This window comes from Eublepharis macularius, chromosome 6, assembly GCF_028583425.1.
Source record: "Eublepharis macularius isolate TG4126 chromosome 6, MPM_Emac_v1.0, whole genome shotgun sequence".
Lineage (NCBI taxonomy): Eukaryota > Metazoa > Chordata > Lepidosauria > Squamata > Eublepharidae > Eublepharis > Eublepharis macularius.
In genome coordinates this window covers 59,655-131,531 of record NC_072795.1, presented here as the reverse complement: position 1 = coordinate 131,531, position 71,877 = coordinate 59,655, and the positions used below count along the sequence as shown (strand labels likewise).

At 45.7% G+C, this 71,877-nt stretch overlaps 5 pseudogenes; all 5 read right to left on the bottom strand.

Moving 5' to 3' along the window:
• Positions 1 to 38,078: 38,078 nt before the first annotated feature.
• On the bottom strand, positions 38,079 to 40,334 carry LOC129331939 (protein phosphatase Slingshot homolog 2-like; annotated as a pseudogene).
• Positions 40,335 to 41,187: 853 nt separating this feature from the next.
• Positions 41,188 to 44,412, bottom strand: LOC129331938 (S-adenosylmethionine sensor upstream of mTORC1-like; annotated as a pseudogene).
• Positions 44,413 to 46,214: 1,802 nt separating this feature from the next.
• LOC129331937 (inhibitor of nuclear factor kappa-B kinase subunit alpha-like) lies at positions 46,215 to 51,191 on the bottom strand (annotated as a pseudogene).
• A 7-nt stretch (positions 51,192 to 51,198) lies between these two features.
• On the bottom strand, positions 51,199 to 53,590 carry LOC129332468 (ETS domain-containing transcription factor ERF-like; annotated as a pseudogene).
• A 5,136-nt stretch (positions 53,591 to 58,726) lies between these two features.
• Positions 58,727 to 63,360, bottom strand: LOC129331936 (F-box only protein 34-like; annotated as a pseudogene).
• Between the last annotated feature and the right edge of the window lie 8,517 nt (positions 63,361 to 71,877).

Here is a 71,877-nt window from a genome sequence, read left to right as displayed (position 1 = left end):
CGACCACAATTCAGTGTTTGCACAAAATGAAGCACTGACGTCTGGACTAAATGAAGCTCCTCCCTCTAAATCAAGCCTTCCAAGCCACTTTTTTATCAATAGAAAATTGTCTCAAAATAGCCTCTTCATTCTTGAGAAAGAAATCCTGATTTAGCATGATGCTCTGAACAATTATACTGCATTGAAATTGGATGGTCTAGCTGTTTTGCTGCCACAAACTAACAAGGCAAACTCCTTTGAAGCCTCACACAAGCCAACTGATCCCAACACCAAAAGGAGATGTTTACCAGTGCAATCCTACACAGAGTTACACCGGTCTAAGCCCATTGAAGTCAATGGCCTTAGACTGGAGTAACTCTCCATAGGATTGCACTGTACATTTACTAGCAAAGGAATGTTTTGGTTGCACCCTCCCTCTCTCCCCCCCCCCCAATTGCATCTTCTCTCTCCTCCCCTCCTCTTCTATATTTGACCAGTTTCTGTACCATGCATCTGACGAAAAGAACTTGATTCTCGAAAGCTTATGCTACAATAAACTTGGTTACTCTTAAAGGTGCTACTGGACTCTTTTTGATTTTCCTTTAAATCAAGCCTTCCAAGCCACTTTTCACTCTTCATTCTTGAGAAAGAAATCCTGATTTAGCATGATGCTCTGAACAATTATTTTTTTTCCTTTTTTTCCTTTTACAATGAGATGCCCAAGCCTTGAGAAAACTTTGAAGCAAATATTCTTTAAGAAAAGCTGGAAGTGATTTGCTTAAGGCCACTTAGTCTTTAATATCCAATTTTCTGCCAATATTGGCTCCCAAAGCTATCTACAATAATTAAAATCCACCACAAAGATAAAATGTATTAGTAAATCGACACCTGTTTGGGGCATGTTCTGAATGCCCTCCTCCTTGAGGCTTGTCTGGCACCTGCTTCACTTTCTTTTAGGCGTCAGGCTAAAACACACAAGTTTGTCCATGCTTTTTAAGGGGTGGGTAGGTGGGTGGGTTTGCCAGATTTTTAATGGTCTGATTCTGCTTTATGGATAGGTCTTATGCTGCTTATGTCCAGTGGCTGGCTTTTAATGGCTTGTTGGAATATTAGGGTGATTTTACTGGTGAGCTGCCTCGAGCAGGACTCTGAAGAGGCGGCACAGAAACCTTGTAAATAAATGAAATTCTGCATACATTTAAAATACTACATTGACAGTAGCACTACATGCTATTGCAACATTTATGCCATTTAGGAGGATGGGAATGTCACAAATCCCAAAGAGCCAACAACACCCAACGAGTTGGGAATCTCTAGTCTGACCAAACAACTCTCCACCCATCACTTCCAAAGAGATGCAAGCAAAAACTCATCATTTTTCAACTGTGGAGTTAACCCCAAGAGGTTTCTAGCACACAAGAGGCATGCATGGCTCTGACAGAACCCCAAGCAAGGGAGATGCTTCAGGATGTGAAATTGAAAGAGTGAGTTACATACCGAGGTTGTACCAGACGCTCATCTCACCGGTGAGGGTTCTTGCTGTAATAATGGTTTGCCTCTCCTGCAAAGTCATCCAATTCCATTTTGCAATGCAGCTTCATGTGGAATTTTAGATCATGATCTTCATCCCAGGCTCTTACTTTGATTCTGTCAATGGAGATATGGCACTCATTGAAAACGACACACAAGGAAAAAGACTGTGGTTCCAAGACACTGCAGCCACAAGGGCAAGAGCACAACACCCCCTCAGACCCTCAGTGTCAGAGTACCCCAAACGTGGGCTGAACTGTTCGGCCTGGATGTCAAAGGCCGTCTAGAAGAAAAAACCTCTCACATTTTAAACTCTGTCCTTCCTGCCAGGGGCCCAGGGCAGCACACACAATTTGCTAAACCAGATTTGGTATGGGCAACGTCTTCTTTGCCTTATAGGCAGGTTAAGCAGACAACAAAGAACTAGCCAGTGAGCCCCTGGGCCCATGGTGTATCTCACAGAGCTGTTGTGCAGAAGAAACAGAGGAGAACAACGTATGCTGCTTTGGGCCTCCAATGGGGAGAATGGTGAGATATAAATGAAACAAACAAACTCATGGAGCAGGGTAGCAGGGAGAATAAAATGTTTAGGCAAATGCCTTGGGCCCTGACCAGGATGGCCTAGGCTAGCCTAGTCCCAGAAGCTGAGCAACACTGCCCTGGTCTATTACATGGCTGGGAGACCACCGAGGAAGTCTTAGGTCGCTACACAGAGACAGGCAATGGCAAACCACCACTGTCCACCTCTTGACTTGAGAACTCTATGAGGGTTTGCTGTCTGTCAGCTCTGCACTTCCCACTCAGTGACTTGGAGACAGAACCGAAAGCTCATGAAGTGATCCTGTGCACCTCTGCAAAGAGAAAGTGAAAGGCTTCTTGGGGAGGACGTGGGATAGCCAGGGGCTTTCAAGTACCTGTTCAAAAGCAACTGCCATAAAGCCACAGCTACGCTATTCTATGACATTGCTTTGTTTTCTTACAGGAACTCAGCAGGTGGCCTGGAGTCAGCTGCTCCACTGGGGCCCACCTCCCCAGCTGTATTGTGGGGACAATAATATACCGACTTTGTTCACTGCTCTCTAAGCAGGCACCAATCTGTCCAGAAGGACACTACATGAGCACACTGCTGTTGTTGCTGTAGTTACCTCTACTTCGTGCATAATTTTTAAAACCTCCATCATGTCCCCCTTGACTTCTCTCTTTTAAAAAATCATTCCTTATCATGGGAAATAGTTGTCTGTGCTGCTTGTAGATGAACTGAAGTTCATCTGGGTGGGCCAGTAAACATCTGAGTAAAAATGTCACATTCCCTCATTAGAACACTGAAAAAGGCAGAAAAACCCTGAAAGCCAACGAGAGGACACAATTTTGCCCACAAGCAAGGGGTGCTGAGCAGTAACCAGCATTGACCGGATGGCCCTTTAGGAATTTGGAAGGGAACTTGATACAAGTGAAAGCTTGAGCAGCAATCCTTGGTGCCCAGCAGCTTGTTAGGGTCAGGTTTAATAATCATGAAAAAGGCTCATAAACAGACAGCAGTTTCAGCAGTAAAAACTGGTGTGACCTTGTGGTTAAGGGGACCTGGAAGTAGCAAGCTAGAGAAAGCATGAAAGAGCAAATGGAGCAGTGCAAAGACTAATCGCCTCCATTCATTCCCAGGAGCCTCAAGAGAATCTGCTCTCATCTCTTTAAAACATCTCCACTGATCCTTGTCACTGACTCAGTCCCTTGCCTTTCTCCCCCATCCTCCCCCCCCCCTTTGCAGACTTACAGTGAAATCTTAAACAGAGTGAATCCAGTCTAAGCCCACTGAAATCAGAGGGCTGAGACTGGACTAACTCTGCTTAGGATTTCACAGTTAGAATATTGGGGATAACCCGATCTGCATCCTTGACCCAGGAATTCTGAGCAGAAGACACAACAACAAATACCGTCAGTAGAAAAGAACAGAAGAGGCCAGAAACATGAAGCCAGAGCAAGGTTCCCTTCTTAAATGTGGGTGTATGGTGCCCTCAAGTCACAGCTCACTCAAGGCGACCCCCGGGGGGGGGCTTTCACGGCAAGAGAGTCACAGAGGTGGTGCGCCACTGCCTGCCAATGCAGCCCTGGGCTTTGCCGGACGTCTCCCATCCAATGACTAACCAAGGCCGACCCTGCTTGGCTTCTGAGACCAGATAAGATCAGGCTCACCTGGGCTAGCCAGGTCAGGGCACAACCCTTAAAAACAGAACTGGAAATGCAAACCTAATCAACAAGGGGCTGCAGAAGGAACCAGATCAACGATGCCAAATGTAGCGCAGATATTGGGAACCATTGCAAGCCCCTGCTCCCTGCAACATGAAGGGAAAAAGTCTAGGCCGTCCCCTCTAGAGGAGCTGCTTTTTCTGGCACTGACCAGCGGGTGGGCGACCAAGGGAAGTAGTCACAACCCGCCCCCCAGGCTAAGGCTGCCCCACGGCGGAGGGCCAGGCGGCTCCTTTGCTCCGAGGCCCGAGCGAGTCTTCCCCCCTTCCCCTCTTGGCCAGTGCTGGCGGCGGGCCTTGCCCCTCGGGACTCCCCTCGTCCCTCGCAGGGCCAGCCAAGGGGGCCGAAGGGGCTTGGGGGCTGCCCGCCCGCCCGCCTTTTCCGCCGCTCTTTCGGCAGCGGCGGCTTCCCCCAACACTCCCAGAAGGCGCCGGCCTGGGCAGGGGGCGCCCCTCGGCTGACGGAGCTCGCTTACCTGAGCTCGCGTGCCGGCTGGACGGGGCGCTCGCCGACGCCGGCGAGCCCGGGGATGTCCTCCGCGGGGGGGCCCGAGCGAGAGAGGCACGCGCTGCGGCCCTCAGGCAAGGCCACGAGACCAAAGCTTCCCGCGCGGCCTTTTCGCAGCCGCCTCGGGCGCCACGTGGCGCGCGGGGCCAAGATTCCTCTGCTGAAGGCGGCGGAGGGCCGGGCCGGGCGGGAAAGCAGCCGCCGCAGCAGGTCCCCCGTCTCCCAGCCCGCGCTGCGCCCTCGGCAAGGCTGCCCCGTAGAGGCCCGTAAACGGGGAAGGGGCGGCAGGGCGCGCGGGCGACAAGCCCTGCCAAGCGCAGGCGTGAAGGCGGCGGCTGGGAACTCCTCCTCCCCCCCTCCCTCCCTCCCTCCCTCCCTCCCTCCCGCGGCGGCTCTCGCGGGAGCCTGGCTGGCTGGTTGCTTGGCTGCGGCCCTCTTTCCTCGTTGCCCAAACCGGGCGCTTCATTCCCAGCCAAAGGCCATCGAAGCGCAAGAAAGAGGGGCGCCCAAAACGCCTGTAAGAAGCGGGCTAGCACTGGAGCATCTCAGAGCACCAGCCCCTCTGGGGCATGGAAGTGCTTCATTTCAAAGATCCGGGCCCATAGCCCACCCGCGGAGGGTTGCCAGCTCCAGGGTGGGAAATTCCTGGAGATTTGGGAGGCGGAGCCTGGAGAGGGAAGGGACCTCAGCAGGATAGAATGCCATAGAGGCCTCCCTCTAAAGCAGCCAGTTTTTCCAGGGGACCTGCACTCTGTCACCTGCAGGCCCGTGGAAATTCCAGGAGATATCCAGCCACCACCTGGAGGCTGGCAACCCTATGCAGCAAATGAAAAAGCGCACAGCAGAATTGGCTGCCGATTTAGAAATAACCTCCTGGCACCTCCTGACCCTCTTTGCTGAGAAGCATAATTCCAGAGGGGCAGCAGTGCCGGCTGTTTTAGCACACCCTTGTAAAATAAAACAGAATTCTTTTTCTTCCAGGCAAGAGAGATGTCAGATTCGACTGCTCCTCTCTCTTCAAGTGCGCATGCTGCAGTGTATACAATGTATTTTGTTTTCTCAGTGCAGAACTGGCACTTCCTGGATACAGAATTTCAAAACTTTTTGAAAATGTGAATGGGCAGTTAGAAGCTGGAGTTGGTTACTTATTCCCAGTTCCTTCTTCGCACTTCCTTATTCCTTATTCGTTATTCTCAAAGCCAAAGAAAAATATTGTGGGAAAACTGAAAAGCTCTACACTCCAAAATGAAGTTTGGAGGGGCACATATTATACACCTTCATATTCACAAGACTCAGCACTCTAAGCGGACCTATACTGGGTCATCCTACAAAACCCAGACCTTGAGTAAACAGCTTCAAAACAGGATGCCCCCAGAACAATTCAATAAGAAGAAACGGGCAGCAGCCGCAGGAGGAAAGAACTTTGGATCACCCCAAATCACACCGGTCTGAAGTCCAGAGCCTGTCCCCCACAAGTTGACATGTGCTGGTGCTGATCCAGTCTCTGGTTCTGGACCCAAGGCCTCGCATGTGGCCTGTCTCCAAGCACCCAGTATTAGACCTTTTTTTTCAATAAGGAAGGGGTGAAAATATAAGCCCCCTGCAACACCAAATAATCTTTGGATCACCCCAAATCACACACCCCTGAACTCCAGAGCCTGTCCCCCACAAGAGGACATGTGCTGGTGCTGATCCAGTCTCTGGTTCTGGACCTAAGGCCTCGCTACTGGCCTTCCTCCCAGCACCCAGTATTACACATGTTTTTAAATAGAGAAGTGGTACAAATATAAGCCCCCTGCAACCCCAATTAATCTTTGGATCACCCCAAATCACACACCCCTGAACTCCAGAGACTGTCCCCCACAACAGGACATGTGCTGGTGCTGATCCAGTCACTGGTTCCGGACCTATAAGCCCCCATTATTACACATGGCTTTGACTATGGAACTGGTGAAAATATAAGCCCCCTGCAACCCCAAATAATCTTTGGATCACCCCAAATCACACAGATCTGAACTCCAGAGCCTGTCCCCCACATGTTGACATGTGCTGGTGCTGATCCAGTCTCTGGTTCTGGACCTAAGGCCTCGCATGTGGCCTGACACCAGACAGCCAGTATTAGAATTTTTTTAATAAGGAAATGGTGAAAATGTAAGCCCCCTGCAACCCCAAATAGTCTTTGGATCACCCCAAATCACACACCCCTGAACTCCAGAGACTGTCCCCCACAAGTTGACATGTGCTGGTGCTGATCCAGTCTCTGGTTCTGGACCTCAGGTCTCGTATGTGGCCTGCTTCCAAGCACCCATTATTACACATGGCTTTGACTATGGAACTGGTGAAATATAAGCCCCTTGTAACCCCAAATAATCTTTGGATCACCCCGAATCACACAGATCTGAACTCCAGAGCCTGTCCCCCACTAGAGGACATGTGCTGGTGCTGATCCAGTCTCTGGTTCTGGACCCAAGGCCTCGCATGTGGCCTGTGTCCAAGCACCCAGTATTAGACCTTTTTTTCAATAAGGAAGGGGTGAAAATATAAGCCCCCTGCAACACCAAATAATCTTTGGATCACCCCAAATCACACACCCCTGAACTCCAGAGCCTGTCTCCCACAACAGGACATGTGCTGGTGCTGATCCAGTCACTGGTTCTGGACCTATAAGCCCCCATTATTACACATGGCTTTGACTATGGAACTGGTGAAAATATAAGCCCCCTGCAACACCAAATAATCTTTGGATCACCCCAAATCACACACCCCTGAACTCCAGAGACTGTCCCCCACAAGAAGACATGTGCTGGTGCTGATCCAGTCTCTGGTTCTGGACCTATAAGCACCCATTATTACACATGGCTTTGACTATGGAACTGGTGAAAATATAAGCCCCCTGCAACACCAAATAATCTTTGGATCACCCCAAATCACACACCCCTGAACTCCAGAGACTGTCCCCCACAAGAAGACATGTGCTGGTGCTGATCCAGTCTCTGGTTCTGGACCTATAAGCACCCATTATTACACATGGCTTTGACTATGGAACTGGTGAAAATATAAGCCCCCTGCAACACCAAATAATCTTTGGATCTCCCCAAATCACACAGATCTGAACTCCAGAGCCTGTCCCCCACATGTTGACATGTGCTGGTGCTGATCCAGTCTCTGGTTCTGGACCTAAGCCCTCGCATGTGGCCTGCCACCAGACAGCCAGTATTAGAATTTTTTTTAATAAGGAAATGGTGAAAATGTAAGCCCCCTGCAACCCCAAATAGTCTTTGGATCACCCCAAATCACACACCCCTAAACTCCAGAGACTGTCCCCCACAAGTTGACATGTGCTGGTGCTGATCCAGTCTCTGGTTCTGGACCTCAGGTCTCATATGTGGCCTGCTTCCAAGCACCCATTATTACACATGACTTTGACTATAGAACTGGTGAAAATATAAGCCCCCTGCAACCCCAAATAATCTTTGGATCACCCCAAATCACACACCCCTGCACTCCAGAGACTGTCCCCACAAGTTGACATGTGCTGGTGCTGATTCAGTCTCTGGTTCTGGACCTCAGGCCTCGCATATGGCCTGCCACCAAGCACCCAGTATTAGACCTTTTTTTGAAGAAGGAAATGGTGAAAATATAAGCCACCTGCAACCCCAAATAATCTTTGGATCACCCGAAATCACACACCCCTGAACTCCAGAGCCTGTCCCCCACAAGAGGACATGTGCTGGTGCTGATCCAGTCTCTGGTTCTGGACCTCAGGTCTCGTATGTGGCCTGCTTCCAAGCACCCATTATTACACATGGCTTTGACTATGGAACTGGTGAAATATAAGCCCCTTGTAAACCCAAATAATCTTTGGATCACCCCGAATCACACAGATCTGAACTCCAGAGCCTGTCCCCCACTAGAGGACATGTGCTGGTGCTGATCCATTCTCTGGTTCTGGACCCAAGGCCTCGCATGTGGCCTGTGTCCAAGCACCCAGTATTAGACCTTTTTTTTCAATAAGGAAGGGGTGAAAATATAAGCCCCCTGCAACACCAAATAATCTTTGGATCACCCCAAATCACACACCCCTGAACTCCAGAGCCTGTCCCCCACAAGAGGACATGTGCTGGTGCTGATCCAGTCTCTGGTTCTGGACCTAAGGCCTCGCTACTGGCCTTCCTCCCAGCACCCAGTATTACACATGTTTTTAAATAGAGAAGTGGTACAAATATAAGCCCCCTGCAACCCCAATTAATCTTTGGATCACCCCAAATCACACAGATATTTTATATTTTAAGATTACAGAGATAAAGTATGTGAAAGGGTAGATAGCTGCATGTCTTCTGTACTCTGAGCATGCTTCTAAAGCCCTGCATATCAGGAATGAATATTGAGCAATTCCTTGCTAAATCCCGTACACATGAAACTGTCTTATATTGAGTCAGATCATTAATCTAGGAACAGGACTGTCTACACCAACTGCAAATGGCTCTCCATGGTCTCTTCACATCATCTACTCCCTGATCTTTTAAACTAGAGATGCCAGAGTCCGAATCTGGGACTTTCCATATGCGAAACAAATGCTCTACCACTGAATTACAGCCCCTCACCAATATTGCACTTAGACCTAAGAAAACTTGGATACAGAGGCCATTTTGGCCATGAACTCAATGGCCATGGGATGATCAGTCTCAGTTTGCTTATCTGTACAATGGGAATAATAATAGCCTACTCCATGTGGCTGTTGTAAGGATGTAACGGGCTAAGGTTTATAAAGGAACTTTGAGACTGGCTAAATGAAAGATGGAACGCTACATAATTGGTTCTTCCCAGCATTCTCTTTGCATTTTATTTTATGTTTTATATTTTCACCAGTTCCATAGTCAAAGCCATGTGTAATAATGGGTGCTTGGTGGTAGGCCACATGCGAGGCCTTAGGTCCAGAACCAGAGACTAGATCAGCACCAGCACATGTCCTCTTGTGGGGGACAGGCTCTGGAGTTCAGGGGTGTGTGATTTGGGGTGATCCAAAGACTATTTGGGGTTGCAGGGGGCTTATATTTTCACCAGTTCCATAGTCAAAGCCATGTGTAATACTGGGTGCTTGGTGGCAGGCCACATGCGAGGCCTTAGGTCCAGAACCAGAGACTGGATCAGCACCAGTACATGTCAACTTGTGGGGACAGTCTCTGGAGTTCAGGGGTGTGTGATTTGGGGTGATCCAAAGATTATTTGGGGTTGCAGGGGGCTTATATTTTCACCAGTTCCATAGTCAAAGCCATGTGTAATAATGGGGGCTTATAGGTCCAGAACCAGTGACTGGATCAGCACCAGCACATGTCCTGTTGTGGGGGGACAGTCTCTGGAGTTCAGGGGTGTGTGATTTGGGGTGATCCAAAGATTAATTGGGGTTGCAGGGGGCTTATATTTGTACCACTTCTCTATTTAAAAACATGTGTAATACTGGGTGCTGGGAGGAAGGCCAGTAGCGAGGCCTTAGGTCCAGAACCAGAGACTGGATCAGCACCAGCACATGTCCTCTTGTGGGGGACAGGCTCTGGAGTTCAGGGGTGTGTGATTTGGGGTGATCCAAAGATTATTTGGTGTTGCAGGGGGCTTATATTTTCACCCCTTCCTTATTGAAAAAAAAGGTCTAATACTGGGTGCTTGGAGACAGGCCACATGCGAGGCCTTGGGTCCAGAACCAGAGACTGGATCAGCACCAGCACATGTCAACTTGTGGGGGACAGGCTCTGGACTTCAGACCGGTGTGATTTGGGGTGATCCAAAGTTCTTTCCTCCTGCGGCTGCTGCCCGTTTCTTCTTATTGAATTGTTCTGGGGGCATCCTGTTTTGAAGCTGTTTACTCAAGGTCTGGGTTTTGTAGGATGACCCAGTATAGGTCCGCTTAGAGTGCTGAGTCTTGTGAATATGAAGGTGTATAATATGTGCCCCTCCAAACTTCATTTTGGAGTGTAGAGCTTTTCAGTTTTCCCACAATATTTTTCTTTGGCTTTGAGAATAACGAATAAGGAATAAGGAAGTGCGAAGAAGGAACTGGGAATAAGTAACCAACTCCAGCTTCTAACTGCCCATTCACATTTTCAAAAAGTTTTGAAATTCTGTATCCAGGAAGTGCCAGTTCTGCACTGAGAAAACAAAATACATTGTAGACACTGCAGCATGCGCACTTGAAGAGAGAGGAGCAGTCGAATCTGACATCTCTCTTGCCTGGAAGAAAAAGAATTCTGTTTTATTTTACAAGGGTGTGCTAAAACAGCCGGCACTGCTGCCCCTCTGGAATTATGCTTCTCAGCAAAGAGGGTCAGGAGGTGCCAGGAGGTTATTTCTAAATCGGCAGCCAATTCTGCTGTGCGCTTTTTCATTTGCTGCATAGGGTTGCCAGCCTCCAGGTGGTGGCTGGATATCTCCTGGAATTTCCACGGGCCTGCAGGTGACAGAGTGCAGGTCCCCTGGAAAAACTGGCTGCTTTAGAGGGAGGCCTCTATGGCATTCTATCCTGCTGAGGTCCCTTCCCTCTCCAGGCTCCGCCTCCCAAATCTCCAGGAATTTCCCACCCTGGAGCTGGCAACCCTCCGCGGGTGGGCTATGGGCCCGGATCTTTGAAATGAAGCACTTCCATGCCCCAGAGGGGCTGGTGCTCTGAGATGCTCCAGTGCTAGCCCGCTTCTTACAGGCGTTTTGGGCGCCCCTCTTTCTTGCGCTTCGATGGCCTTTGGCTGGGAATGAAGCGCCCGGTTTGGGCAACGAGGAAAGAGGGCCGCAGCCAAGCAACCAGCCAGCCAGGCTCCCGCGAGAGCCGCCGCGGGAGGGAGGGAGGGAGGGAGGGAGGGAGGGGGGGAGGAGGAGTTCCCAGCCGCCGCCTTCACGCCTGCGCTTGGCAGGGCTTGTCGCCCGCGCGCCCTGCCGCCCCTTCCCCGTTTACGGGCCTCTACGGGGCAGCCTTGCCGAGGGCGCAGCGCGGGCTGGGAGACGGGGGACCTGCTGCGGCGGCTGCTTTCCCGCCCGGCCCGGCCCTCCGCCGCCTTCAGCAGAGGAATCTTGGCCCCGCGCGCCACGTGGCGCCCGAGGCGGCTGCGAAAAGGCCGCGCGGGAAGCTTTGGTCTCGTGGCCTTGCCTGAGGGCCGCAGCGCGTGCCTCTCTCGCTCGGGCCCCCCGCGGAGGACATCCCCGGGCTCGCCGGCGTCGGCGAGCGCCCCGTCCAGCCGGCACGCGAGCTCAGGTAAGCGAGCTCCGTCAGCCGAGGGGCGCCCCCTGCCCAGGCCGGCGCCTTCTGGGAGTGTTGGGGGAAGCCGCCGCTGCCGAAAGAGCGGCGGAAAAGGCGGGCGGGCGGGCAGCCCCCAAGCCCCTTCGGCCCCCTTGGCTGGCCCTGCGAGGGACGAGGGGAGTCCCGAGGGGCAAGGCCCGCCGCCAGCACTGGCCAAGAGGGGAAGGGGGGAAGACTCGCTCGGGCCTCGGAGCAAAGGAGCCGCCTGGCCCTCCGCCGTGGGGCAGCCTTAGCCTGGGGGGCGGGTTGTGACTACTTCCCTTGGTCGCCCACCCGCTGGTCAGTGCCAGAAAAAGCAGCTCCTCTAGAGGGGACGGCCTAGACTTTTTCCCTTCATGTTGCAGGGAGCAGGGGCTTGCAATGGTTCCCAATATCTGCGCTACATTTGGCATCGTTGATCTGGTTCCTTCTGCAGCCCCTTGTTGATTAGGTTTGCATTTCCAGTTCTGTTTTTAAGGGTTGTGCCCTGACCTGGCTAGCCCAGGTGAGCCTGATCTTATCTGGTCTCAGAAGCCAAGCAGGGTCGGCCTTGGTTAGTCATTGGATGGGAGACGTCCGGCAAAGCCCAGGGCTGCATTGGCAGGCAGTGGCGCACCACCTCTGTGACTCTCTTGCCGTGAAAGCCCCCCCCCGGGGGTCGCCTTGAGTGAGCTGTGACTTGAGGGCACCATACACCCACATTTAAGAAGGGAACCTTGCTCTGGCTTCATGTTTCTGGCCTCTTCTGTTCTTTTCTACTGACGGTATTTGTTGTTGTGTCTTCTGCTCAGAATTCCTGGGTCAAGGATGCAGATCGGGTTATCCCCAATATTCTAACTGTGAAATCCTAAGCAGAGTTAGTCCAGTCTCAGCCCTCTGATTTCAGTGGGCTTAGACTGGATTCACTCTGTTTAAGATTTCACTGTAAGTCTGCAAAGGGGGGGGGGAGGATGGGGGAGAAAGGCAAGGGACTGAGTCAGTGACAAGGATCAGTGGAGATGTTTTAAAGAGATGAGAGCAGATTCTCTTGAGGCTCCTGGGAATGAATGGAGGCGATTAGTCTTTGCACTGCTCCATTTGCTCTTTCATGCTTTCTCTAGCTTGCTACTTCCAGGTCCCCTTAACCACAAGGTCACACCAGTTTTTACTGCTGAAACTGCTGTCTGTTTATGAGCCTTTTTCATGATTATTAAACCTGACCCTAACAAGCTGCTGGGCACCAAGGATTGCTGCTCAAGCTTTCACTTGTATCAAGTTCCCTTCCAAATTCCTAAAGGGCCATCCGGTCAATGCTGGTTACTGCTCAGCACCCCTTGCTTGTGGGCAAAATTGTGTCCTCTCGTTGGCTTTCAGGGTTTTTCTGCCTTTTTCAGTGTTCTAATGAGGGAATGTGACATTTTTACTCAGATGTTTACTGGCCCACCCAGATGAACTTCAGTTCATCTACAAGCAGCACAGACAACTATTTCCCATGATAAGGAATGATTTTTTAAAAGAGAGAAGTCAAGGGGGACATGATGGAGGTTTTAAAAATTATGCACGAAGTAGAGGTAACTACAGCAACAACAGCAGTGTGCTCATGTAGTGTCCTTCTGGACAGATTGGTGCCTGCTTAGAGAGCAGTGAACAAAGTCGGTATATTATTGTCCCCACAATACAGCTGGGGAGGTGGGCCCCAGTGGAGCAGCTGACTCCAGGCCACCTGCTGAGTTCCTGTAAGAAAACAAAGCAATGTCATAGAATAGCGTAGCTGTGGCTTTATGGCAGTTGCTTTTGAACAGGTACTTGAAAGCCCCTGGCTATCCCACGTCCTCCCCAAGAAGCCTTTCACTTTCTCTTTGCAGAGGTGCACAGGATCACTTCATGAGCTTTCGGTTCTGTCTCCAAGTCACTGAGTGGGAAGTGCAGAGCTGACAGACAGCAAACCCTCATAGAGTTCTCAAGTCAAGAGGTGGACAGTGGTGGTTTGCCATTGCCTGTCTCTGTGTAGCGACCTAAGACTTCCTCGGTGGTCTCCCAGCCATGTAATAGACCAGGGCAGTGTTGCTCAGCTTCTGGGACTAGGCTAGCCTAGGCCATCCTGGTCAGGGCCCAAGGCATTTGCCTAAACATTTTATTCTCCCTGCTACCCTGCTCCATGAGTTTGTTTGTTTCATTTATATCTCACCATTCTCCCCATTGGAGGCCCAAAGCAGCATACGTTGTTCTCCTCTGTTTCTTCTGCACAACAGCTCTGTGAGATACACCATGGGCCCAGGGGCTCACTGGCTAGTTCTTTGTTGTCTGCTTAACCTGCCTATAAGGCAAAGAAGACGTTGCCCATACCAAATCTGGTTTAGCAAATTGTGTGTGCTGCCCTGGGCCCCTGGCAGGAAGGACAGAGTTTAAAATGTGAGAGGTTTTTTCTTCTAGACGGCCTTTGACATCCAGGCCGAACAGTTCAGCCCACGTTTGGGGTACTCTGACACTGTTGGTCTGAGGGGGTGTTGTGCTCTTGCCCTTGTGGCTGCAGTGTCTTGGAACCACAGTCTTTTTCCTTGTGTGTCGTTTTCAATGAGTGCCATATCTCCATTGACAGAATCAAAGTAAGAGCCTGGGATGAAGATCATGATCTAAAATTCCACATGAAGCTGCATTGCAAAATGGAATTGGATGACTTTGCAGGAGAGGCAAACCATTATTACAGCAAGAACCCTCACCGGTGAGATGAGCGTCTGGTACAACCTCGGTATGTAACTCACTCTTTCAATTTCACATCCTGAAGCATCTCCCTTGCTTGGGGTTCTGTCAGAGCCATGCATGCCTCTTGTGTGCTAGAAACCTCTTGGGGTTAACTCCACAGTTGAAAAATGATGAGTTTTTGCTTGCATCTCTTTGGAAGTGATGGGTGGAGAGTTGTTTGGTCAGACTAGAGATTCCCAACTCGTTGGGTGTTGTTGGCTCTTTGGGATTTGTGACATTCCCATCCTCCTAAATGGCATAAATGTTGCAATAGCATGTAGTGCTACTGTCAATGTAGTATTTTAAATGTATGCAGAATTTCATTTATTTACAAGGTTTCTGTGCCGCCTCTTCAGAGTCCTGCTCGAGGCAGCTCACCAGTAAAATCACCCTAATATTCCAACAAGCCATTAAAAGCCAGCCACTGGACATAAGCAGCATAAGACCTATCCATAAAGCAGAATCAGACCATTAAAAATCTGGCAAACCCACCCACCTACCCACCCCTTAAAAAGCATGGACAAACTTGTGTGTTTTAGCCTGACGCCTAAAAGAAAGTGAAGCAGGTGCCAGACAAGCCTCAAGGAGGAGGGCATTCAGAACATGCCCCAAACAGGTGTCGATTTACTAATACATTTTATCTTTGTGGTGGATTTTAATTATTGTAGATAGCTTTGGGAGCCAATATTGGCAGAAAATTGGATATTAAAGACTAAGTGGCCTTAAGCAAATCACTTCCAGCTTTTCTTAAAGAATATTTGCTTCAAAGTTTTCTCAAGGCTTGGGCATCTCATTGTAAAAGGAAAAAAAGGAAAAAAAATAATTGTTCAGAGCATCATGCTAAATCAGGATTTCTTTCTCAAGAATGAAGAGTGAAAAGTGGCTTGGAAGGCTTGATTTAAAGGAAAATCAAAAAGAGTCCAGTAGCACCTTTAAGAGTAACCAAGTTTATTGTAGCATAAGCTTTCGAGAATCAAGTTCTTTTCGTCAGATGCATGGTACAGAAACTGGTCAAATATAGAAGAGGAGGGGAGGAGAGAGAAGATGCAATTGGGGGGGGGGAGAGAGGGAGGGTGCAACCAAAACATTCCTTTGCTAGTAAATGTACAGTGCAATCCTATGGAGAGTTACTCCAGTCTAAGGCCATTGACTTCAATGGGCTTAGACCGGTGTAACTCTGTGTAGGATTGCACTGGTAAACATCTCCTTTTGGTGTTGGGATCAGTTGGCTTGTGTGAGGCTTCAAAGGAGTTTGCCTTGTTAGTTTGTGGCAGCAAAACAGCTAGACCATCCAATTTCAATGCAGTATAATTGTTCAGAGCATCATGCTAAATCAGGATTTCTTTCTCAAGAATGAAGAGGCTATTTTGAGACAATTTTCTATTGATAAAAAAGTGGCTTGGAAGGCTTGATTTAGAGGGAGGAGCTTCATTTAGTCCAGACGTCAGTGCTTCATTTTGTGCAAACACTGAATTGTGGTCGAAGGCTTTCACGGCCGGAGAATGATGGTTGTTGTGGATTTTTCGGGCTGTATAGCTGTGGTCTTGGCATTGTAGTTCCTGACGTTTCGCCAGCAGCTGTGGCTGGCATCTTCAGAGTTGTAGCACCCAAAGACAGAGTTGTGGCTGTGAGCCACATGTGAGCATTTTTCCAGGTCATTGAACTGCAAATGCTTTGTCTACTCATGTACACAAGCAAGCTGTGTCTACCTCCTCTTTTTAATTCAAAGCAATACGAGTAATGGAAGAATTTTAGTTTTATATTTCCCTTGCCCTTTTAGGGATAAATCCTTCTAGAGAATTGGTTTTATGCAATATTTAAATGAATTTAACATTCAGGACCTGAGTGTGGTTTGCTCTTGTTGCCTTGTCAGGAATGTGAGAGTGTTCTCCTTTTTGTCTACTATCACCAAGGTGCTGCCACGTGTCTTGCTTAGGCAAGCCTTCTTTTTAGGGCTCCCCGTAGTGTTCAGGTTCATGGGTGTGTGCTGCTTTGAGGGTTCATTTAGAGTAATGGGAGTTAGCTTTGGAGGCAAAAGCTGACCAGGCCACTGCATGTTACTAAATTCTTTTTTGTGAAGCTTGCAAATATCCCTGATTGGTTTAAAGGCCATTATATTCTCTGGTGTTGAGTGGGGGGAGGGGAGAAGTGGAGCAAAGCACATGCGGTATGCTGGAAAGGCAGTGAACTTCAGCCTAAAAAGGCTTCCATGTGAGACTCTTCAGACTTGTCAGAGAAGCTTGACCAAAGGGTGGTTTGGTGTTATGTGTTTTTAATTCTGCCTTGTGTTGTATAAATCCTAGGCTGCTTGTTAATGGGGGCGTTGTGTGTGCCTGTTTGACATCCATTGATTATTTTGGTCTCTGTGTTAGGGCAGTGGTGTTCAGTGTGGGACAGGTTGACACATGTGCCAGGCAGTGACTGTTCGTGGGACTCAGCAGCCCTAACCAAAGCATCTGAATGTGTTCCACGATGGGGAAATCAGGTGGCCAACACTGATCAGCTCGTGGCTGTCTTGATCTGCAGAGAGAGGCCAAGCTAAGGGGGAAGATTGGGTGCTCAGTGACCTTCTGGGGTGTGCCTTCTGAGTTCTTGGCTAAGGTGGACTGGTGTGAAGCTTTGAGCAATTAATTTGTTTTACTTGTTGATGTTTTCTTAAAACTGGACACCATTAAGTAAGACACACAAGGCGCATTTCTCTTTCCTCAAATATCCTCTGTTCTAGTTAATAACCTCACTGTTGGTGGTGCTGGTGAAGAAAGTGCCTCCTAGTTCTTTAATTTCAGAGTCCATATTAGAGCTGCTAAGCATTGGAGGCGGTCAGAAAATAAGACCCTTTGGAGGACGTAGTTTGTAAGTAAATTTTGAAAAGAGCTAATTTCTACTAAAAAATACCAAGCGGTGTCATATATGGCCTTGATTCAGGCTTGCAGATAAAATGTGAGCAAAAGCTCCCATTACAATGTGCTGTAGATCCAGGACATGTATAGATTTGTTCAGCAAACGTGGCTGTTCGGTAAAGACTGTCAACCATGTTTGAAACACTGTCCTGACCCACAATACTACAGAGAGTTACTGTTCCCCCCCCCCAATAAATGTGAGTAATATGTATGGTACCTTGACATGGATAGCGCAGGCAAGCCCCACCTCTTCAGATCTTGGACATTCAGCAGGGTTAGCCTCGGTTACTAATTGGGTGAGAGACTTCCAAAGAAGACCTAAATCACTATGCAGACTCCAGCACCATCAGTCAGCTACGAATTGCTAGCGCTGTCCACCACCACCAGTATGCACACCGTTCCAGGTGTCCCAGCAGCATTCGTTCTCAGACCTGGCAAGGAAGCATTGTAAAGTGTGAAAACATTGTCCTGAGTGAGAGGGGGGAAAAAGATGCGGGATTTCTGAAAATAAAACATTTCCAGAATTTCTCTGCAAAACATTTGGATGCTCTAAACAGAATGTGATCTGTTTTAGCACATTTGTTTTGACTTTCATTTAGTAAACCTTTAAATATACCCCATGTTCATTTTATGCCCCCTAGCAACAAATTCTTGAACTGAAATATTTGATTATGGAAAAAAACAGTGTGTTTTATTTTTTACATTTACATTCAAACTTTATCTGGAAATTATTGTTATTCGAGTAATACTTGTAAAGTTTAAGGCAATATTGCATGCACTTCTGTTACATTGTTTAAATCTTTGAAAAAAATTGATTGATTTGGGGCGTGCTAAAATTGATTAACACTAACTTTAGCACACCACAAAACGAGCATAAAAAGTTTCCTACTCATCTGTTTCAACAGAATGCAACCGTCTTGTAGGGAGGCCTCTGTTGGACTCTCACCCTCCTCAGCATCATTCGCATTGCTTGTTAGTTCCATATCAGGTCGGTGATCGAAGTATCCCATTTGCCATGTGAGATGAGACATAGATAAAAATCTGAATTTCAGTTTTGATTTGACTTGTGCAGCAGCCAGTTTAAAAACTTGATTTTTTAATTTGGATTATTGTATGCGTTTGTGCCACTGCGCCCCATTTTCAAGTCAATAAAACATACCTGTACACACTCATACATTCTTTCTAGGGATAGTCATGTAGAAACATTAATCTCAACTTGGACACTGCCGAACTTGCTTAATACTGTGTTGGCAGTGGCATTCGTTCACTGTTGTTAGTTTGATGAAACAATGAATCTTTAGTCATGGAAAATTTGCTGTAGAAAACTAAATACCACAAAATTTTCTGCCCTACATCTTTTGAAAATACATGCATAAATGGGATCTGGGACTGCAGAATAAAATATCAGTTCTTAATACTAGAATGGTGACTAACAGCCCAGCATTGATGTGCCAACCCAGTGACGTTAAACTTCTTGAGTTGTGAGCACCTCGTACTGTTCAGATGTCATAGACTGAAGTTTTGTGTAACTAAGAGCTTAACTCAAATCCTTTCAGAAGCTCATAGAAGAATTTAAAAATACAGGCATAGAATATTTGACTGTGAAGACCTGAATTCAAATTTATATTAAGGCACTATATTGGGCTCACTATAGACCTTGGGGAGAATCACTCCTTGTCTTTATTACCTCACAGCGTTGTTGTGAAGGTAAAGCAAGATAACCTCATGAGTTAGGGGAATATACAACACAACAATCAAAGAAGAGTGGCGGAGACTTAAAAATTGTGCCTTAAAAAGTGTAATTTTTGCAAGTTCTGTAATCTTTGTAAGCCTGTATAACAACAACAACAATAACAATAACATAGGATTTATATACCACCCCTCAGGACAACTTTACACCACTCAGAGCGGTGTACAAAGTATGTTGCTATTGTCCCCACAACAATCGCCCTGTGAGGTAGGTGGTGCTGAGAGAGCTCTGAAAGAGCTGTGACTGACCCAAGGTCACCCAGCTGGCTTCAAGTGGAACCAAATCCACACGCTTAACCAATACCACAAACTGGTTGTGCCTGGTTGGCATGATCAAATGTGTTGTTTTACCTGCTCTGTTTTCTTCTCAATATGGCACACAGCCTGCTTTCTCTTTAGAACCACAAAAGATCCCCCCGGCAGCTAACAGAAATAGAAGTGCAACATTAAAAATCTTTTGTAAAATGTACTGTTCTGTACTTGGCTTGGCATAGTTTTTATCCTTCTGCTGTCGAGATCAGCTTGTATGCATTGCAGCACGTGAGTTCAATTTCATATTTTATCAATGCTCTTGACTCTGTTGTACTGGCATATATGACGTGGTTGGAATTAGGCAAATACACAGACATTGCCATGCAGTGGTTTCCACCCATAGTTACAAGAAAACTAGTTATTTTTCAAACCCGAGAGAATTCTTCCTTGGCTAAATGGCATAGCTGGTTTGGGGAAGGATATGTTCATTGTCTCTCTGAAAGCATCAAACCTCTTTATTGTTTAAATGTCTAGCTGTACAAAGTACTTTACAATTCTTGCTCTACAGCATTGATGGTGGTTTCACTATCAAGATGCACAATTGAAGCTAATTTCTCAGAGCTTTGTAGCTTAGTGAGCATGTGAATGCTTGCCTCTGAAGATTTAGACTCTCACTTGTATTGTTTTTGTTAAATTTAATGGCCCATGCTTTCCTTGGAGGATTACATAGGGGTCAGATGTGGTCTCCCTTCCAAGGGTTCTTGCCAAACTAAACCTTCAGACCATTCTGTAGCCATAATTATTGCATTGCTCAAATGTAATTTTTCCTGCATTCTTTCTCTAGTAAAGATTGTACATGTAGCTTTCAAATGCACAAATCTTTTCCTTTTATAAGTTAGTGTTGGCTTTTTAAACTTAACATCTGGCTTCTCTGCTTCTTCTAGAACAGTAAAAGCAGACAGCAGATACTCTTTTTGGTAGTGGTTAGGTTTTTTAAAAATCTATAAGGGTAATATTTTAAAAGGAGGGGGTATTTTATTTCTCCTCTTACTGTTTGTAGTGAATGGCTAGTATGGGATAGTTGTAAAGTAGGTACAATTAAGAAGAAAGACTCACTGGAAAATGCAGTAATGCTAGGGAATGTGCAAGACAGTGGGAGAAGAGGAAGAACTAAAAGGAAATGGCTTGGCTCAATAAAGGAAGCCTCTTCCACTAGTTTGCAAGATCTGACCAACTCAATTAACAATAGTACGTTTTGGAGGTCCTTCCTTCATAGGGTTGCCATCGGTCGGAAGTGACTTGATGGCACATAACGCACATTTGTAAGCACCAACTTGGGTTGATAGCATCGGTTACTGCTTGTGTTTTTAAACTTGGACAGTAAATAAATTCAAAGTTTATTTGCAGTGGTAATTTTTTTTCTTTGTAGGAGAAATTGTATCCCTTTCTCTTGATTCTTGTGAGCATTGTGTCCAATTTTCTGGTCTTGTAAAACTTATTGCAGCCTACTGTGTTATTGCAATCAGCATCATTGCAAGGGTTTGTGCAAATTAAATGGCAATGTTTTTTGTTTTTAAATGCTCTCTGCCCCAAACAAGGAAGGCAAATGTCTTCATTTTAGCCTGGGTTTTTGACAGGATTTTGTCAACTATTATTTGCACTCTTCTCTGTTTTTGAATCTGAACCCTTTTCTGAGAAGAAATTGCATCTTGGAGGTAGGAGCACAACCGTGACAGTGAGATTGCGGTCATTTGTGAAGGGACCTGTGGTCAGGCCTCGAGCCAGGAAACCCTTTTCTATCACTAATATATATTTATGACACTTTAATTACACTCCCTCTTGGCAGTGTTTTTCTACCCGTCCTAATAATGGGCTGTCGAAATAGCAAAGCACCGCAAGAATAGAATTCAGAAGAGATTTTTATGGATTTATCAGGCAGAGTAATTTTAACATGCTCCCCCCCCCCGCCCCCGAGGGTCGGCCTACAAGTCTTAATATTTATACCAGCTAACTTTTGCCTTTCAGGATACAGAACTTGGTTGGAGGAGGGGACGTCCTTTTGGATTTTATCCACGGCCTGCTAACTGCTACTTTCAGCCATGGAGTCGGTAAATACTTTGCTGTCTTTTTACTTAAGCACTTTCTCCTTGATCAGTGTAATAATTTATATAAAAGTGTATATGAAATGAAGATACAGATATGATAGTGATGCGCTCTCCATTCTTCAATACAAATATTTGAATAGAACTTGAGAGAATGGCTGAGTTGGAATTGAGAAAAAAGTACAATATTTGGGTATTGTTTTGAAAATATGAATTGTATGTTGTATCAAAATAATTATATTAAGAACTGGAATGAAATTATAAGCGATCTAGTGAGATGGGAGAAAATCAACTTGTCAATTTTGGGGAAAAAGGAGCCATGATTAAATTGAAAGTTTTAACCAGAATGTTATTTTTATTCTAGACAATTCTGGTTTTGACAATGAAAGCACCCTACCACATACGAATACAAATATTTCTTGCTGCTTGGAGGAAGTTGGAAGGGATCTCCAGGGTCATCTAGTCCAACCCCTTGCGTAATGCAGGAAGTTCACAACTAACCCTCCTACACCCCGAGTGAACCCTGCTCCATGCCCAGAAGATGGCAAAAAACATCCTGGATTCCTGGCCAAACTGGCTTGGAGAAAATTGCTTCTTGACTCCCAAATGGTGATTGACATCTCCCTGGGCATGTAAGAAAGGGCCACGAGAACTATGCACTGATGCAACCCTTCCTGCCCTCCCCCTCATGCTCTGCTTTGGTTCATAGAATCAGCATTGCTGTCAGAGGGCCATTTAGCCTCTGCTTAGATGATTTGAACCTGATTTCATGTAGCTATTGTGGAGGAAGGCATGTTTTGCTAATTTGCATTTTAATGGATTTTGTAGTCTGCTTTAAGAGTTATATGAAAACGCTATAAAAATCTTCCCAGTAACGATTTTGATCAAGAAGCTCAAGCATTGATTCCACTTCAGTAAGGGCCACTTTTCAGAGCACCCTGTTTCACTTCTATTCTTTGAAATAAGGTTCAAAGCAAGGTGTGCTGAGCGAGGTGTGTCTGCTGCTCAGACTGTCCAAAAGACCCTCTGCTTGGACAACAGTCTTAAGCAGAGACATTGTGATTTCATCTGATGGTTGTGAGGCTGTCCAAAGAAAAAATAGAGGGGGAAGATGGTCCAAACAACATTCCCAGTGGCATTAGGCCGTGTTCTGTATAGTGATTTTTTTGAGTCTCCAGCTTTTGGGATATTTTGATTGATTGCCTGCAGCTGTTTATTTTTAATGAGATTATTGCTATGTTTCAGTTTGGATTTTATCTAAGCTTTAGAGTTTGCTTCTTTTTCATGCTGAATGCGAGTAGAGCAGTGAGAGACAGTTTTAGTATGCAGGAACACACTGAAACTTATCTCACTGCTGCTATAGCAGTCTGCAAGAGAAGCAGCATTAATAAATGCTGCCTCCACTCAGGGCTCCATGAAGAGGCAGTGTGGTATAGTGGTTAGTGTCCAAGGAGACACTGAACATTTTCTCACTGCTCTATTAGCATTCTGCGTGATAAAGCGCATTGCAAAAAGGCTTCTCCCACTCATGGCATAACAGAGAGGCAGTGTAGTACAGTGGTTAGTGCCCTTCCCTCGGTTCTGCCAAGGTGCAGTTCCCTCCCCCCCCAATAGGGTTTTTGGAGATACTCACTGCAGCTCTAGCATTCTGCAAGCGAAGTAGTATTAATAACCGCTCACTCTACTGATGGCTTGGTGAAGAGGCAGGGTGGTATAATGGTTAGTGTCCAAGAACAGAGTGAAAATTTTCTCACTCCTCTACTAGCATTCTGCATGAAAAAGAACCTTGCAAAAAGGTTTCTCCTGCTCATAGTATAACAGGGGTGGTGTGGTTCATTGGTTAGTGTCCTTCCCTCAGTTCTGCAAGGGTGTGAATCTCCTCCCGCCCACACAGGGGCTTTGGACATACTGAAAACTTACTGCAGGCAGGCTTGTAGGAGGGACAGTGAGGGAAGGACACTAACCACTGTACCACACTGCCTCTGTCTTATGCCATGAGTGGGAGAAGCCTTTTTGCAATGTACTTTTTCAAGCAGAATGCTGATAGAACACTTCAGTAAGTGCCACTTTTCAGAGCACCCTGTATCACTTCTATTCTAAGCAATGTGTGCTGAGGGGTTTTGTCTGTTGCTGAGAGTGTCCAAAAGACCCTCTGCTTGGACAACAGTCTTAAGCAGAGACATTGTGATTTCATCTGCTGATGTGAGTCTGTCAAAAGAAAAAATAGAGGTGGAAGTTGGTCCAAACAACATTCCCAGTGGTATTAGGCCGTGTCCTGTATAGTGATGGATAGCCTGTAGGATTTTTTTTGTGTCTCCAGCTTTTGGGGTGTTTTGATTGATTACCTGCAGCTGTTTCTTTTTAATGAGATTGTTGCTGTGTTTCAGTTTGGATTTTATCTAAGCTTTAGTGGCAGCTGTGTAGCTCCTGTTGTGCCATGTTAGTTCCTGAACTGCGTGCAAGCATCTCTGTAGCACTCTGCTAAAACTAGGATCTTGCCTAATGTAATGCAAAATGCATTAAAAATACAACATGACCGAACTGTTGAATGGCATTGGGCACTTATTGTCACTAAGGCACATGCTTTAGGTTGATATTGTTTCTGGTTGATCTTGGTCTCACCAAAGCAGCACACTCTTGTTTTTCTGCTCTTTCTCACCATCACTCAGAGCTGACATTTTATGGACTCGTGGCTGGAATCTTTCTGTAACGTTAAACCTGAGTGTAATTCTCATTTCATACACTTTTCATTAGAGAAGCTTGAAGGGTCATTGCTCCTCTGTGCAGGAGTGAGGCTGAAGTGGCTTTTGATAGTGGTTTTTTCAGCTGTATTTCACAGAGCTGATAACGAACATGTAGGTGTAAGATCCTAGTGCTGCTAAGCAGAATTGTTTTTCCAAGTTTGAGTCTGTCTTCCTTCTGACCTCCCAGAAAGAATGCAAATGTAAATCTGAGGCCTGAAGAGGCAATTTCCATTCCTGCTTCCAGCATCAATTTGTGTTCTGAAAACAGACCTATTCCAGTGCAGAAAAGACTGTTTTGACCAAATGGGGCCAGATCTTGATGTTTGGGTAACACAAGCCTTTCCCAACAGCAAGAAGCACTTTGACTTGGGTACCCTGGCATTTTAATAGTAACTGATTCTTGAACGAATAGGGAGTTGCAAGTGTTAATTCAGAAGGCAAAGAATTTATAGAATCACAATTCCGTTGCAACTTTGAATTTCTTTATTTCATCTAACTTTCCAGTTTACAGTTTCAGACGTAGCACGATGTACCAAAGTTAATTCCGGTTGTTAATGTTAAATTTGCAATCAGATTAAGAGTGTGTTTTACTAATATCTTCCAAAGCCATAAAAACAATAATTAAAAAAACCTTGGATGATGCATTCAGCATACCAAACACAAAGAAAAAAAACCTCTTACCCTTTGTGTAAAGTATTAAGTATTTCCCTTTGACAATGCTGGCACAGCACAGTAGCAAAGAGATCAGGGACTAAGGTTATATAAATAAATGGAGAAAATATGGTGTACCGTCAGATTCACCTTGTATACTCCTTTAAGTTTCTCAGCGCAATAGGGATAAAATGTCCCAAATACCCCCAGGCTACAGTCAGTGATTTACAATAAATTACTTGGAGGGGGGGCAGTTTGAAACCCCACAGAGCATTTGATCACATTAAGCTCCAGTGGTGCCTGGTGTATGGTTTCCAAAAGACTAAAACCCAAGTTCCTACAGTCTGGGCCAGTGAATATCTGCAGCCAAAGTGGTTTTGCTTATACAGCCAACCTGCTGCAATCCCAGCTTGCCATACGTTCACATGTGTTTTTTTTACCCCATGAATAAGGGTTTTTTCCCTTCGAGAAGAAACATCTAACTGCATTATCAGTATCAGCTGAGAAAGCATAGGATATAGGTGAGGCTTCCTTGTATTCAGCTTCTCTAGTGGCAGGCTGTATCACTCCTAGTGCTGGCTTTCTGCTCTGTGTGAGAAATTGGAAGACATAGGGAGGAAAGGTTTGCGTTGGGACTGGAGGTATGTTGCTTAGAAGAAAAAAGCCACCGTGAAATGTCCCTTGAATGCCTCTCGTGGATCCTGAGAACTGGGTAACTGAATAACAACAACAATTGATTTACATACCGCCCTTCAGGATCAATTATCACCCACTCAGAGCGGTTTGCAAAGTATGTTGTTATCCCCACAATTTCCTATGAGGTGGGTGGGCCTGAGAGAGCTCCTAGAAGCTGTGACCGACCCAAGGTCATCCAGCTGGCTTCAAGCGGGGGAGTGAAGAATCAAACCCAGTTCTCCAGATTAGAGTCCCGTGCTCTTAACCACCACACCAAACTGGGCCCCTGCTCATCCCACTGTTTTTTGGAAGCTGGTCAGCAACATGGAGCCCTCTTGCTTTAATTCCTCAGAGTCTAGGCCTGCTTCCCACTGGAGAATGGAACTTAGAAAGAGGAGTCTTCTAACATTTGACATGGATATGAAGAAAATGTTTTCTCTCTGTCTAACATACACCTAACCATGCACCTGATGAAGTTGGTTCTGCTCCCCAAAAGCTTGTGCAAAAATAAATCTGTCAGTTTTGAAAGTGTCACGGGACTATACTTAATAAATTTCACTCCTTTTAATTTAGCTTCCACACAGGTAGGAGTCTGGAAAGTGGAATTTGCTTACCCCAAACCAAAAGTATCTTTGAAACTTTCTGACAGTTATTTTTAATGACTCTGCACCTTCCAGGGGGTATATATGAATAGCTTGCCCAGTGGTGCCAATGCAGTCTTTTGGGCTTTGTGCTAAAGATTGCTGCTAGAATTTTCTGAAACCCTTTTACATTCTCCAGTAGTCTGTCTGTGGATCTGGGAGCCATGGGGGGAAATATTTGCATTCAGCAATGAACAGTAAAGAGGTGACATTGAACAGTCTCTTTACGTCCTTCTCAGAAGATTTCTTGCTTCAAATAGAGTGTATTGGCTAATTTGCACGAGTAAACGTTGGTAGCTGTTGTTATGAAACCCTTTCCCTGGGTGGAGTCTCCTCCACCCAGGTAAAAGGGATTGTTTAAAAAAAGAGAAGGGTCCACACTTGGTCTAGTCACTTCAAAAATGAACAGTACTTGTGTTTAGTGACAGAGGGGTGCGTATGTAGAACTACATAGTCCCATTGCACTTCATGTGAGGACAGCACGCTTGTCTGTGGCAAGGAATCAAATTAGTCAGAGGCTGCCTTGGGGCTCTTTAGCTTGGAGAAACAAAGACTGAGGGGTGACATGATAGAGGTTTACAAGATTATGCATGGGATACAGAAGGTAGAGAAACAAGTATTTTTCTCCCTTACTCACAATACAAGAACTCGAGGGCACTCAATGAAATTGCTGAGCAGTCAGGTTAGAATGGATAAAAGGAAGTACTTCTTTATCCAAAGGGTGATTAACACGTGGAATTCACTGCCTCAGGAGGTGGTGGCAGCTTCAAGCACAGACAGCTTCAGGAGGGGATTGGATAAACATAGGGAGCAGAGGTCCATCAGAGGCTATTAGCCCCAAGGTATAGATAGAACTCTCTGTCTAGGGCAGTGATGCTCTGTATGTTTGGTGTTTGGGGGGGGGCAATCAGTGGGAGGGCTTCTAGTGTCCCTTCCCCACTGCCAGACCTCCTGATGACACCTGGTTTTTGGCCACTGTGTGATACAGAGTGTTGGACTGGACGGGCCATTGGCCTGATCCAACACGACTTCTCTTATGTTCTTAGTATTGCTCTTCTGTTTCCACAGCAATTCTTTTTCTCCCTGTCTCCTTTAATTGGCAAAATGGATGGGGTTGCCCTCTTTTTCCTAAGCTTAGTCTGGAGGAGGAATCCTGGTGAGTTGAAGATGCTTCTTGGCTGCCACAGTACAAGTAAGCAGAGTTGCCAGTCTTTGGGGAAGGTTTCAACGGGGGAAAAAGCGAGCCCAGTCATGCTCCGGTTAAGAATATTTTGAGACCTAAATTGTTTTGAATGATGACTGGGTGGCTTACAGGGTGAATAAAAGTGGGTGATTTAAAAAAAATACTTCAGGTTCTCTTTCAAAGTAGCCTGTTTATAACAGAATCATGGTTTTGTATCAATCAAAGAGTGCTCTTCTTAATAAGCTAACAAACATGAGTAAACAACCTTGTTCAAACATCATGATGAGCAGAGTGTCCTGCATTATGGGTGACAAAGTAGAAATCCGTGAGGGATTGCAGGAGTGGGGACCCCCCCCCCCTTCCCACTTCTGGGATTCTGCAGACTCGTGGCTTTATTCATGATGCCTTATTTTTTTTCTTTGAGCAAACTCAGTCCTCCTTAGACCTTTTTTTGGTTTTTTATAGTTAACTTTACAGTCCTGTTTTTCTGCATGCCTGAGCCTTCCCCCAGTTATCTGGAAGCCCTTTCCTGTGAGTGGATTCGGTTTGCTCCTTTCCTGATTGGCATATGAGCCACACTGGTTACTCTTAGGAATGGTGATTGGCTTGAGAGCCAGTTTGGTGTAGTGGTTAAGAGCATGGGACTGTAATCTGGAGAGCCGGGTTTGATTCCCCACTCCTCCATGAAACCAGCTGGGTGACCTTGGGCGAGTCACAGTTCTCTGGAGCTCTCTCGGCCCCACCTACCTCACAGGGTGATTGTTGTGGGGTAATAATAACACTTTGTAAACCACTCTGAGTGGGCATTAAGTTGTCCTGAAGGGCGGTATATAAATCGAATGTCATTATTATTATTGTTGATAGTGGGAGCCAGGGTCTGGCTGGTCTAGCCCTGACTCCTGGAGATGTCATCTTCTGTAACATTTAGAGGATTGTGCACTGGGCCCACCTTGTGAACTTGTGTAATTTCCTGCTCTTAAATATCTGAGCCCTTTGGTTTGCTTGCCTCTCGTATTATGAATTGTAGTAACGACACGAGACAAGATCTGGATGCAAAGTCTGTCCCTCCAACATGGAGGCGACTGTTTTATTGAGAAAGCTTTCAGGAACCCGGATAAGAGCAATGCCCATATATGTCTATAGCAACAGCTACACATTCTAAACCAGTCATGGCTAGCTAAGCAGATATGCTGTGATCAGGCTTCTGTCTTATCTATCAGGCATAGCGAAAGGAACACAGTGGACCTTAAGACATGTAAGAGTATTACTTGGAGTGTATGGGAGTATTGTGCTCTGAGAAGGATGAGTGACTTTTATTACACTCAGATGAAACATATTGACGCTACTTTCCCGGTTCCTGGGTGGTGTGCCGATCGACCAGGAATCAGGAATGCAGGAAGTCGTCATGTAGACTGCGTGGCGTGCCAACTCCAGGCCTACAATGAATATAGATTCAGACATTTTAAGGACAGCTTAGGGGATGCGGAATGGTTGTCTATGTGAACATTTTGTGGGAAAATTAAGCTTCTGTTTTTAGATCTATCAAAGTATGCCATCCTGGAAAATTTAGATACTCTGTTTAGTTGTAATATAAACATGCTTTGGCAATTGATTGACTAGTTAACATGCACCATTCTTTCAGAAATACTTGGGCTGGAGCACCCAGAGAAAATTATTTTTAACCTGCTGGTTTAAGCCACAGTAACAAGCTGTCAGTTTTTTAAAAGGCCCGGAAAAAGAAGGTGAAGACACCGAGGAAGAGGTGGTGCCATCAGCCACTGATGTTGCAAATCTCAAAGAAGACCTTCTCAGGATACATTATGAAAAAGCACTCGTACTGACAGAAAGCAGGCCAATCCAATATGCCCTTCCTCAGAATGACAAAAGCTTTTTCTGGAAGAGAGCATGTTTGTGCAAGATTCTGCTGTTGGAGAGGAGTTCTTCTCAGAAGTGTTCAGCGCCAGCCAAGCGGATATTGCACAGAGCCAAAGAAAAGGAAGAAAGGCTTTTGAGGCACAAAGAATCACTGGGAAATTATGAAAAGGAAGCTGAGGAGAGGAGGAGTGAAATAAAGGCATTCAGCGAGCAGGTCCATGTCATAAAATCCAGGCTAGATGAAATTCAGAGAAGGGTAAAGGACAAAATACAGAATCAACAGCAAGCTGTCAAGCGTGTGTGCCAATGTGTAAGTTATCTTTACGCTCTTATTAAATATTGTTTTACTACATTAAGGCTATCCATGTTGGGTATTGTTAAGCACATTCTCTCTGTAATCTGTAATTAACCAGCTACAATCTGTTGTAATTCAATGCACTATGTATTGCTTCATTGTCATTTGTAATTATCATTTTACGACTTCTAATGTTTTTTGCATTTTTGTATTTTATGCAGTTTCAATAAAAACTGAAAAAAGGAGGCTAACGAAACAATTGAGCTCCCGCAAAAAACAATCGAGGAGGCAAAAGGATCCACAGAATTTTGGAAAAGGAAATGTTCTGAACAGCGAACATTTGTCAGTTCAGAAAAAGGCCACCCACACAAAGGTGAAAAAGGTGAGGGAGAGGCAATACCATCAGCAACGGAGGCTGCAGATGGCAAAGAAGACCTCCTCCAGAGGCCAAGCCTGGTATGCCCTCCCTCAGAAACAGCTTCACCTGGAGCTCCACCAGTCGAAAAGCCTTTTCTGGAAGAGAGTGTGTTTGTGCCGGATTCTGCCACTGAAGAGGGGCCCTTCTCAGAAGCCTTCAGGACAAAGTTGAGATCCACCCCCCTCATGACAATGGAAGAGCCCAGTTCCCAGTCTGAGCCCAGCACCAGCAGGGAAGGCACTGAACCATCTCCCAGCATACTCTCCGAGCGGAAGAGGAGGGTGAGGCAAGAGTATAAAATAAAGGTCCCCAATCTTTGAGAATCATCTCAGGAGTCAAATACTATGAAAAAAATTATAAGCTATCTGAGCCAAAGGAACATCCCATAAAACACCTCACTGTCAAACAAGCTGCGTTTTCAAGGTTTTGGGTGTCAAGGGTGTTGAAGGGAAGATATCCCTCTGTGAAGTATGTCCTTGATCTTCTAGAAGATGGGTATAACCTGTGTATCTTTGACACAAAAACATTTCTCCCACTGGAGGTAACGGATGGAAACAAATTTTGTAGGATTATAAGTTTGTTCATGCTTGAGGGGAACTTTCCTGCCAGCAGTCGAGAGAGACTTCAAGACTTGAAATCTAGCAGACTTGCTCCCTGGCATCCCGTTTTTCTTCATGAAGGTAATTGTAGTTCTGTCCCCATAATGTTTATTTCCCAAGGTGAACCCCTTTGCATTGCCAAGAGGCCTGTTCACACTGACTCCTAGCTGTTGGTGACACAAAAGGAGGCGCAGAGCTGGTCCTCGCCATGGTTGGTATCGAGACTGCTGGGAATGTGTATCTGTTCCTCTACAGTCGTTGTAGCTGCTGCCAGTTTGTATCATTAACAAGTAGGATAATTTCTTCATGCTTCTGTTCAGCCTTTAATAGAACCTGTGCGTAAAGCACCAGGGGGTCTTGCGCTATTCAAAAGGCAAGCAACAGTTGTGTGTTTGGTGCTTCTGCCCCTTGCCCTTTGACTGAAGTACGGATCTTCCTGGAGAGTACCCCACTTGGCCCCCCCAGAACTAATGGTCACTCTCTAGTCGTTTTCCTTCCAGATTGATAAGGTGAAATGTGCACGCTGCACACTTCCCCTTACAACTTTGCAATCAAGAGCGTTAGAGACTTAAAAAATGGTAGCTTGAAATTAACACTTTGTTGCTGTAACAATATTGTGCTGCAGCAAAACGTTAATTGATTTTTAAAAGCTTGAAAAAGCAGTATGTATGTACGTACGTATGTTTGAAATGCCAGCCCTACGGGTATACTCTTATCTGCTCAGACATGGTTTATAGAAATGAGCGATTGATACCTAGTGGGTTTGGTCATCCCTGAGATTGCTGTGGGGCCCTGTTAATCTGTGGCAGAGGGATATGTTTTTATTGCAAGACTGGTAGTGGGTGGATTTCAGTGATGTTTCAGGATAGCCTGTCAAGCAGGTGAGGTGAAGGTAACAGTGTCCTCTTGTCAGCAGGAAGGTTGGTGGCTTTCCTACAGCAAAGTACGGTTTTGTCCAAAAAGAAGGGGTAGGGCTAGAATTGCATGGCAGTGACTTCATCCACAAGTGACTTGTGCCTTGCTTTCTCCTCCCAGCCGTGGGGATTTCCAGCCCGTGAATCCCTTCGGAAAGGAAAGGAGGCTTGCTTCAGAGTGGAGCACAAGACTCGCCAAGGCCAGAAAGGAGTATGGAATGGTGTATCTGGGGAAAGGTGAGACTGGCCGAATAGGAGGCCAAGCAAAGCTCTGCTGGGCTGACCATGGTCTGCCCAGCCTCATGCTCCCTCTTGCACTTGAGGGCTGGCTGAGGGGTTGGGACAGACGCCTGTCTGCTCTTCTGGGAGTGCTTTGGTGTGGCTCACGGGCTTGCCTTCTGCAGCAGGCACCGCCAGCATCTCTGGGCCCGGGGGGGTGGGTGGGCAGCTGAGCCTGTTTTGCCTCTGGTGCTGCTCTGAGCCTGGGGTGGGGTGGGGAGACTGTGGGGCTGTGTAGGAGAAATCCTGACCTCCTCCTAAAACTTGCTGATAAAAAAGGGGTTCTCGGGAGCCTTTTGGCCCTGTAGTTGATTTCCTGTAGATGAGAGAACATTCCTGCCCACAGAGCTCAGGATGGCATTGGGATTCCCCATCGATTCCTGTTCCTCTGTCTGCTCAGGTGATGCAGGTGCTGAATGCAGATGCCGTTGTGGTGAAGCTTAACTCTGGTGACTAGAAAACTGTTCACCTCTCCTGCATCCGTCCACCTAGACGAGAAGGCGAAGGCTCTCCGGTGAGGCACCCGCTGCAGTGGGTGGTTTGTGTGGGTGGTGGGAATGGCTGGTTCAAGTGCCTGCGGCCGTGGGCTGGTTCAGAAATGCCCTCTCTTTGCTTTAGAACTGTGCCCTGCGGCAGGTCAGGTGTGAACCATCGAAGCCCTTCTCTGATATCCTTTTCCCCTTCTGTGTGAATACTGCTGGGCGGATGTTTGAGCTAAAGAATCGGAGAGTTTGGTTTTGAAAGAAATGCAGGACCTTATGCCACCTTATTTATTTATAACTCTTTGTCCCTGTGTTTCCGTCAAGGTCTTAGATCAGATGTTTCTGTAATAATCTGCAGAAGCCTTTAGGTCATAGCCTCATTGTTCCAAGGGAGCATGATTTTGTGCTCTGCAGGCACAAACTGGAGTGCTGGCTGCTGGCTCTTCTCTGTCAGCATGCGTGGTGGTGGCTCTTGGGGAGTACAGACCTGCCTTTCCAAAGGAGGAGAAGTAGGGAAATGTCTGCTCTGGTAGAACTCAGAAGGAACTGATACGTGGCTTGTTTGAAGTTCAGAGGGGTGAGATGCAGAGTTTGAAAACTTGTGTGTCCGTGCCTGCAAGATATTGAAGCATTTGATAAGTGCGCCTTTAACACAGTGCCTTAGCAACTGGTGTCGCCTAGTGTGGTCACCCATGGGGGTCCTTTAGATAGTAAGCTGCTATGCTTTATACACATCTGGTGTAACTTGCACTCTCTTCTGCCTGCTTTTGTTTCTGTTCAGAAATGGGCAGAGTTCTGCCGATGTGGCTGCGCCTTAGTGAAGGAGAGCGATTGCTGTTTGCCTTGGTACCAAATTCTGGCTTCTTGTTGCACTCTTTCTGGCACAGATTCCCTGCCTAAGAGACAGTTGTTCATCTTTGGTTTTTGTCCGAAGACAAATAGTTGAGAGAACAGTCAGTTCAGCACCAGGGACAGCATCAAATATATTGAGCGGCTGTGTTGCATATGCGTAATGGTTGCGTGCCTGCACAGACAGAGAATCACACAGAAGGGGAAACAGAAAACAAACTTGCAGGTGCCCCTCTGTTCCTAGTCCTTAGTTTTATAACTTGCTAAAAGGCTCTTCTGCCAGGAAAGTAGCCTGTTCAGCTTCAGTGCAACTGAGATCACACCCAAATCTTGGATAAGGCTAACGATCTTCTAAACCGTCTCAGTCTGGCTTTCTCCAGTTTGCGTAATAGGCAGCCTTAGCTGGGAATGAGACAGGAAAGTGTGGCCCATTTTTCTCGGCTCTCTTTGGCTTTTGAGACTGGAGCCTGCTTGTGCAGTGGGCGCTCTGAACCATGATGGGCTGAGGATCAGCAGCTGAAGCTCAGTCCAGGGAAGAGCTGCTGTGGGCCAGTCATGCAGCCAGCCAGAATGCAGAGCTAGCCTCTTCACGCTCTGCGCATGTCTGGGCTCGATTACTTAATGAAACAAAATAAAGCCGCTGGCCACTTGTTGGGTCCATGTAGGTTCATCTTTGATATTTACCTGTTGAACTTACCTGTTGAATTCTCTTTCAGGAATGCTTTTTCTCATCTCACCTAGTAAAGAAGAGAAAGAACTTCCTACTTTCTGAAGTTAGTGCATTTTCCCAATTTGGCCATTCATCCAATTTTGTAAAAACACACCTATTTCTGTGCCAGAATATTTATTGTGAGATATGGATATTCTCTGAAGTAAATAGTTCATATTTATTGAGAAGAGACTGTCTTTAATGTCTTTATAATGTATTGTAGCACCTAGTCACTTTGGACTTTATAATCTATTTATAAATATTTATTAAGATCTCTTTTTTGTATGTGGTCTTATACAGAGATTTCTCTTGAATTGTGGGTTTCCACTTTTTGCAATAGATCCAGAGGAGTTAGCCATGTTAGTCTGCAGTAGCAAAATAGAAAAGAGTCCAGTAGCACCTTTAATACTAACCAACTTTACTGTAGCATAGGCTCTCGAGAACGACACGAGGCAGGATCTGGATGCAAAGTCTGTCCCTCCAAAGATGGAGGTGAGAGTTTTATTAGCTTGTATTCAGGAAGTCCCGGATGCCCAAATATGGCTATAGCAACAGTTACAAGTTACACATTCCATTCTCAGCCAACTAAGCAAAATATGCTGTGATCAGACTTTTGCCTTATCTAGGAAGCATGACGGAAAGAAAGGTACATCATGAGCTTCTGAGCATAGGAGAATGTTACTTAGAGTGTATGGGAATGTTGTGCTCTGTGAATGATGAGAGAACAAGATGAAACATGTTACAACTACTTCCTGATTCCTGTTGTGTGCCAACTGACCAGGAGATCAGGAATGTAGAAATGTAAAGAGCAGTTAATGGAGGCTGTGTGGCATGCCTACTCCGGCCTACAGAGAACCACAGTCAGATTCATACCCTCCATGCATCTGACGAAGAGAACTGTGGTTCTCGAAAGCCTATGCTACAGTAAAGTTGGTTAGTCTTAAAGGTGCTACTGGACTCTTTTCACTTTTTGCAAAGTATATGTCTTTTAGGGGGGTTCCTTTGTTGTTGCTGGCTGAGCTTTGGCTGGGGGGGCAGAGACTGTGACGACGGGATCAAACACATCCCACCTTTCTGTCTCTGAACGCTGAAGTCTGGTTGACTTCTGCAGTCCCACACCTTTTATCTAGAAAAACTGAGTATGCAGCTGAGTTTGCAGGGCTTTACTTACTGATATATTAATAAAATTAAATATGTAAAATAAAAACAAATTCCATCCACTTCAGTCCTGTAGCGTAGAAAAGAGAATCCAGAAAGAGACAGAGAGAACACTGATCCAAGACAGGCTAGGAAATCTAATCAGAGCAGGTGGTAGCAGGCCAAATGGAACAGCAGTCTGATTCACTGCAACCTGGCAATAATCTAGAACAAACTGCCATCATGAAACCAAGTGAACTCTTGAGCCACTTTATTTGTATATCACAACCCCCACGATTGCGTTTTTCAAAATAGTCAGATCATTAAATGAGCGAAATAGTGGGAGTTGGGATGCTCTTATCAGCAGGTGGTGTGACAGAAAGGCTGACTGTAGGAGCTGGAGAAGGCTAGTTCTCAGCTCAGCCACAAACTCACAAGGGGGCCTGAGATAATCCACCCAATCAATGTCCTCGATCTGTAATGTGGGGCTGATTGTATTGCCCTCCTTACAGGGTTATATGAAAGGGTTTTCCTGTGTACTTTGAGTAGGGGGGCACTATCACAAAGCCAAAGCCTGTCCCCTCAAGCAGCCCCTCTCACTAACCTCCCTTGTTCTTTTCTAGGGCAAGAAAGTGTTTGTATTAAGCTGTGCCTGATCCCACAAACGCTGAGGCTGTCAGAATGACCACTGAATCAGAGACAGCTCAGGTGAGACTCTAGCTTAAAATCTGGGCCTAACACAACTTACTTGTATGCAATCTGGTACCCAAGATTCAGGATGATCTTGACAGGCTGGAAAACTGGGCTAAAACTAAGAAAATACATTTCAACAGAGATACACGTAAACTTCTGTATTGGGTAGGAAAAACCAAAGACATAATTATAGGATGAGGGGGACTTGTCTTGTCAGTAGTGCATATGAAGAGCATCTAGGGGGCTTAATAGATCACACACTGGACATAAGTCAGCAGTGTGATGCAGTAGATAAAAAGGCAAATGCGATTCTAGGCTGTATCCACAGAAATATGGTATCCGGATCTAACAAAGTGATGGTATCGCTTTGCTCTGGTTAGACCTCACTCTGAGTACTGTGCTCAGTTTTTGGCATGACAGTTTAAGAAGGATGTTGACAAGCTGTAACATGCTCAAAGGAGCAATTCAAAGATGGAGAGTGTCTAGAGGGTTGGACCAGAAACACTGGGACAAAATTAAAGCAAAAGATTTTTTGGCCAAACACTAGGAAGGACTCCCTGACAGAGTGGTTTCTTGGGGGAACAGGCTTCCTCAGAAGGTGCCGAGCTCTCCTTCCTTGGAAGCATTTAAGAAGAGGCTAGATAGTCACCTGCCACCAATGTGAATATATGCAGATTGGCAGAGGGAGGGCATGAAGGGATGAGCCTGTGCTGGGCTCTCTCACAGCACTCAGTACTGCAGTTCACTCCACCCTCTGTGGTGCAGCTACTGTCCAATCTGATTATACTCCACTCATCCATCCTGCCCCCTCCTTCTGTCCTCAGAGGCCTCCATTTAAACTAACATTAATAAATTAACCCACATTAGCAAGCAGAAAAGAAGCCTAAAGTATTTAAATACAAAACATTACAGATCCCCCACTTTTTCGTAGCAGAACACTGTCTCTCCCAGAAGGGCAGCATGTAGCATCCCTTTCGCAATGCAGTACCCCTTGGGAGTCTCTGCCATTGCCTCTGCTAAAGTCGGATCCTCTTCTTCCCTTTTGTCAGGCACACAATTGTTCTCCGGTCTGATGTCAACTCTCACGGACTTGGTCTTGACTTCCTGGTCTCTGATCACCCCTACTCAGTCTTGGCTGGACATCCACCTCAGATCACTCTCCATCACTGGCTGATCTCGTCTTGGTACTTGTTTCTGGGTGCCGGTCATCTGTTTTCTCGGGTCTGTGTACTTGAATCGGTTCACTTTTATCACCTGTTACTCTAGTCCGGTTATTTGTCACTGGCCATTAGTCAGCATGGGTTGCTCTGGTCTGGGAACTTTCCTCTGGTCACTGACCTACACCTCACACTGAGAAATCTGCAACAGTGTTCTCTTTGTTTTTTATGAGTGGCTACTAAAATTGCATTCATGGATACACCAGGACATTCTCTGTAATAATGCGTTGTTTTTTCTAATTGTTTGCAGCCATTTCAAAGAATGGTGGTCTCCTAATAATGTGTGTTTAGTGCCAAATATAATGCTTGGAGGGAGCCCATATGATGGCTAGGCACATTTTCTGAACAGGTGAATAGTTTTGCAATCTGTCATTTAGCTTACGGCTCAGATAAGACACATGATGTCTTAGACAATGTTGGTTTTGCTTCAGAACTGCTCCCTGACTGGCATCAGTTGCTATGATGAATTGCATAAAATACTCTGGGGCTCACAGCACAGGCTTCGATATGAAGGCTTCTTTTAAAGACTGAAAAGCCTCTTGACACTTCTCTGCCTACTTTACTGTGGGGTGGGTTGCCCTTCCTCATGAGGTTATGTAGGGGAACTGCAATCTCCCCAAAATTTGGGATGAATCATCTATAGATACCTTCCGTTCTGTGGAGTACACTCACTTGTTTTTTGGTCTGTGATATGGCTAGTTTCTTAATTGCTTCCTCTGTGTCCTATAACAGTGGTATGTTCCCACTTCCTATTCTGTGTCTCAGATATATGATTTCTGGTAACCCCAAGTGGCATTTGTTAGCATTTACTGTCAAGACTGCCTTTTTCAAAACAGAGATGTTTTTCTAAGTGTATGAGGTGCCCTGGGAAGTTTTTGGTGAATGTGGGTATATCATCAATGAAAGTCAGTGCAAAATTGTATAAACGCGAGTAGATCTTTGTTGCAACTGGCTGGCTGTGCCTTCTCCCTGTGAATGCACTGTTCTGATGCAGTGTTCTGGAATTCTACCCCAAGGTCCTAAATGTACGTTCCCATCGAAGTGTACATTCTGCTCAAGGCCAGCATGCCCACCCAGACTCACAATGACTGAAAATCCTGCCTAGGGCCCCCGCCCCTTACAGTTTGAGCTTCTGCCACTGACAACATTTTCTGTTCTTGTGGTTAAAATGTATTTCTTGTACTGGCCTGTGGTCCCTTGGAAGGGAAAGGCAGGAAGTAGAATATGAAAATAATAAAACTGCAACTTTGCAGTCACTCATGTGGGGGAGAACCAAGGAACCAGCCACCTTGAAACCTACATGCAACAGGAACAGTAAAAATGACAAACGTATATAAAATTAACCAATAATGTGCATGTTTCAATATATATCACATCTGCCCCATCTGAAGAACACAATAATGGTTTTGCAAAAAATGTCAAGGATTTCTTTTTTTTTTTTTAATGGAGGGGGCAAGGGGGGTGACCAAAGATCACGTGGTATTATACAGGGGATTGGTTGCACGTTTCCTATCATTTGCTTTTTTCAGTCTCCTTGGCAGTCGAGTTCTACCGTGTTGATACCTGGGCACCACAGCCAGCCTTAGGGGCATCGGCAAACCCGGCAACCCAGCCGTTTGGGGGTTAGTCAATTTCACTTCTGAGAGCGGTGGAGTCAGACTGAACTCTTTGGCATACTGTGCTGGCGGCCTCTCCAATGGTTTGCTGAGGGCGATGCATTCTGTCATCTCGAGCAGCTCCACAAAATGCACTGTTAGCTGGTGTGCCTGGAGGACAGGGGGCAAAAGTGTCACATCCAGGCCTTGTGCACTGTGCTCCAAAGCATTTGCATGCTCTCTCTGGCCACAGATGGCAGGAAGCGGGTCAACGGAGGCTGGGCTGGCGCAGGAAGAGAGAGTGTCCTTTAACATATCCAGGCAACCGAGCGTGGTTAAGGACGCTGATCGTTTCATGTGGGAAGGCGTGGTGAGGCCTGCTTGCTGGATCTGGGCCTCCATTTCCTTTGCGCATTGTTTCACTGAGCAAGGGCTGCCACTCATGTCTTGCATGCTGTCACTGCTGGCGCTGTGGGGGAGGCTGCAGCAAAGAGAGGAGGCAGCCATGGTTTCTGGAGCTGCCCCAGCAGATGGGTCTAGCTGACAGGGCATGTTTAAGTCCCCCAGGCTTCACTGTGCTAGGGCCCCCTTGCTCCTTCAGCGAAAGGTGTCCCCTCACTCCTCAAATGCAAACTGTCCGTTTCCAGCATAGCCCTGCAAAGGGGCAGGCTCTGGGTCTGAGCTTGTGCTGTCCTGCGTGACCCCCTTTAAGCAAACAAAGTGCTTGGGAGCAAGGCAATCTGAGTGCAGTGGGGGCGGACAGCTTACCTGGCTCACTAACAGTGAAGCTTCCGGGTCTGTCAATGCCCCAAAGTCCTCCTCCTCAAGACTCCCCAAGGAGAAGACAGCTTTCTTGAAGTCCCCATGCTCCAGTCTTGAAGGCCTCAATAACAGTCAAGAGGATTTTCAGAGCATAATGGTGCATTGCAGTTCTCATCAACCATGGATGCTGCAACTATCACCTGGGCTTTCTCTGGCACCTCAGATTCATGGTTCTGCTCTGTTGCTGGGAAATCTGCTCCAGAGAGACTGGGCAACCTGGCCACATGGGTGTACTCGATAATCTCAATTCTCTTTGGGAGAAGGCAAGGAGCAGGGATCTTTTTGTGGCCTTCCATTGAAATCACTGTTCTTTGCTCTTTGGCCAACCCTGAGACCTCTGCATGAGAGCTCTCCAACAGGTCATCCTGAGGGGGAGAGACAGACAGCGCAGTGGGCTGTTCGGAACCCGTCTCATTCTTGGTGTACCCAACTCTTGCAGCCTCCTTATCCCTGGAGGTCTGGGCCAGCTCAGGAGATGGTTCTTCATCCTTGCCCTTCAAGGATGCATCAGCCGCTGCTGATTCGTTCTTGGAGTTCTTGTGGATGGGTAATGGCGCAACAGGGGAGGCGTGTTGGAGTTCCTGTTCCTGCCAGAGGCACTCCTCAAACTCCAGGGTGGCACGCTGCACAGAGCCTGGGCACCAGTTGGGCCCAGGATTCAGATGACTCTCCAGCGAGTCTTCTGTCAAGTTGTCACTCTCTTCCAGCTTAGCGCGAGGCATCTGTGGGACTGACATGCTTCCTTGATCCAGTTTCAAAGGCTCTCTGGCTGCCTCCTTTGGCAGCAAGCTGGCTCCTTCTCCATGCTCAGGTTTCCCAGGTTTATTGTCCCAGGCCCAGAAGTAGAATAGTTTTGTGGTCAGGAGGACTAGAGACTTGTCTTAAGGACAGATGCTTTGGCTGCCAAATTCTTTTCTCTATTCCGTTCACTCCAGCTGTGCCTGAAACAAACATTCAACTGGGTGGATGGACTCCTGGTCCAAAATTTGCTGACTGAAAGCCACTGAGGCAGACTCAAACTCTGGCCCGACCACTTTTAGGCCTAGCAAGCTTGATTAGGCAGACAGTTTCCCTGTTTATTGCAAAATTGCAAAAGCTTAATTTTAAAGAACTGTAATATTTGATAACCCTTTCTGCTACATCAGTGTAGCAGCAAAGAAAAGAAGAACTTGCAGCCTCAGAGCAACACAGGCCATCATGAGGGTGGGTGGAAAACAGGCAGAGACCCCATCCAAGAGATCTGGTGGGTGGCCTCAGGTTGAGGACCCCCTTCAAGGACCTGAAAGTGTCACTCACATCCTGATTGGTCATGTCCCAGTATGGCCTCTCTCAAAAGGACGTCACTTCCCACATCACAATGCCATAACTCCAGACATCGCTTGCTGAAGTGAATTTGTGGAAGGTGATGACTTTGGGAGCTGTCCATCGGATTGAGATATTCCCACCCCAAGGAAGAGATTCAGGGAATCTGTTGAGCAGCCAGTACAACCACGACACCGGACCCTGTTCCCACCCTCCTCAACAATGGAAAAGTCCTTGTTCTTGCTTCACTTGTGTTAATGCATTTGGGGCTATATCCTCCTTTCCCCACAAAGCTGGGAGTTCTCCCTCTCCTGCTCCCTGCTGCTTCCACTTCCTTTCCATTCCAGTACACTCCCCCCTCCAGATACCCCAGCTCCGGCTTCTTCCCCCACTATCCCTCATCCCCTCTATCCAGTCCTGAACCCTCTGACCTAATTGTAAGACACCATTCCCAGCCCAGAGAACTCTGTGGTCCTCTCTCTGCTCTTTGCCCAACTGCCCAGTATTTTTTATATATATACATTACATTTTTATATATATATATATCCATCCATGTGCATGTATATAAAGTCTCAGCACTTATTAGGGTTCCAGGATGAGTTTACATAGAATGAAGCAACACTTCCATCTTATTTGCCCCTAAAATGGGTCCCCACTGCGGTGAACTTTGACACAGACTCATTCAGAAAAAATGACAAAAAAAAATATTTACACCGAAACTTTGTCCTGCACAAAAGGAAGTCACAGAAAGGGCAAAGTCCAAGAGAGTATACGGAAATCAAAAAAATCAAATGTCCCAGAATCCAGGCAACTAACGTGCTTGCCAGGACACTGACAGGGGCCAGAGAGATGGCTGAGGGCTTCAGGATGCTGCCAGGCCCCCATTTCCAGCTCCATGTGGGGGCAGCGTCATTGGAGGGAGTAACATGGATTTCAGCCTCCCGGGCATGCTGGCAATCTCCAGGTCCTGAGATTCACAAGATTTTATCAAGCAGGCAAACTCAAGGACTCCTTCCCCATTGTTACTGAAGCCGTAAGCTTTGATCACATCCTGCTGGATCTGAGTGGCCACAGGCAGCCAGGAACTGTAACATTTTGCCCATGTCATCCCCTGCTTGCTGGCTGAACACGCCCATTTTGTGATATCACTTCAGTTACCTCCCTTCCACAAAACTGTCCCTTCCTGTGAAGTCACTCTTGGCCCCATTTAAACTTAAAAAAACCCTCGCTTTCTGCCCCCCATTGTTTCACACATCACATCACTTGTAGACTAGTTGCTCAGTGAAATGCATGTTCCTGCAGGCTTGTGGTTCCTGCTGATGGCACCTGATGAGGGCCCAGAGGTTTACATTCCTGCCCCATCCATTTTCCTAATCTGCAAAGCAGTGGCATAGACCAATTAGTTAGCCTTAAAGGGGGGAAGCTACAAAAAGGAGAGCTTTACAATGGGTCTCAACTTCATATTTGTATAGTCTGGCATATAGCAATGTCAAGAAAACTTGTAAATACTAATTGAATGTAAACAAACATGGTAAACAAACCATTCTCTTAACATCCCTAACAAATGCAGGCAGAAACTGCTGTATTCTCTTCCCATATGAATGGGGAGTTTTCCCCAGCCAAAAGTGAAGAGCTTTGTCATCTCTTTATGCCATTATCTATAGTTTTCCTGTATTAGTCCAAAACATAGCCCTTTTAGAATGTAAAGAGTTAAGAACACAATCCATTTAAAAAGTCAGCTTTCACTCTGCTTGGTATGGTATACCAGCAAAACGGTGATAATGTTTAGCTGTATAGGTCAGATTATCTTTATGGCTTAAAAAATACTAGTTTGTGGGGGAGGGGAACCATGTGCTAAGTTTGGCTGCAATGAATGCAAAGTCCCAGCGATGCCAATGTTATAGGTACTTCATATTTAATATTTCTCTCTTAATATTTCTCCCAGGGAAACGTAAAGTGCTTAACTTGGCTGCATTGAGTTCTTCATTTCTTGTTGCTTATCAATCATATATCTGAATATGCTACTGTCAACTCTTATTCTGCTCAGCAAAAATCCGTTTTGTCATTCAATTGAGAATTTTTTTAGCATCCCATAATCGAAAGGATGGCTGCGTCTCTTGTTGAGATGTAAAAGAGAAATGTACCATTGGATTCATACTGATTTCATATTGGTCTTAATGGAACTTCTTAAAGGCTGGCACAGGAATTCCTTTTGACAAGGAATTTTTAAAACTCAGATTAAGGGCTGTTAACACAATGACCAGTGCACATTCAATTTGTATGAAACGTTGCCCTGTACATGTCATTTTCTTGCTTTGTGTATCCTCTGTGCACAGGATTACACACAGAGCCATTGCTGCACAGCACTGGACAAGAATGGGGAGGTCAGGATGTAGTGATGCCATCTCTGGCACTGGACAAGCATGATCTGGAGGTGGCAGTTTACACATGGTTCAAGGGCCTTTGTGCCCGAGCACACAGAAGGCCAGCAATGCAGGTGACATAAATGGCCCAGGAAGATGTGTAGGAGCAGGTCCCTAGAGGCAACAGTCTGCCATGGGTGATGCCAACATGGCAGAGGAGTTAGATGCTAGCTCTGTGTAATGCATGTTCCTGCAGGCTTGTGGTTCTTGCTGAGTACCTAATGAGGGCCCAGAGGTTTACATTCCTGCCCCATCCATTTTCCTAATCTTCAAAGTAGTGGCATAGGCCAATCAGTTAGCATTAAATGAGGGAAAGCTACCAAGAGGAGAGCTTTACAGTGGGTCTCTTCACTTCTTATTTGTATAGCCTTGCATATAGCAATGTCAAGAAACCTTGTAAATACTATTTGATTCTACTCTCTTGGTTCAAGAAAACAATTTTCTTTACATCCCTAAGAAATGCAGGCACAAGCTGCTGTATTCTCTACCCATATGATGGGTCAGTCCTTCCTTGCCAGCAGTGTAGAGCTTTGTCATGTGTTTATGCAGTTATCTGCAGTTCTCCTGTATTAGTCCAAAACAGCCCTTTTTGAATGTAAAGTGTAGGTACACAATCCATTTCAAAAGTCACAGAAGAGCAGTCTGGGAAGCAGGATAAACGTGAGGCCATCTTTTGCATTTCTATCTCACTATTCTGAATATTCAGAATACAGGAGAATTATTTCAAGGCACTGAGTGCCAGGGATTTTAATTGGGTGCAAGAGAGGCCCAGGCAAAGAGCCAGAGATTGAAGAGATGGGAGATCTGGCAGCCACCTCTGCCAATGCTGCAGGCAGCCATGCTGAGATGAAGCACAGCGAGCAGCACCCGTGGATCCCCTGCCCAATTTAGAGGTGGACGCTTCATAACTTGACTGCGGGAGCAAAAAAGTCTACCATCTTAAAGTTTTTAAAAAAAAGTGGAGAGAATTTGTTGGAGAGGCAGCTGCCAATTCCCCCGTGACTATCCTGTTCCAAAGGGGGAGGGTGAAAGGAAGAAGGGAGAAGACAATAACATGGAATAATTCTCCAGGCAGAGAGTCAATAAGATTTTTCATTTGCTTCAGAAAAGCATCTATGGCATCTTGTGCCAGCTAAAGATGCTGCTGAATCTGGAGGTTTAAGAAATCACATTTGTAGATGCTCTCAACTGCTGGCACAATGTCAATACCTACAGTCAAAAATTCTTCAAACTTCAGAAAGGGATTAAAACAGCTGACAACATCAAGTAATCTGACCTTCTCTGAAGGATGCAGCAATTCATCCATTAAAGAAGTGGGGTTGATGAAGTTTTCAGAAGAATTCTCTATTTTTGGAGTCAGGTGAACACTCATAGTTTGAGTACTTTGTGTAGCAAGAACTGCTCGTTTCTCATCTTTTTCGAGTGCCTTCCTTTTCCCACCAATTTGAAAATACTCCTGACACACACTGCAACACCATTCAATACGGCCCTCCTTCACAGGTTTTAGTCCAGTGATTGTCTGCCAGGGTTTTCATTGCCTCAGCATATTCACAGTTTCCTCATCCTCACAATGTTCACGCCAGATTTTGTCAAAGTCTCCCACTTCACAGTATTTCTTGTGCAGGTGCCGGTGCTTATTATTACTCCTGACTCTTCCCATCAAAATCGCCATGCTATGATGCTGAAAAGCTGGAAAATTGCAGTAGAATCCCTGGGCTTTAAATGTTTCAAATATTCCAAGTTTTCTCACATGCATCTCATTGCATTTAGAAAGATCTCACTTAAAAGTACTAGTTACTTTGTGAGCAGGAACTCGGTGTTCCTGCGGTGTTATATATCCCCCAGCATTTCAACAGTGTAGATGAAGAGGAGTTTTTGAACTCTGCTTGCTATATCTGGTCAGATGTTGCAGATGAACCACTAGCATACAGCTTCATGGAATTCCCAGATGCTCCTCATGATTCAGATTCTGGGGAGAGCCAGGCCAGCTCAATCCCTTTCTGTGAGCCAGAAGATCCTATTTTACTTCTAAGTTAATGTAACAATTAAAAATCTGGTTCAGAATCTCGTTACCATGAAACTAAATCTGCCATAATGACATCTGTTCCTGTACAAAAAAGGAAATACAAAAGGTTCTGAGAACTCACTTTTTTTTTCTTCTAAGAAATTTTAAAATTTATTGTATTGAGAATTGGAAGTGCGTGTGTTATGTAGAATGGCTTGTCTAATAGCATAAACAGGGTTTACTCAAATGTTTGTATAACTGATATGTATTCAAAAGTATTGCTGCATCTCTTGTTGAGATGTAAAAGAGAAATGTACCGTTGGATTCATACTGGTTTAATATTGGTCTTAAAGGAACTTCTGCATAGTTACTCAATTCAGCTTTAAGGTTAAACACTGAACAAACTCACAAAGGTGGGGAAGGAATCAAGAATGTCAGAGGCCAAGCCCACCCCACCAGCTTTGGAAAGTAGGACTGGTCGATTGATTTGAAGCAATTTTTGGCAGAAGAAAGTTTTACTGAGCAAATCGTAAGATCAGTGCTAAATGTTCTTTTCCTATAAGGAACTATAGGAGTTAGACTGGGACCTTGGTTTTCCTGAGAGCCATGCTCTGTGAATCAGGAAGCAAGGAGAGGCTATGCACACATGCACACAACATGGCCACGAACTAATCGGGATTCCCAGAAAAAGAAGCATCTTAATCAGCCCTGCTTCTGTTCGTGTCATTTTAAAAAAATATTTTTTAAAGGGAAGGAAGAGTAAACATTGTTTTTCAAAAAAACCCACCAAAATTTCTGTAAACAAGGCAGTGCCCCCAACACAGGAGCCCCTTCCCTCCCCGCACAAAAATTTAAAAAAACCCAGAAGCCTATTGAAAGTGCAGAACCTGCCAGGGGCACCAGGCTGGGTTCAAAATCTTGGCTGCATCCTGGCTTTGCCCATCCTCCTCGTCCTTGGTCAGGTGCTTGATTGTGGCTGGGTGGTCTTCCAGGCACTGTGGAGCAATCCCCTGGCCCTGACATCAGCCACTAGGAAATGCTGCATGCAAACAGCTGCTTCCTCATCACAGTATTGCCAGGCAGGAAGCAGACCGAGTCTGTGCAGAGCGAGAAAGGCTCAAACGCACGTATGATCAGCAAAAAGCACAAATGGAACCAATTCAAAGGAAAACCACATGACAGACACATGCACACTTAAAGCAAGCTGACTCTGGAGAGGCTTTTGAAACTGCCCAAAGCACTAGCTGGGAGTTTCCATACATAACTTTTTTCACATTATAGAATTGGTCTGTATGATTCAAGTATTCCAACTGGCATGTTTGAAGGTAACACAAAATTGGGAAAATGTACACAAAAGTAAGTGTTTCCGCAGGTGACCCCTGGAAGATACAGGTGGTCTGGGATTGGGGGGGGTGAGTCCAAATTCAGTGCTGTGTCCTTGCAGCTTCTGAGGTCACAATTTCATTCGCTGAAGGAGGAAAGAGGGTTACACGGAATCCCCCCTGCCCCCAGGTGGTCCACAGAGAGGAATGCATTGAGTGGAGAGGGGCTGCCCATGCCCTGGCTGTCGCTGCTGCCCAGGGAGCCCCCCCAGAGGCTGGCGGAATAGTTAGTGCTCCCCCAGAGGGATGTGGCAGGGAGCTCCCCACTACTGGCTCCTGACTGCCCTGCACCATTCCAGTGATTGCACAGGTCGCTGCGGCTGGGGAAAGCATGGGAGCCATCCATGGGCGCCAGCTGGCTCTGGCTGGTGCCCAGGGCTTGCCAGGTTGGAAAGGAGCTTCTTAAAGGCTGGCACAGAAATTCTTTTCCTTTTGACAAGAATGAGACTGTAATCAGTTTTAAGTGGATTTTGTTCTGATGCAGTGATCTGGAGTTCTTCCCCAAGTTCCTAAATGTACATTCCTATCCAAATGTATTCTGCTAAAGGTCAGCATGCCTACCCAGACCCACAATAACTGAAAATCCTGCCTAGGGCCCCTCCCCTTACAGTTCTAGCTTCTGCCACCGACAACATTTTCTGTTCTTGTGGTTAAAATCTATTTCTTGTACTAGCCTGTAGTCCCTTGTAAGGGAAAGGCAGGAAATAGAATAGTTCTGTGGTCAAGAGGACTAGCTACTTGTCTTAAGGACAGAGAGAGAACTACAACTCTGAAAAATAAAAAAAACATTCAAAATGGTTGCAAAAACACTCTAATGGGTGAATCCAAAACCATTTGTAGCTGTAGCTATTGTAATTCATAGTATGTCTAATAGTACTTCCATGAAAGATAGGGAATTCAATACTTCTCTTTTGCTAGTCAGACTAGCTAAATGAGAAACCTCTACCACAGTTGTAGTATTACACCATTATGTTTCACACACATTGAACTTTTTATTACTGGAAAAAGTATACTTAAGATGTTACATGCTCCTATGTTTATAGTAGAATAGATAGTCTCCCTCAACAAGGTGTTTCCACTGCATTCTAAAACACACAGTAGGAAAAGGGAGATGCCCCACCATGATTCACAAAATAGCAAACCATGGTTTTTCACTACAGAAATATATCTATGGGACATTGTTGTGTTCATGTGCTCTACTCTCTCAGTATGAGGCTAATAAATAGAGTGGTTTTGTATCTATCATAGTTTATGATTCAGCCAAAATGACAAGCTAAGATTTAGTCTCTATCCTCTAAATCAAGATTTAAGTTGCTTTTAAGACAGAACCAACCATAGCTGTGATTTGCATGAAATGATATGCTGAGCATAGCAATATTTGTAATTTCCTGGACAAGAGCAAGGAGAAGCGAGAGTGCTTACATTCATTTACACAATGATAACTAGCATTGTCCCTTGGAGAGAAACTGGTTGACATGAAGTGAATATGACTGAGAACCATTGGTGGATGTACGTCATGGGTTATCAATAGGAGATGGCAAAGTTTTTTTTTTTTTTTAAAGCTGACCAATGCTAGTGCTTTCTTGGATTCATTTCAATATCTATACTAATGCAGTGTTCCAACTGCTGGACTGAATACATTAATATATTCTGAAGATTCATGTTATCTCCCCAAACATAAAATACATAATCTGACAGACAGAATGAGGTATTATGTTACATACAATGACAGACCTTTTCCCCATTTCTTTTTCAAGGATCTTATACAACTTAGTATCAAATTTCATTAAATGTTTACAAATAGGGTAAGGTTTGGTTTTATAAACATCCAGGAACATCATGGAAAAAAATCTCGAGAACAGTTATCTAAACAGCAAAAGACATTGCAGTAAAATACACTGCTATGCTGGCATCTCTTGTCTTGCACAAAACATTCTGTAATAGTATTACTTTTTAAAACCCACCTGTGACTTCAAGCCCTGCTAGGACAATGACACCACCGTAAGGGCAAGGCCTGCAGAGACAGTTGGCAGGCTATACTACAATGTGCCAATACCTGTTAAAAAGGACATGTCAGCAGAAACTGTTAAAACGCAGGTGGGGTGGCATGCTATCAGTGCAGCATTATTCATAGAGAAACTTTCTATTCTTACTTGGTAAATACTGGGAATCCCCCTGTAATGACTGGACTGAGGTAAATCAGTCTGTCACACTATCCAATGCTGACACACTGCCCAACTCTAGATTTTTGATTGTTCGGGAGCTTTAATAGCATGTGAGGTGGGACCACGCCGATACAGAAGGGGTTACACATGGTCAACATGTGGCTTTGGCCACCAGCATGCTCACGCTTTGGGGGGGGGGGGAGCCCCCACCTGCCAGCACAGCCCTCTAGCTGGGTCGTCTCCTGCACCCAAAGATCGTCTCTGCGCCCGGTTGGATCCAGGCTGTGCTGCAACCCAATCAACCTCTCCCCCCCCCAGTCCCACTCCACTCCCCATTTTGAACACCTGGGGAAAGTCTCCTAGTTCGCTTTCTTCTTCCTCTCCTAACCTGGCCTTTAGAATAGCCAAAGCAAGTTGCCTGTTCAGGAGGCATGGCCATAAATGCACCCCCTCTGCAGCATGGGGGGGGGGGAGACACTTCCCTCCCCCTCCCCAGTTACTGAGACAGAAGCAATGAGTATGCATGGAGGCTGGGTGGTCTGAAAATATTTAACATTAAAAGGAGGTGTGAGGACTAGAATGCCGCTTTACAGGTGTGTCCTGCCCACGGCGCCCCCAGTCCCACCCTGCCCCTGGAAGTTTCCCGGCATCTCCACCTACATCCTGGAATGGCTGCAATTTCAGCACCACTGCTGCCATCTGTGGAAGGGAGCTGCAGGAGTCCACAACCCGCCCCCCCCCCTGCAGAGCAAACCAGCTGGGCAGGAGCAAGAAAAGGGAGGCCAGAAAGTGCTCAGGGCAAGGGTAACCAATTTCCCATTTCAGTCTCTTTTGGGGAAGGCAAAGTTAGCGGGGAAGAGGATGTGCGGGGAGGATAGATGAGGGGAAGCTCCAGGATCCCGCCCTCCTCCCACAAGACTGTTTTTTATCTTGCTCAGCTACTTGCAGGCTGTTCATCTCTGCTGCTGGTGCTGCTGCTGTTGCCACCACCCCCCCCCAGGGGGGGGGGAGAGACTGCTGGTTACAGTCCCAGCCAGCAGCTGTGTTGGAAGGGGGGGCTGGGGTGGGAGCAGCTGCAGCTGTCGCCTCCATTTCTGGTGACGAGTCCTGTGCAAGAACCAGTTCCAAAGGCTGTCCTTCGGCAGAGCCACCTTGGCCGGTGGAGCTTCCAGGCTCTGGTGTGCTGGGTGCCTGCTCTGTGGGAGTGGCTGCCTCCATAATCTTCTGCCACACCTCTTGGATCTTGAGCTGCAGGCAAACCTTGGTGTTGAATATGTCGGGAGTACTGGGCCTGGAAGGCTGCAGTGGCTTGGGCTGTGGAAAAAGAACATGGCATCTGTGAGTGATGCCAGAAAAGAGTTCTGTTTGGGGCTCAGATCAGTCAACCAGCATGCCTTCTAAAAAGCAAAAATGGTTCACAACCTGTGAGAATGAGGGCTCCCTCTGCTTTCTGGCTGAGATATGGCAGCCATTTCCTGAGAGCCACGTAGACACCGGGGAAGCGTCTACACTGGAACTAGGAGATTTAGCAGAACTCTGAGTGCAAGCTATTTTGAGCAAATGCCAGATTTCTCTCTGCATCTGCATCACAGAAATGTTGGCTTCCTTGATATTATTCAGAGCCACTTCAATCTTGGGCAGCAAATCAGTTATGTTCTGCTTGCAGCCTAACAGCTTGCTAAGATGTCTGTAGAGTTCCTTGAACACCCAGTCCTGACTCTGAGCCATCTGAGTGATGATCTTCACCATCTCTGTGCTGTCGCTGTAGGAATGATCTGGGGCCCAGGGCTTTAACTGCTTGTAGAGTTCTATCGGTCTTTGTATATCGCCTTGACGCCGTGCATGGGGGTTCCTTCACAATTCTACTATCTCTGTATGCAAAGGCATGATCTGGTCATCGAGGTAGCCAATATCTCCAGCCTGTTCACACTGCAAGGCTTTCTCTTCCATTTCTTTCCAGGCTTTCAGCATTTTTTCTGAGGATAATCCCGTAGGTTATTTGATCACTGTATCTTTCCAAGTCAAGGTGGATGCTCTGCTGGAAGAACTGCTGTGATGCTGACACCATGTTGTTTTTCATTTTGGTTAAATTGGCATTGTATCTAAGAAGACTCAGCATGGCAGCTCTCTGCCCTCGGAACATTCAGCTATAATCTTCTTTCAGTCCCATCACGTAGTACACAGCTTCAGCCCATATCTTACAAAGTTGCAAAATAGGCAACTGAATTTTGCTGTCCTGTACAATGCAGGTTCCTAGAAGAAAAGGGACCATCATATATAGTTTTGCTTTTAATGAACAAATAAACCATGTAGCTATCCCAGTCTCTTATGCCATCAATAATACACTCAGAGGCTGGCTCCTGGGGGTCCAGGCATATCCGCATTTTGAGAAGTTCCTGGTTGACTGTGCTTATGCCAGTCTCAGACTCAATCCGACACTGAAGTGAATGGAAACTTTCCTCATAATGCACCGGAAAAGACAAGATCTTGGTCAATTTAAAATACTCATTTTTTTCCTTTAAAAAAATGCCCTGGTGGCTCTATACCTTAAAGAATTTTAGGGGGGGGCTCAACAGGAAAGATAACCACTAAAAGTAAAGTTGCCCCAGTGTATTAATATTTTAGAAATCCCCCCATCCCCACAAAGAGGTTTTTTAATGTTTTTTATATATATAACTTTGTATGTGTATAGACAAGTAAAAAGTGTTCAAGATTACCACTACCCCCAAATTTTTCAGGCTTTCGAGGGAGGCAAAATAAAATAAAATTTACAGAGTTTCAAGGAAGAAAAGGGAATCGACAACAGTAGCAAGATAATCTCTGAGTTAAGGCAGCAAAACCAGTCCCCCACCCGTAAGTCTGTCTGTCCTGGGAAGAGAGGGGGCCAGCATCACAGCTCTAGGAGTCCCAGTTCTCAAGGGTAAGTTCAGCAGTGGCCTGCTGCAGCTCCGTGCTGATCCGCCACCCGCTTACTCCATCTCCGTGACTGCTGGTGTCACCTTCCCCCTTCACCTTGTTGTCTGTCTCCTTGCCCCCTGCACCAGCTTCCAGCCACTGATCCTCACTCCAACGACGCTTGAGTCATAGCTTGAGTGGGATACACTTCCCACTTTCCCCAGCCCGGGCAATAGGGGGAGCTGCTGGCTGCATCTCCTCTTCTCCCCCAACCTTTTCTGGGGGTGCAGGAGGGGCCTTGAAGACATCCTCATTGTTGTCTTCTTCCTTGCTGATATCTGTGATTTCCACTGTGAGATCCTCTTCCGACTCCCCCTCTGAGATGGGTTCCACTTTGATTTGAGGGAATGGAGGCAGATCGGCCACCGATGCAGAGAAAGAAGAGGGGAGGCCGCTGCTGGATTCTCCAGGGGCCACTGTTGGGAGCTGCTGCTTCTCGCGGTTGTGGCACTCCAGCAGTGGCAGCTGCAGCTTAAACTTGAAAGAGCTTGATGGATCCTCAGCCTGTGGTGGCAGTGGTGGAAGAGGGGCCTTGTCAAGGTGCTGGGGCTGGGGGATAACAATGTTGGGGTTGTGTAGGAAAGCTCTGGGACTAAGGTGGTAGTTACATGTACTCTGGGTATGGGCCTGAAGATAGCGCTTCATGTCGTCAGGATTGAAGGAGAAGTGGCTGCCACCTAGATACATGGGGCTGAGGGTGGGTGAAGGAGTGTAGTTCATGTGTGTTTGAGTGAGAGGGAGTGCTGGGGACAACTGAGGAGGTAGAAGGGCAGCGGGTCCAGCCATGGGGGACACTGGAAATGTACTGAGGGGCTCAGGAACCTGAAGGCGAGGATAAAACCTGAAGAGGCTGTCATGGGTCAAGCAGGGGTGGCTAGGCACGGGGCCCCCACGGAAACAACATCCCTCTCCACCATGCCTCTGCTCCTCATCCAAGGACTCCTCCACTTTGGCGTTAGCTGACGTCCCATCACTAGTCGCTGACTGAGCCACGGGCCAAGTGGTGAGCCACTGCTGAGAATATGCCAGGTGAGTGCAGCTGATCAGCAGAGGACAGCATGTCAGATGGCGTGGAGGGTGGGAACTGGAAGTGGGAGCCACCTAAGGGCACCGGCGGGGCATTCTGGGGCACTGCTCCACCTCCCATGCCCATGTTAATGAAGGGATAGCTGACCAGCACCAACTTGTTGAAGTTGAACTTGTAGGTGAAATGCTTGCCCTTGGTCTTGTGCCAGATCTGCTTGTTCTAGTAGTACCTGAGTGCCTGGCTGAGCTTGTCATTGTTCATTTGGGGCTTACATTTCTACCCAGAGCCAGGCCACTTTGTCTGGAGACTTTTTTTTTTAGGGAATTTCAGTATTTACTCAAAGGCATTTCAGAGAACATGACAGATTTACAGTATTAGCAAACCCCCCTTTCTGGAGCCCAAGAATCCCTCTTGCAAAGATGAAGGACCTTTAAAAGTTCAAGTTCTAAGTAACAGAGTCAATTACATTTGTCCCCTCTCCTCCCCCAAAACACAACAACGAAGCGCTCTGTGTGCTAACAACACAGCTTTTTTAAAAAAGGAAAACAAAAATTCTGCATTGTTCTAAAACTAGATAAAAAATAGTATTTCAAACTGTACAGTCACCAGAAGTAGTTATCAAAAATTCACACAATTCACTTGGCATCTCCAGCACCTTCAGTTTTCTGTGCCTGATCTGTTTTGGCATCTCCATTTTCTGCAGGGTTATTCCCATCCTTGCCTGCATCAGCTTTCCCCTTTCCCTTAGGTACCTTCTCACTCTTCTTTGGAGCTGCCTTTTTAGATTTAGTTTCTGTCTTTGGAGGAGCAGGTTTAGCAGATAACCTTGCTGATCTCCGCTGTGGCTCATCCTTTACTTTGGCCTTATCACCCTTGGTATCTCCTTCAGCCTTTCTCTTTGGCTTGTCTGCAACGTGTGATTTAAAAAAAGGGGGAGGAAAAAGGCGATGCGCGGCTGAGGTGACGGAGGAATAAATGAAAAGGCACGGGTTGCAGGTGAGGAAGAAACTCGACCGGTCATGGGGGGAAGGGAGAAAACCTGCAAAAGGAAAGGATGAGGGAGGCAAGAAGAAAAACGACAGTAGGGGGAAGGTCCAGTGGTTGGGCTCACTCATGTTGCTCGCGACCCCACTCGTCTGGAGATTTGATGACAAATTCCCCATAGTCCCCCTGCCAGGTGATGGCATCATGGCACTCCTCTTTATGCAACAGCTCCAGAATAAAATGCCACAGCTGGATTTGCCATGAGCCAGGACTCAACTCGGGCTTGTAGGCCCAGTCTGGTAAGGCGAAACCTGCGTCCGCCAGGGTCTTCTTCGCTCCTGGTGTGTGCAGCCTCCAGCCGCCAGGTCGCTCTCGGGCTCTACCCCCACCCCCCGCTGGCCCCCACTCCACCATCAGAAATTCCTGTATAAGGTCAAAGGCCTTTATTGATGTTTCCATTTTTTCCAGACCTTTATGAGAAAATCCTGTCTGCAGGCTTGGTGGTATTGTCAGAATTGTGGCCACAGTATCTGTCACTGTGTTGCCTTCTTCCACCTCTCACATTTCTCTCCTGGTTAGTGAGTCCTTCAGGGGCTGTTGCAGCTGGAATGTTGGGTGAATTTTCCAGATGACATGGGGAAGTCAACTGCAGACATGTGTGCAATCTTCTATAGAGAACCGGGCCTGGTTCATGTTGGTCTGATTTTTAGTGCTGGAGTCTTCCACACATTTCCTCCTATTACTCCTGCTCATTTTCCTCCAACAACGTGTAATGTACATACTTTTGGATTATCAGAGTACCCATTGACAATCTCAGCTTCCTCATAAATATAGAAACATCTCCCCAAACACTCCTTCTCCTTTATATCATTACAGCTTTAATACCATGAATTCTTACATTGTTTTGGATGTAAGAGCTAATTCTACCACTAAAAATACCATTCAAATCCTTATTAAGGAGAAAGCAGACAGACCAAGAAAGCAATTAGAAAATCACATGCTGGAGTAAGATTTCTCTCCTGATGCACTCTCCTGTACAATTGCAATCCCTCTCAGCTCATTTTGGACACAGAAGGGCAACTCGTGGGATACACCTGCTTATCCTTGGTTCAAAGACAATGCCACTTTAAATCTCAAGACACTAGAAATGGACAAAAAGGACACATGTAGAAAAGTTCCATCAGAAATACATGCTGCAGTGCTAGGTCCACAAACATAATATATGGAATGGTACCTATGGGTAAAAAAACCTCCTGGCCAGTGTAGGAATTGACAGCATCTCCCAAATGGCCCTTTTTCAAAGCACTGAAGTGCTGCACATGTTTATGCACCCGGAAGTCATCCTAGGGCTTGAGTGCCATGGATCCTCCCTCGGGTGCTGCAGACTCCCAGATGTATTGCCGCCTCAGACTCCATCACACCTGCTGCAACCCTAGTACATTTTATATGTAAGCAAGGGCAAAGTTTAGCCAGAGCTTTCTAAAAGCAATTTTTGTGATAATTTCACACAGTTTCTTTTGACCTGTTGTCTTAATAAAGGAGCTGAACGTTTTTGGGATGCTACAAGGAGGGAAGGGTGTTTTGTCTTTTATTGTAACACAAAAGCCTCAGAACATTGCATGGTAACTGAAAAGCCAGTCAGTGACTTCTGTGAACAAAAAATACACTTATCGGCTTCATAAAAGCTACTTGGCTAACTTTCTTCCTCAGAACACTTTCAAAAATGTTGGTGGAACAGGTTAAAAGGCCACAAGACTTCTCAATTCAGCCAAGATGATTCACTGTGTTGAACAGCTACAGCACTGGGGCTGCTTCAGAGCAGCTGCTGAAATCCACCACAGTCTGCACTAAAGCAGGCTCAGGCTCAGAAGCTCAGCAGCACCCAATTCTCAAAGAAGAAGAACCCCGACACAGGTGAAAAGGTTCAGCCTTCTTCCCAGGGGTGGAAGGCAAAGCTGACTACAGGATCTAGAGCAGAAGCCTGACTCAGAACAAGAAGGTGGTGGGTAATAATTGAAAGCAGACAGACAGGGAAGAGAGATCAGATCAGAAGGAATCTACTGTAACCTCCTCCTCAGTCAAAAATCTGTATCTGGTATCAGGTGCTCTCCAAAGCCTGAGTCAAAACACACAATAGTGACAGGGCCCAAATCCAGTCCCAGGAACCACAATGGGGCAACGCCACACTCATCCCAGAGATGCTGCTCGGCATACTGACATCCAATTTGCATTCACAGTACAAGACACATTCCCTGACCCTTTATGCACCGGCACTGGGATGCAGACACCTCTCATAAACAAACCTTACTCTCAAGCTAGAAAATAGGAATGGGGGGACTCTGAAAGACTGTAGAGGACACAGCCCATTTTATTCCATTTGCTTTGAAATCTGATAAGCTAGGTGACAATGTGGGCAGCTGATGAGATACCTAGGTCTGTTCCAATTTCCATCAGTCTTCCCCAGAGACTCTCACCCATCAGTATTGCTTAATGGAACAATCTCCTCAGAACTGGAACTGTTATTAAATCTTTTGGAAAACAGATTTTTACTAAATGTGAAGCCTGCTCAAATTAAAAAACACTAAAATATCTCCTATAAAGACTTACTCAAAAGTGAATTACTTGTATCAGCCATTCCAGTAGCTTAGAAGAACTAACAGCTGTCTCTGCACTTTCTATGGTTGGCTAAAGGAATCCCCAATTATTGGCTAGTCTGATTCTGTCGCTGCCTGCATTGCAAAATTTACAAGAAGTAAATGGCCAGTAATTGGAGACATAAGCTACTTTCATTCTTAGAAGAACTCATATGTAATATTCTATTCTAGAATTAGATGGTTTAATAATCTTTTCTGGGGATAAAGAGGTATTTGCTCCCCTCCCCCTTTAATTCCAGTCATTCTGTCTTATCTTTGAAAATGGATTCCATCTTCTGTTTTTAATATTTTAGGATACACAAAAAAATTGATCTAGCCACGCTACCAAAGTTGACTTCCGTTCTGCCAAGTTTGAATACTTTGTTTAAGCATTTCCCTTTCCAGTGATCTCTTAGCACAGAGTAGGAAGTGCATTTCACTTCTGTTTTGTAGGAACTTGCATTAGTAAATCCCGGCGCAACCAGTCATGCAGGGGTCAATCAGACTTTGCTACTGCAGCCTTTTCAGAGTTATTGTGTGTAAAGAGAGTAGTAACCTGTTCCTTTATATCTCTTCTCTCCCTACTCCCAGCTTTCATATAAAAACTTCAAAAGATTGACAGCCCAATACCTTGGTTGAAAAGTTTTTTTACACTTCTTTGTAAGTTTGAGTATGAATCACCTCTGCCTTTATGTTTTTTTAGACATATTCTTTGGTAGGCAATTAAAGTTCAAAAATACCTTTGCTTATGGACACTTGCCATTTCCTATGCGTTCAGGTTTGGTGATCAGTATAGTCTTATTACAAAAATTTCCACACTTTCTGTGTCTGAGCTAAGCCTTCCTTGGTGAGCAGCACTCCAGTAACCCCTAAGCTAATGTCAATGTGCTGTTCTTGTGGGCTGCAAGGACTTGGCTTGGGGGGTGTTCGCTTTTTAAAAGTCCAGAGAAAGACAAATAAAGGAAAAAGGAAGCTGAGCCTCCTCCCCATTGCCAGTGTGGCAATTCAAGGGCTGCTGATGGAGCAGTTGTTCAACTGAAAATTTTAAGTTGATGTAGGTCCCGTTTGCACTGTGGTCTTCAATATAAGTCACATGGAAGTTTTTGGTCCATATTTCTTGGAGAAAGAACAAGTAAACATCTCTGAAGATGCACAAGTGGTTCTTCCTGTACTGTTTGTATAGTTCAGAATGCGGCAAATTCCACCTCAGAAAATTATAATCACAGTTTGGATCTCTACCAAACCAGTATTCATTGTTCAGTTGGCAAAGCTGGGGTCAGGGCACAGAAGCACCCCCAGGGCTATTGATTCCAAGAAACAAAGGGATAGAAAACAAATGTACCAAGAACCTGAAAAAGACTTCTTCCCCAGTTCACAGATTACACAGGCATCTTTGCAAAATCAGAAACAAGACAGACCAGGGGGATTCTGGGTGTCCTGCAAGTTGTTCTGATGCTTCACTAAGATGAGAAGTCAGAAAGGAGAACCGCCTTCCTGACCCAACTCTTTCCTCCTGCATCTGCACATGACACAACCCAGGCCTGTGGGGCTGAACCAGAAACAGACTTCAGGCAGGTGCATTTCACTAGTGCAGCTTTTTCTAAGGCCTGCCTAAGCAACTTCACCAGGTAGTGCAAGAGAGAGAACATGCACTGGGGTGGAGAGTCTGCACTTCCTCTCTTCCCCAGCTTCTCTCAGCAGGCAAAGTCCTCTTGGCCTACTTCCCTTTTCAGCAAGAGGTCAACCCTACCAAGGGGTAAAGGGCACAGATAAACACAGAGAGGAAACCAAGAATGCCCAGGCAGCTTTTCAACTACAGGAGGCAGGGAGCTGTCCAAATCCACTGGAAAAGAAAGACCATTCCACCCCTACCACTGAAAAAGCCACCCTCTCTTTGTACTGCTTCCTTAAAAAACAAAAAAGGTAAGAGAACTCTGCAGCCAAATACTATAACATCCCTGCTAGTAAACCCAAAACAACGCTTTCCCAAATGAATGTGCTCACCAGCCTGCACCCAGAGTCCGCACTGCTTGTGCTGGGCTCCCAGAGAGGGTGTCTGTTGGCAGTTTCAGTTGGCAGGCAGCTCCAGTGGAATCACCACCCTCAGAGACATGTTGGAAGTTATGTATAAGACGTGTGACCCATTGGATATCTGCAAGGTGACACTTGTGCTCCTGCTCATGCCCTGCTCTGTCCGTCCCCCAGAAGCTGTCCACCTCAGAGCCTGGGGGCTGTTGTGGACCCCTAGTGAACTACCTCAGGGTACCCCTTGCATGGGCCCTGAGGGGTGACCCCATGGCTAGGGACCACCTTGCATTGGATGTCCCCATGCTTGTGGTGGACCACCCATGGGATGACCCCAATGAGGTCCCATGCCCCCAGAAGGATTGTGGGACCAGTTAAACCATCTCATTGAAGATTCACCTTTACCTATTTAGAGTTTCTTTTCAGAAACATTTTAATATATATTTATATATATAATATGTATATATTATACAGGGTATACAGATTTCCAAGAACAAGACACTTTAAAACATGGGACTGTAGCCGCAACACTCTCATCGTTGTGTTGTAGCAATTTGTGTTGGTCAGTCAGCTGTTGAGACATTCAAAGACTGAAGATTCTGGAGTGTTATTTACACAGGTGGGCCGAGAGCTCTTTCCTCTAAAAGGCTCTTGTGATTTAAAGTATGTGCAGTTTCAAAGCCCTGTGGAAAGGGGACAAAAGAAAAAAAACACCCACAAACTATGTACAGTGTAAACAGCATAAGGTGTGATATCCTCCGCCCGCGCACGACCAAGGCTCCCAAAGAAGCCACAGAATGGGCTAACAGTCCTCTTCTGTTTCCCTGGGTTTTTTGCGAATAGCAGTTAAAGCTGTGGCAGGCAGGGATCCAATGATGGTCATGAAGGCCTAGTTTGTACCTGGGGACATTCTTCTGGGAGTGGTGGCAATACATCCAATAGCCAGGTCCGTATGATAAAGCTTGGCAATAGGGCTTTGGGTGCCACTGACAGAGAGAGACATCTCCCTTGACATACTTTTTCTTGCACTGCTTACAAGGGTCCTCCTGGTAGCGAGGATCATGAACCCAGCGGGAATCTGCCGGCCTGATGTAGTAATGATAAATTTGAAATAGCCACAAGTGCATTTGAAGGCCAGTGGACTCTGGGTGGGCAGCAAACCGAAGATCTTCATGAGGCTGTGGTGGGGCAGGAAGACCAGATATTTCTGGGGTTCCAGCAGCTGCTGGGTCTTGAACCTGGTCTCCAGAAAGTCATGTGAGCTCTGTCTCTTTAAATGGCAAGAGTGAAGAGCCTGAAAAACACTTTCCATGGGAGATTCTGGAGGGTCTCCCAAAATGCTGTTTATCATACAAGGTGTGTCATTGGGTCTTCCTTCCCATGAGCATCCTTTTGATGCTCTTCTGTGGTAACATCTCCTGTACGGAGGTGCTTGTGGTGAATTTCATGCTCAGACAACAGTAGGAATAACCTCCCTGGAAGAGAATCTTCCCCGAAGCTTGAGTTGGAAGGGTGCACTTTTCTACATGCTTTATCTGTCTTTGTGACAGAGATGCTAATGCTTAAGGACTCTTTTGTCCTTAGATGTGAATTCAGATGAGGAACAGCTCTTGGTTCTTTAGGCATACAACCAACAGCTGCATTTTTCCCATGTAAAGAACACGGGTGTCCTGAGCGGTTTCTGGATATGTAGAGGGAAGTGTTGTTGGGATCTTTTTAGTCTCACACCAACTACCAGATGGCTCTGAAGACTCCAGATTGAGTTTAGGATTGGAGTTCTCCTAAAGAGCAGTCACAAATGAAGATGACTGGCCAACAGGTGGAACTTCCCATAAGTCATCTGCTACCGCAGAGCCATGCTTTGAGCTCTACCCATCATCACCTCTGCCCTGTTCTTCCTGGTTAAGAACTCCAGAAGGCACCTTGACAGCTTCATTCGCAGCTGGTGTTCTGCTTGCCAGTAGCACTCGCCCGACATTATGCCAGAAGCTGTTGTTCCTTGAGAGGCTTCCTGCCTTGCATTTGCTCTGCCATCTCAGGCACTCTGATTCAAGCTTTGTCACCATGTCCAACACATGCACCGGATCAGCCTGCTGCTCTCCATCACTACTGCTCCCCCAATTGCCTTTTCAGACTGTGGCTTGCAGCCCCCTAAGGTGGAAAATGGGGCAGGTGCAGGAAGCGTGACTTTGGGCTGCTCTGGAACCCTGGTCACAGCTGGGGCACTGGGGCAGTTTTTGGTGCAGTCAGCCAGTAACGCACTTGCTCATTGTTCCAAGAAAGCAACAATCTTGATCATTGACAGAGGCCTCCCTGGGAACCCCCCCTCCCTGCCATCACTCATACTATGGATGGAGCAGTGTTCAATGCCTCAGGCAAATGGCTCAGACTGGTAGCACCTCCCACTGGCCTCTCTTGGCCTTTCCAGGTGAATCTGCCTTCCTGAGGTCCAGTGACTTTTCCTGCGCCTGGTCACCCTCCCATTGATGTCCCAGGTGATGTCTTTTTGGAGGATATCCTGTTGCTGCTACACTGCTGGGCTGCAAAAAGGTGATCTTGGTATTTCCTGGTTTTATGACTGCCCAGATGTCCAACAGCCCCTCCATCCTCCACCTGGTGGATGGTGGCAGGCAAGGCGCTCTTTTTCTACCTCACGTTTGGCCCTTTGACACAAGTGTGGCTGCCGTTCCTGCAGCAGAGAAAGTTGGCAGAGAGGTTTCCCAGTGGCTTCTGGAGACAGGGGCTGGCTAAGAGATTGGCCTTGGGACTGCTACGGTTTTCTTCTTTTCCCAGTCTCTGTTGGCTCTTGGGTGGGCTTTGTGGGGGATCCTGGTTGATTTCAAGAGGCTACTCTTTTGCAGCTTGAGATATGGCTTTAAGATCCATCTGTGGTGTCTGGTACAGTTTCATAAACTCATCTGTATAGTTTTCTACTCAGTTCCAAAATGCCTTTTCAAGACTGTCAATGACAGCCAGTTGCGTTACTTGATTTAGGGCTTTGAATTTAAACAGTCTCTTGCAGGATCTGCTTCAGTTTAGCACAGTCCACCCTGATGTATTGCAAAAGTTCAATGTCATGAACATTGGCATTGTCTTCAAAACACACTGTCAGTTCCTGTAATTGGGTAGAAATGCGGCTGAACATTGCATTGAAGTTGTTGCAGCTGAGAGAGAACTCCCAAGGCAGAATTGCAAAGTTCCACTGCATGTTGATTCCCTTAACAGTAGGTGTGGATAAAGTGGCAGATCTCCATCAACAACTTTTTGACCAGCATCATCTCATCAATCTGCATAATGTCCTTTGGTTGTCCAGCAAGATATTTTTCCAGTGTATCCAAAATAATCGGCTGAGATACAGACTCCCACTGGAGGGTGAGACTAGCTGGCCTCTACCTGCCCCTTCTAACCCTCTGAGGCTTGGATGCTTCTTTCCCTCCCTCCTGTGTTGGTAGGTTCTGGCCCTGGTAGCCTGCTGGGGCAACTGGGCAGCTGTATCCTGGCTGTCTCCCATCTCCTCCTCCCAGCAAGTCCAAGGGCTGTGCCTCAGACCCCAGATACATCAGACTATTTTTCTAATCTTCAAAGCAGTGGCACAGAACAATTAGTTAGCATTAAAGGGTGAAAGCTACAAAGAGCAGAGCTTTATAATGGGTTTCTTCACATCATATTTATGTATTGGCATACTTCAATATAGTGAAAACTTGTAAATAATTTAGTCTATTATCTTGTTAAAAAATCTTTATCTGTACATCCCTACAAGTCTCTCCTTGAGGTCTGTCCAATAGGTTTGTTGCCTGAAAAAAAGTACCAACCCTGCTTGGATGCTGAATGATTCCAATATTTTTACCATTCACACAGATCTGTGGGTAGGTTCTTTCATGGTACACACAACTACTTGGCTTCACTTTAAGTTTCTTTACACTACAAAAGGCACTTGACTGGGTTTGATAAACATATGGTGGATAGACCAAGACTTGTGAGGTCATACCTGTAGTACCGAGACTGCAAGTATGTTGAACAGTCTTTGATACATGGCTAGCAGACCCAAAGTCAATTACCTTAACCCTGTATGGCTGCAGGGCAGGATCCACCAACATGTTTTCTGGCTTGAGGTCAGCGTGTATTAAACCAAGACTTTTTAGTTTTTTCAGTGCAGTGTCCACTTGTTGCAGAATAGGCCATATAACTTTCAACTGAAGAGGGCTAAACTTGTTTTGTTTCAGAAAATCATATAAATTCTGTTCCAACATTTCAAAAACTAAGCAGGTTGTGATGCTGAAAGCACTCATATGCTCTCACAAAGTTAAATTCATCAGCATTTTCATTACTTAGTCTTGCTAATATGCTCACTTCAATTTGCCCTTGACGTGCATAAGACAGATGGTTCTTCAGAATTTTGACTGCCACTATCTCATTTGTTCCTCTTTTCCAGAACTTTGCAACTTGTCCAAAGGTCCCTTAGCCAAGGAAATCAACAACTTCATAAGTATTTGTCACAGAGCATACCCCATGATGCACTAACTGATAATCACCATCACCATTTGGCTTTGAAGTTGCAGTAGTTGTCACAACTGTCACTGGGTTCCCCAAGTTTGTTTGCAACATTGCAGGCAATATAGGCAGTTCATCAACAATCTGCATTCTACCTCTCTGATTCTCCAATTCTTCACTTTTACACTTCAGTCCACATCACTGGGATCTGTCCAAGGCGTTTAACCCACTTTCCTGTATCCCAGTCCAAGGTGCTTCCACTTGAGGTTGCTGTGCCCCGCTCACTCACTCCAACAGTTCCGGGATCAATGGCAGGGGGTACCGATTCTTCACCATAGTCTTATTGAGGGCACGGTAATCATTGCAGAGACGAAGCTCACCACAAACAACACAGGTGCTGAGGTGGGTGAGGTAGAGGGTTGGATGAACCCACGTTTGTCCAGAAAATCCCGGAGGGCATGGCACTCCGGCTTGGAAAGCAAGTACAACTGACCAACAGGCAGGGGTGCTCCTGGTTGCAAGTCAATCCCACAATCAAAAGGACAGTGCGGGGGAAGTTGGTCTGCCCCCCTCTCTTCAAATACATCTTGAAAATCTGCATACGGTGCAGGGAGACTGGGTCTCCGTAGGCGCAGTCACTCCTAACAGGGTGCAGTGGTCTAGATGAGGGCAGGAATCCCAGAAACTAAGCTCTTGTGCTGTCCAATCTATCAGCAGATTGTGCAACATCAGCCAGTCCATTCCCAGTACAATCGGGAAACGGGGCATATGGGCAATGTCCAACCTCAGAGTCTCCTGATGCTGATGGATACACAAAGTCAAGGGTTGGGTCTCTTTCATGACTGGTCCAGAGCGCAAGGGCCAGCTGTCAATAGCTTCCACCTGGACTGCTGTAGCCTTGTCCTGTAGTGGCACCTGGTGTTGGGTGGCAAAGATGAGGTCCATATAGAAGCATGAGGCCCCAGAATCCACTAGGGCATGGGACAGGATCCATGCCCCCCCTTGGTGCTTGTAGCCAGACAGGGACTAGGATGTGCTGTGGTCCTCTGCCACCAGGTCCATCGAGCCCTTTTGCTTGCCCCAGGAAGCCAGGGCCCAAGGCCCCTGGGGCTTGGCATTTCCCGGTGTCTGCTGCTTCTCAGGGCAGGTGGTGGCAAAGTGTCCTGGTGCCCCACAATAGAGGCACAGGTTAGCTTGGTGCCGCTGGCCTTTTTCCGCTGGGGTAAGGCGTGGTCTTGCAGCCCCAAGTTGCATAGGCTCCACCACGTCTTCTGGGGAATGAGTCAAAGGTTGCAGGCCCCCCTGGGGGAAGGGTAATTGGTAGTCATGTGGCCCCGGCTGCTACTCCTAGCCTGGCATCTGTCCTCCAGGCACCCATTTATTTGCAGGCTGAGTGCAATCAAGGCCTCAAGGGTGGTAGGCCGCTCCACCCAGGCTAACTCATCCAGCACTTCTGAGTGTGTGTGTGTGTGTGAGAGAGAGAGATCACCATCTTTTCTCATGGTTCTGCTTGTGCAAGAGAGCTCTAGAGGAAGTATTAATTTTTTTATTGTGAGGATAAAATACAGAAATGGAGAGTAATGTTGTAAGCTCATTTTGATCTGCTCAGGGAGAACAAGCTGAGTATAAATTATGTAAACAACTTCTAAACTAGTATATCTGCTCCAAGGGGGAAACAGTAGCTTCTTAGAGTTGTAGTAAATAAGGAGGGAAGGATAAACCTCCTTTCCACTCATGCATCCCCAGAGGAAAAAGAAGAGACTGTCTTTGTAATTTATGTTTATTTAAAAAAAAAAGAAATGCTCCCTGAACACAGTGTCAATGGCAGTTCTCCTTTGGCAGACATACAGACTAGCCTTCATAATAATATCCTACAAGGAACATACCTTACTGTCAGTTTTAACATTTCAAAGAGAACACTCCTTGCATTTTTTCTCATGTATTTCTGTTATGGAAAAAAAGAAATGCAGAAATACTATGGTAGAGCTGTTGCTATGGCACTGTACTACCAGATTGTTTTATTCATTGTGGGGAAGAGGAAAGCTGTTGCCCCTTACTTTTCTTGGTTTATGTGGTCTGGGAGCAAGTTTTGTGTGATGCATTATCTTGACAATAGGGTCAATAGGCAGGTTGTGAGAAATAAATGAAGATTATGCTTGACTACCACAATTGCTCTTTGTTTTTGTATATTAATTGCCACTGGTTTCTGTGTACTTCGATTAAGCAGGAAAACAAACTTAAGCACATTTAGTACTCTGAAAAAACAATAAACTATCAAAATATGTTATGAAAAAATAACGGGTTTGAAAACAAAGGTTTTATATGTGGATACCTCCAGCAATTTCTGTATAAGCCCCAAGTAAGCAAACGGAGCAGCTGCAACACAAATTATGCATCCCCAAACTCCTGTGACTCTTCCCAAAGGGGAACCGATGCCAATCCTTCCTTCAATGGGGAGGGCAGCTGCCACTCAAAATTATTTTGGGGGCACAGCAGTTTATGCAGTCCCACACCATTGGGAATTGTAAACCAAAATTCTACCAGCATTTTGAAAATCTACAAATTTTATTTTTTATTTTTTATTTACAGAACATCCTCTGTTGCAAAGAAATTTTTCTTTCAGCGGAGATTATGTGGAACCAGAGGAGTAGAAGATAAATACAAATACTTTATCTGTAAAGTATACAAATGTTGAATTCTGTAATCATTGAAATGTGAATTATGTATAAAAGGGGAAATGTTATGTAATTTTTTGTAATTAGATACAATGTGTTTGGTAATTTCTCTGCCAAAAATTTAAGATAAAACACACAATGATGCATAGTGACAGAGGCCAATGATGTAAGCAATAAAAATAGTTTAAACTTTGAGTAAAAAATAACGACTTTCAGTAATATTTGTATTAATTTTCTTCTAGAGTCAAAATGTTTCTGTTTGCCCAGGCTTTTAATTAAATGGTTGATGTTTTAACACCTTTTTATACTGTGTTTACAACCCTGAATGTGTCAAAATAATTTGAAGTTTTTTATTCCACGACTGGAGTTTTCTTTCTATTGAGTTTTGCGAAACTACTATTTTGTGTTGTGAGATGCCTCAGGAGGGATCCTCTGTAGAAAAGGCATTAAGATGTTATTATTAAATAAAAGAATAAATAAATCAAAAACATTTTTAAATTGTAAACACACATTGTCTCTGAAATATTTGGATAGATGGACAATTTTTCCCAGGCTAGTTAATGGGGGACATTTCTCACACAAAGAAGTTTACAAATGTTTATGAGCATCTGCAGTGAAATATGAAAAGCAATGAAAAACCTCTTCAACTCAGAGAAAGTGGAAGAAACAGCCTTCCCACACCCTGCCATCCTCTCTAAACCTTTTTTCACTGGTTCAGGGGCTTCCCTGGCAGAAAAAGACATTTACCACACGCTGTCTACCTTCTAAGTTTAAGTCAGAGAGCCCTGACCCAAAACTTCCCAGGGTTCCCTCTCCTATCCTGGAGCCTCCACCAGATAAGCACTCCACTCCCTGTGTTTACTTCCTCTCACTCACGTACTGTCCAGAGCTCTCGAAAAGGGAACTGAAAAATAGTTTCTCTTGTATACACTCATAGATCCAGAGGAGTTAGCCGTGTTAGTCTGTAGTAGCAAAATCAAAAAGAGTCCAGTAGCACCTTTAAGACTAACCAATTTTATTGTAGCATAAGCTTTCGAGAATCAAGTTCTCTTCGTCAGATGCCTGATCCAAACTGGTCAAATACAGAGGAGGAGGAGAGAGAGGGGAAAGAAGGGGACATATATCACAAGGGGACAGGATGCAATTAGCGGGGAGGCAACCCAAACATTCCTTTGCTAGTAAATGTAAACATCTCCTTTTGGTGTGGAGTCAGTTTGCCGTGTTAGTTTTCAGCAGTGAAAGTATCCAATTCCTATGTAGTATAAGCCTTCGATAACCACAGCTCTCCCTGCCAGATGCATCTGACAAAGAGAACTGTGGTCCCCGAAAGCCCACACCAGGCGTCACTGGGCTCCCCCAGATCATGCCTCTGTAAAGGAAATCAGTTACCTGTGATAATGTGATAACCATTCATAGTCTCTATTCAGTCCCAGCTTGACAGAGTCAAATTTGCATATGAATTCCAATTCAGCAGCCTCCCGTTGGATTTTGTTTTTGAAAGGTTTCTGTTGAACCACAGCGACCTTTAAGTCTTTGGTGGAATGTCCTGGTAGATTGAAGTGTTCTCCCACTGGTTTTTGGACGTTTCCATTTCTAATGTCAGATTTGTGTCCATTTGTTCTTTTGCGTAGAGGTTGGCTGGTTTGTCCAATGTACAGGCATCTGATGAAGAGAACTTGATTCTCGAAAGCTTATGCTACAATAAAATTGGTTAGTCTTAAAGGTGCTACTGGACTCTTTTTGATCTTGTATACACTGCCACCATTTAGATTAATGACCCTTGTCTTGATTAAAGGGTCTGAGGTTTGTGTGCACTCTTTAATTCAACTCAGCCAACAACTACAAGCCAGCCAGGGTTAAACAAAACAAAATAAACTTTATTTACAAGATGACACATAAAAGTGAATGGTTCTTATATTCATTAACAAACGGTGGTTAGACATGGACTGTTTCAATGTAACAGAACATATTAACTGCCAGCTATCTCTCTGCTGCTTTCTCACAGGAACGTCAAAGGCCTCTCTTTCTCACTCTGCAACAGACTGCAACAGTCATTGGCCCAGCATTCTGCCTGCTCTGGTTGTTTCTCAAGAGAGGAGGAACTGGAGCCAGTTCTGTGTATTAGACTGGGTCTTCAAAGAACCTGAAAGATGTCTACTTTTCTATGCTTGTGCATGAGGACAGTCTTGACTCACAGGACTTTTAAGAGCTGTACAAAATCTTATGTGGTACCAAACCTTTGTAATTTAAATATTATGTTTAGATGTGACATTCCTATAGGGCAGCCTTTAGAAATAGTGGTTCTGTGCTCTGAAAAGGTGCTAGTTCATTATACATAGAAATGGCCAGCATTTGGGTTCATCCAAATTTAAGAAATCCAAAGGTGAAGGTAGTAGAATGCCATTACTGAATTGAAGAGTGAACACGAATATATTGGACTTTAAATTGTAGGGGCTCAGATGTTACTAGGTTCTAAGAACACAAAACAACATTCTCGAGGATCCATAATGTATTCATATCACTTTTGAGAAAACAAGGAGACAATATTTGATCTCTCTTTTCCAGGTCATGCTCATTTTTGAGTGTTTCATGGTAATTGACAGGATATCCCTAACAGATGTCTTCATACAGAGATGTCTTAATGTATTGTCGAAGGCTTTCACGGCTGGAGAACGATGGTTGTTGTGGGTTTTCCGGGCTGTATTGCCGTGGTCTTGGCATTGTAGTTCCTGACGTTTCGCCAGCAGCTGTGGCTGGCATCTTCAGAGGTGTAGCACCAAAAGATAGAGCTCTCTCAGTGTCCTCTCTCAATACAGCCATGGAAAGCCTAAGTATTGATGATTGTTGTGGTTTTTCCGGGGTTTTCCGGGTCTTGGCATCTTCAGAGGTGTAGCACCAAAAGACAGAGATCTCTCAGTGTCATACCCACAACAACCATCATTCTCCGGCCGTGAAAGCCTTCGACAATACAGCCTAAGTATTCTTTTACAGTACAATGGGTGATGTCAGGTACAACCTTTTAACACATTCAATCCAAAAAAATAAACTGGGTTAGAAGCTGCAGTATTCTAAGCAGCACTGAATTTGTGCATTGCACATACTAATTGCATCACCCAAAAACTATATCTAATTTGGAAGATATTTTCAGTGATACATAGAAGTTTCATTGCCCTATGGACTCAAGTTTAAGAGAGACAAAAACATTTTAACATTTGGCCATCAATTTAAGGAACTTGTTTGAGTGATCATTCATGATTTTATGTAAACAGTAACTATACTAATCCTTCTATGGTCCTCAGAACTGGAGAAGAAAAATAGGAAATTATTCTCCACAATCTTGAAGAGGATAAAGCAACTGCAACCTAACGAATAGTAGCACCTTGGTGGAAGTAAATGAAGGGGGAAACAATACATCTTTTCAGCACAGAATTTCTTAAAGTTTAAAAGAGAAAAATTTTCTAAAATGTTGACTCAAAGAGGTAGAGTTGCAGTTCCCAGTTGCATTAAATGGACAATTTAAAAAGCTTCTAAAATGAGATTCTATGAGGCTCGGCCTTGGGTTCACCGGGATATAACTGTGCATGTTTAACTGTTTCATAAATTTATTTTCAAACTTAAGAGGAAGGTTTTAAAACCTGTGTAATACCTTCCTTCCTATTTAGATGTATTGAGACTTTCATCAAAGTGAAATGGTTGCTATCCATCTGTTGATGTCTGCCCCATTCCCACCACCACATCACTTCTCAATTTAGTGTCTTTCTTCCCTGGAATATGAGCTCTGTGGCATAGAGTGGTAAGTTGCAGTACTGCAATCCAAGCTCATGACCTGAATTCGATCCTGGCAGAGGCCGAGTTCATGTAGCCAGCTCAAGGTTCGTTCAGCCTTCCATCATTGCAAAAATGGTAAAATGAGTTCCCAATTTCCTGAGGTTAAAGTGTAGATGACTGAAGAAGGCAATGGCAAACCACTCTGTAAAAAGTCACGAAGAAAACATTGTGATGTGACATCCCCCATGTCAGTAATGACATGGTGGTAGCACAGGGGACCACCTTTACCTATTTTCGTTCACTGGGATATGAATGTTAGCCATCTTCAGAAGTCCTGTGGGGTTACGTGATGTGCCATTACGTGATGTGCAAAACAATACATGATGAAATTTTATGGGACTTTATTTATTGGTATGCATCAATGACATACCAGGCTTATTTTCCATTCACATGAGAAATCTATCTCAGCATTCATCCATTTATTTAGCACTGAGTAATTTCTATAATGACAGACCTGTCTTAAACAATTTACAAAGCATGAATTCAAAGCACATATGACTCATCAATGACAAAAATAGGCAATGACAAACTGAGATACAGATCTCTAGGGCAACAAGGAGCAGAGCCAGATTGGGGGGGCAGGGAGGGTAGTCTGCCCCAGCACCACCAAAGAGAGGGTGCCAGGCAAAGCTGCCAGCTTCCGGGAGCATGCTGATGACAGCGTTGGCAGCTGAGCAGTCGCCCGCACCTGCCCAGCAGGACAGGGAACACATGGCAAGCTGGCCATCCCCTCAGCCAGGCAGGTGAATGGCACAGAGAGCTGGGAGGATGCCTGTGCCACTCGCCTACCCGTTGATGGGGCTGCTGACTTGCCACGCACTCCCTGTCCTGCAGGGTAGTCTAATGGCCTCCCAGCCCTCTGTGCCATTTGCCTGCCCTTCTGAGGGGGCAGCCAGCTTGCTGGGCACTCCCTGTCCTGCTGGGCAAGCGAGTGGCATGGAGGGCTGGGAGGCTGCCCATGCCATTTGCCTGCCCCACAGGACAGGGAGCATTCAGCAAGCTGGCTGCCCCCTCAGCAGGGCAGGTGAGTGGTGCGGGTGGCCTCCCAGCCACCAGTGCTGCCGCCGCTCCACTGGCAGCATGACCACCCTGCGTGATAATGTCACAATGGCACATTCTTTATCATCTGTAGGCAGACATTGTTCTGGTGGTAAGTCAAAGGGAATAAACAAATTAAACTGATTGAAAAGCAACTTTATTTATACAAACATGGACTAAATTCTGCACAATCTCCTTTTTGAAGGCTGCCAGTTCTCTGTGAGACAAATGGCATGAACACATTTTTAAAAATTGAAAACTGCTCTCTCTGTTATATATCAGACTCGGGCTACATCCTGTTCTCTAATACTGGAGCACATATACCACAGTAATTCAGTAAGGAGTTATGATGTGTGAATTTATCCCTAATAATCATCATAGTGAGATCTATATAACGTCTGGACTGCTTTAATAATCCTTTTAGAGCATCTTGTGCAATTGTAGCATTTTGAATTACTTCTATATACCTTCTTAGCCATCTAATATGCCGCTTATTCATTGTAAAACAGTGGATACTTGTGGCTAACAGTGTTACAATATAGCGCATGGGCCCCATGGAGAGTTTAGTAGATACATATTTCAAGTTCTGGTTATAGAAATCTTCTTCCCATGTCAGGCAATCATGCCCCTGCCCCCCAGGCAGGAATATCTTCAATACACCTTGTACATTTAAAAAACATCTCACTGAAACAATGGTTCAAAATGGAATATGAAACAGCTTTGACTACATTCATTGCAGATTTTCGATTTTTAGGGTTCATGTAATCCTCTTGAAGGATATCCAGTTCTGGGGCCATATCAGACCAGGAGTATCTAAGTGGCAGCATTCCTAGAGAAATCAACAACAAAGAGTTTAGACCAAGCTTTTACAGTCTGCAAACATATACTTGGATGAGCATTGTAAAATTAGAGCACGCATACCTCCAGGGATCATTTTGTAGAAAAAGAGCTGCTGAAACTCATTAGCATAACTCATTAGCATATGCCAATACCCTTGACATCACAGAAAGTGTGTCATTAGCATAACTGATTTGCACATGCCACACCCTCTGGCTTCACCTATCCTGACTGTTTTGGATGCAATTGTGGCCATTCAGGGTAGAAACAATCCAGAATGGCAAAAAGGGGCTGAAAATGGCCAAAAAATGGGTCCAAAAGGGTCAGGATCCACCATCCATCAGAGGCCCAATCTGGCCCATTTCAGGACCAATCCTGGCTGTTTTGGGCCCAAAATGACCGAAAGCAACCATTTTTGGCCCAAAACCTGACCATAATGGCCAGTACTGGGTTGGTGCCAGGCAAGGGAGGGTTCCCCCACCTGGCACCTGCAACCAGCCCAAAATGGCCAACAATCATATGGGCAGGGCCACCTGACATATGACCTCTTTGGAGAACTACCTGAACTGCGTTCCTGTGCATTCCTCCTCAAAATGAGCCATGCATACCTCTATTATAGTAGCGGCCTGCTAGGTTGTAGAAAGGCCTCCCTCAGGGCTACATCTTTTGTTGAAATTAGGTTCTGCCTGGTCATTTTCAACAGTCCTTGGTGGTGAACCAAACAGGTGTTTCACAACTGACATGCCACCATCTCCTTTGTGGGACATCTTAATATATATCCTTTTAGGGCTTCACATTTTACCACCACCACCAGTTCTGCTGTTTAAAGCAAGTTTATCGGTGTGTTCTCCATCTTGCATCAGCAAGAACAGTCGCTGAAAAGGTGAGATTGTAGTCCTGCTTCTTCATTTAAAATAAGGCTCCCCTGCCATCTGCATACCCACTGGTACATTTGAACAACATCCTGGAGGTAGGGACAGTCATGATGTGTGCATACCAGCAACACATGAGTCCGTCTGGGGACCTATAGAGAGCAGAGCAGATAGAGCAGTCACCAAATTTCCATCCTTAGCACACAAACAAT